Genomic DNA, 72,089 nt, shown 5'->3' on the forward strand with positions numbered 1-72,089 from the left:
TAGTTTCTTTTGAACAACCCTGTAGAGCCTTTAGTTTAAACTGAACTTTTAACATTCGCTTCTAAATTTTCGGCGACTATTTAAAAAAGGGTAACAAAAATACTTTTTCAAAGTGTTTTTAGAAAAAATATAGAATTTGAAGAACAAGGAAGAAAAGCAGTGTAGCGAAAGTTGCATTTCGCTGGCAAGAAAGTTTGTGAAAGGCCATATTGTGTAGTAAGTGATAATTGAGTCATTTTGAGTAATGTAATTTTGACCAACAGATATTTGTCTAATTTTTCCTTTTGCATTACTATGTTTGGGCTAGGCCCAGTTGCATTTGTATTCAAAATATCAAAGATAATAGACATAATAAGACTCTATAGCTATAGTTTTGATAATTGCACTTCATAGCTATAGTTTCATTTGCTATGGAGGCTGCAATTTGTATATTTCGCTTGCAAATATGCAAACAACGTAAGTATATACAGATAGAGGCTGCGGTTTGTATATTTCGCTTGCCCATTTGTATATTTTGCTTGCGGATATACAAAGTGGGTAATTTATTATGAATTTTTCATAAATCATATACAAATAGTTAGGGTAAGCATATAAAAATTCTGAATTTATACAATCAGGGACCGAATTATACAAATTTTGGATTTATACAATTAGGAAACCGAATAGCAAGAATTGGAAGAAACTGTAACCGTGAATTACATTTTTCTTAAATTGCAGCTATAATTCATAATATAGGCTAAAGGTTTGCTATTATACATATTTTTTCCTTTACTTAATTACATACTGTAGATACATGCTTAAGGGAGAAGAGAGGTGAGCGAGATCGAAAGAGGAAGGAGAGAGAGGATGGATACATGTTGTATTCGTTGTATCATGAATACTATTGATACATAATACAAATACAATTGATACAGATACAAATATAATTGTTTGAATACAATTGATACATTAATTGATTTTTATTATACATAGAATATAATTGTATCAATTGTATTACAAACACAATTTGTGAAGACAAATACAATTGACATAATACAAATTGTCATAATACAATTGATACGAAATTTGTATATAGTTGATATGAAATACAAATACATTTGATACATAATAAAAAATACAATTGTTATATTTATGTGGAATATTTTTTGAGTTGCAACAGTTTGGGCTGAAGAGAGAGGTGAGCGAGAGAAAGAGAGAGTAGAGAGAAATTTGTTATAAGACTCTACAGATAACTATAAATTGTAATATTTTTAAACTATAATGATTTATTATATATATATAGAGAGAGAGAGAGAAAGAGAGAGTTGCCTTGTTGTGTCCATTTTTGTTTGCTAATAAAATCTCTCTTTTCTTCTCATTTATAAATTTCTTTACACCCGTTTTCATTTTATTTCTAGCAGTACCCTTACTTCATGAGAAACTTCTTTTAGAAAGTAATTTAAAATGATTTTAAGTTTTTGCTTCGAAGTACGTAAACTCGATAACTGAGATGAAAAAATTAATCTAAGAAATATAAAGGTAAATTAATCTAGTAAAATAACAATACATACACAGTAATTAAACTACTCTTTAAGAAAATTTTCTAGGTGCTCTTTCATGAAGCATTATTTTTGTAGTTATATTCTAGAAGTAATATAAATATATCAAGAGTAAAAAAAAAAAAAAGAACTCAAATCGAACTTATATGAAGAAACATAGTTTCACTGATAAATATTTTGAGTATTTTAATATAATATTCACTTAAAATAGTTTACGTTTGTGACACGCCAAATTTTTAAATCAAGATTTCAATAAATTTCAATGGCTAATAATAAAGTGTTTCAGTCCAACAAACTCAAAATCTCATCTAAACAGTCCCAAATTTTATAAATGAGTTCTTTTTAGCTAGTGTTTGACCATAGATTTTCAAATATTTTTGGCAAATATTATTTGGGTGAAAATTTGGGCGAAATTTCACCATGTGCTTGGCCATAATATTTGGGAAACATATTTCACTTTTAACAAAAACTATAATTTATATCCATAAGTTTTAAAAACTATCAAAACTAACTATAAGTTTGTATTACAAGTCAATTGGATCTTCGTTGCAACAAATAACAAGTAGTGTCCATGATATTGGAGCAATGTGGTAGTTTGGAGTGAGTGCAACAAGCATCATTCCATACAACGTGAAGTAGACAAAACACATGATTTTGTTACCCTGAGCCAATTGTTTATCATTTTCATCAACAACCACATCGTTACTTTCATATTCACTGAATATTTCATCACTATTTTGGTGTTCACGTAAAAAATTATGTAATACAACGTAACACAAACAACTATTATAGAGGGTGTTTTTTATAAAAGAGAAAAGTTTAATGTAGAATTTGAATTTTGAAAAGATCCCAAATTATGAGATTTGACCCAAATACTAGTTTTTTTTAGTATTTGGGAATTTGGGTTATTTGCCAAATAATGGCAAATTATATGGACAAACATGTATTTGCCAAATTTTTCCCCAAATTTTACTTGGGAAATCTATGGCCAAACGGGTCCTAATCTTCCGAGCCTTTTGTTATACTCCCTCCGTTTAAAAAAAATGAGCTAATTTGACTTGAAACGTAGTTTAAGAAAAAAAAAAGATCTTCTAATCGTATGATTCTAAATTAAAGCTATGTCAAATAATTTTTATTTACGGCGGGTCAAATTTTAAATTACAACACCCAACTAGCCTCGTCCTCTTACCCCATGATATGATCAGCTACTGTAACTAGCCTACTGAAAAAGAGATGATGTAATATCCTATGGAAATATTGGTTTCATGGAAAAAGATGAAATTTCAGGGACATAGTTGACTTTATTTTTAAAAAGTTGAAAGAATCTACTGTTCTTATTTATTTTATTTTTTTCCTTGGGAGACTATATTATGACTTTATATTATAACTGGGGAAATATCAACATGTATGGACAAGAAAAGGGATGAGCCAAATGAGCATTCTGAATTATAGTGAAATTATCAGTTGTACATTTAAATTATTATAAGGATTTTAGTATTTTCTAAACTTCATTTTTTTCAAATTATCTATATCCTTAAATTATGTAGAGGTTCTATTACCTTCTTAACTTAATACTTTTTATAGTATTATTTAAATTCCTAAATTGTTTTGGTTTAGATTTTGTTGTTGTTCAAGTGAATTTTTAGTTTAGGTTATTTGTGTTGTTTTAATGTAGTTTTTGATGGATTTTTTAAAGAAAATCGATGCAATAAATCAACTTTACAAAAATGATAGTTTCATAAATGGATAATACCCATGAAAGTTATCAAAAAAAATAATTTTATAGATATCAAAATGAATGATGCAACTTCATAGATATATACCCAAATGAACACTTAATAGTGTAACGATATTATTATAATAGACATTACGATTAAATTTAAAAATCAATACAATTTTGACAATTAAGTGTAGAAAAAACAGGATTTTTGATAGTTTAAAATTTTAAATAATACAAAAAGATTAAATTTAAAAGTTAATAGAACTCTTTTCTCATTTAAGGATGAAACTGATAATTTCGTTGTAGTTTGAAGCCAAGAGGATAGTTGCATCTTATTTCAAGGGTAAAACATTACATTAAATAGATTTGATTTTATAGACGCTCTATAAAGTTGTCTTTCCAAGTAGCAGCGTATAAAATTGTCTAATTTGGGCTCTCCACCTCTGCAACTTACACAGCTTTATTGTTGATTTGAAGTTTGACAATAAGAATGTTAATTGCTTGTCATAAAGGAAGTTTAATCAAGATATGCGAAATTTTAATTCTAATTTTCACAAATTTAAAGGTTCTCATTCACTTACTAACATAATTATATTTACTAATTAAATACACATTAAAAGATTATATATCATCTTATCGAATAAGTAAATTATAGTTCATAAATAACATATTAAAATAATATTCTAAGATATTGTATTTATAAATCACATTTTCTATATTTCTTTTATAAATAAATGTTTGTAATAATTACATGACATTGCAAAATTTTATATACGTGAAATTTTACAAAGATCTGTTAATTTAATAAATCAATAATGCTAACATTTCTTTTATTTTGTTTTTGAAAAAAAAAAAAACATGTGGATCACATTTTATATATAAAATTTTAAAATCATAACTTAAAGTTGCAACTGAAATTTTATGCAAATTTCATAAACAAATGATATGATTTAACATGAAAAACTTCTCTATCTTAAATGTTAGGGTCGAAATCATAATATGAAATCATATAAGATGAAATTGAAAATGCAATTTGAATTATTAAATTGTTTTTTCTCATAAACATAAACCCTTCCCCCTCTAACTTGTGAAAACTATTAAAATTGTCCAATTCAATACATGATCTTACCAAATAAGCAAAAAATTTGTAACAAAAGTATAATAACTATCACAAAGTTATTCAGAATAGAGCGTTTATTGATCGAACTTTAGTTCAATAAAAAGTTATTTAAATTGAATATGAATTGTAGTGTACTATATTTTTTTTTTGAAATATTTGTTAGCCAATATCACTAACAACTATATCATCATGTTCATATTTGGTTCAAATTTCATCACTCTATGCAGATATAAAATGATGTTTTTTCTTTTACAAAATAAAACAATTTGGGTAAATTTTATATTTAAAAAATATAAAATCGTGTTATAAAATTCTCAAATTAAATTTCTGAAGAATTAAAATTTCATCTCATAATTTAAAATAATGAAATAAAATTACATGTTCAAATGCGTATTTCACTTCGGTCCCACTATATATATATATATATATATATATATATATATATATATATATAAAATAAGCCACAATGCAACTATCATTGTAACTATCTTGTTAGCTTTCAACCAAAAGCTAACAAGATTTTTAGTTACATATTTATTATTTAGTTAAATAATAAATATGTCATTTCTATATATATTTTTCTATTACTATATATAATAAGTGGGAATATTTACTACTTAGCACATGACAAGTGTTACATGTGCTTAGATAGTGTTGTACATTCTTCTTTTATGGTTGCACCTTTAAAATTTATATTATTGGACAATTTAACACCATTAATCACAATAATTAATAACTTAAAACATTTTTAAAAAAAATATGAAAATTTCTATGACTCTCCAAATTTTATTTGTGTCACATAAATTGAGACAACAAAAATAACATATATTGGGTCCATTTTAATTTATTTGTCTTTTTTTTTCTTTCTGTTTTTTATATTTAAAAATTGCGTATAAATACTATAAATCATGATAATTGACAACATAAAATATGTTTTGAAAAAAATACAATTTTTTTTATTGATTCTTGAAGTGAATCTATCGTAAAAATACTATAAATCATGATTATTGACAACATAAAATATTTCAAAAATAAAAACATATAAAAAAATTTGATTGATTCTTGAAATTAATCTATCGTTACAAATTATGTATAAAATATAATAAATCGTGATAATTGACAACTTAAAATATTTATTAAAAAAAACACAAAAAAAAGAAATTGACTGATTCTTAAAATTAATCTATCAATGTCACATAAAGCGAGACAAAAGTAGTAATATGTATTATTTAATGTGAAATTATTGAAAACTACGTAAAATGTATTGTAAATCTTAACAATTAACAACATTTGATTGACTCTTGAAATTTTATCTATGCTACATACATTGAGACAAACGGAGTAATATGTATTAAGTATTTAAAATTACGTACCTTATTGCTTTCTGTAGGCTTCGAATTATCGTGGTCATTTTTTAGGCTGATACAAGTTTTGTACATTTTCTATTTTATTTTATTTTAATATTATAAATCACAATAATTAATAATTTAAAATATTTAAAAAAATATATTAAAAATTGAGTTGGTTTTGGGAATTTTATTTATACTATATATAATGGGACAAAGGAAGCAACATATATCATTTACAAATGACTTAAAAAGCAGTAAAAATTACAATAATTACCAAATTAAAATATTTAAAAGCTATATAATAAAATAGGTTCATTCTTAAAATTCTATCAGGCTCACATATATTGGGACAGAAAAAATAACACATATCATTTTAAAATTATCAAAAAAGTATTATAAATAATAATAATTAACAACTTAAAATATCTAAAAGACATTTTAAAAGGGTTAATTTTGTAATTTTATCCATATCACATAAATTAGGACAAAGTGACCAGTAATGTAGGTTATTTGAAAGTTACATAAAATATTATAAATCACAATAATTAATAACTTAAAACATTTTTTTTTTTAAAATATGAAAATTTGGATTACTCTCCAAATTTTATTTGTGTCACATAAATTGAGACAGCAAAATAATATATATTGGGTCCATTTTAATAGTGTCAAAGAAAGTACATGTTTGTGATAAAAAAACTTATTCCTTTATCGATGCAAACAATCGCTTCAAAAACTCCGTTATTAATCCCAAAATATACCATTTATATTATTGGGCCCGTGCATAGTACGGGCACCATTATCTAGTATAAGAAATAAATAATCAAGTTATACTTGAAAAGAAACAGAAAGAGACACATCGTAATTAATCAACTTACACTTAAAAAGAAGGCATGGGGACGCAAAGTGCATAAGAAGGTCAGAATTGCCTCTTTTGCTCCCACTAAAAGTCAGGGTACATAGAGTAGCTCTGTAAAATTTGCATGTACATTCACGTGGCGGCCATGCATACACAAATTAAATTAAATGAGCTGTCTACTTGCACTATTTTTCTAATTTTAAAGTACAAAAAATGGGCACTTGTTAACTCGTTTACTCACATTTTAGATTGGATTAGGAAACCATATCATAATTTTTTCATTCATTTCAAGCCCCAAATGTTAAATTTGAATTCGTATCAGAAGGATATCGCATTTGGAGTAAAGTGCTACCTAACAAAAATAATTTCATAAAATCTCTTATTTAAGAATAAAAAAGTATTTATTATTCTACTACAACCATCTTGGTAATCAATTCTAGCCTTCATCATTAAAGTTATGCATCTAATAGGAACGTAGCAATTACTTATGGAGAAATTATTTGTCAAATATTTTCTCCATCTTAAATTAGGTTAATATGACAAATAACAAGAAAATACAAGAAGGTTTTTAAATTTCTTGAACTTAAATAAAAATATATATGTAGCCCATTAAATTTTATGATATTGCACATGTCATGTAGCATGTTGAAATTTTAAAAAATTACCATTAAATATAGAAAGAAAAAAAGAAATTCTTTTTGGACATACTAAAAAAGAAGATGTAAAACACTTAAATTAACACCAAGGGAATAAATACATAACTCATAATTTATATTCTTCATTTCAATTTATTTGATTTTCTTAGTCGGTTTAAAAATATATCCTCTTTCTATTTTTTATTGATCTTTAATTATATTTTTCATACGATAAACTTAAAATCATGATTTATGAAATTAAATATATCTTGATATATTTTAATTAAGTATCATAAATTAAAAAACTTCTTTTACTTTCTTGAACGCCATACCAATTAAATCGAACAAATAAATTTAACAAACACCATCAGATATTTTGCGGACGTAGAATGAGCGAATCCCTGTTCTCAAGGAAGGAGTATTTCTAAGTTTAGTCGTATTGTAAGATCTAAAAATGACAACGATGTTGAAATTCATACAAAGCAATTAAAAATGTATCACGATCAAACGTGATATTCTCGTTTCATATTATTTGATTTTTATATTCAAAATAAAGATTTCATCTTTTTTCTCTATTTAATAAATAAGAGAGTTTTTTTTATAATATCCTTAATACTGAATAATTACATAAAATAGTAATAATAATACTAAAAATCAAATTTAGAATTTCAAATATTATAATAAGATTAATTTAATAAATATATCTCTAATAATTATGCACATATTAATAATATAAAAATTAATTATACATAATTTTAGCTATTCGTATATTAATTATTTTATTTTTTTAATCTACATAAAATAACATATAAATTTTCTCATATTTTATATATGCTCTAATTGTACGAAAAAGAAAAATATGAACAAAACATTGAGTATATTAGTAGTGTTATATATTATGTGGAAAAGGAAAAAGAATAAAGCAAACATCGTATTTATTACCGATATCTAGATTCTATGGGAAGATTTTTTTTATTTTTTTTTCATTTTTATAATCAAACAACAAAATTATGTTTGTTTTTTTTTTTTTTATAATAATAATTCCAATACACGACGAATAACTCCATTATTTATATACTCCAGTACCAATTCACCTGTATCCATGTGATCTGAATAAAGGCCTTTCTGTCTTCTTCCATATATTTTTTTTCAAACTTACAATAATGTCCCTTGGGAAATTGATGTTAAAGGTTTTAATGGTAACACGTACAATAATATAGAAGCAAAGTAAAGGGATGAATCCAACTCATTATACTTTGAGCAACTGCATTAAACATAAAATTATGTACTTTAATATTGACATAAAAATGTGTTTTTAAACTTGGTCTCAGATGATATTTATATTCTTAAATTTTGAATATGCATAAATAAGTATTTATATTGGTATAAAATTGAATAATTAAACATATGTGTCTTACGTGCATTTTACATGCACAAAGTGCCGTGTAAGACATGAATTGTCACGTATGATGCCTAATAAAACACATGTAACTAATTGTCCAATTCTGTATAAATTTAAAACATAAATATTAGATGAAACCAAATTAAACAACTAGTTTATATAATGTCTTTTAAATTTGTACGAAGTTAACGTGCAAATATATACTTCCAGTGGTCCATAGTGTTAGCTTTGACCTGATCAATTTTCTCAGTGAATCTTACTGTTACTTATCAGTTATCAATATCTATCAAGCGGTATTTCTATCTCTGTTATCCACTTTTCACCGTTATCTATTGCTCCTCCAATCCTATTATATATATTTGAGATATATATGTATTTGGAGTGATTTACATGTATCGAGATTGGAGATATTAGATATACGGAAGAGTTGTGAGTGAGATAGGAGAGAGACGAAGGAAGCGAGCGAGATTTGCTATGTATCCCAGATATATGTGAATTTACTTGGATACAATTGTATCTAGAACAAATTACACCTAAATTTGACCACCACTACAACAAAAATAACTTTTAGCGGCAATACATATAGACATTAATAAATAGTGCTAAAATCTTTACCGACATTAGTTAAGTGTCATTAAAATCAATGTCGCTAAAAGGCTTTAGGGACATACATAAAGAGTGTTAATTGTCGCTAAAAATACATATTTAGCGGCAATTAATTCATGGTCATTTTTTATGTAGTGCACATATATACGAGATACATGTATCAGGATGTATCGGGAGATACCAAAATCTGATAAGATACGTAATATTACAAACTAGAGTGTATCTAAATAATTAACTCCTAAATATGATAGATTTACCTAAGTTCTTTCTTAATAAATCATGAAACCTCCCTCCTTATAAGACTTAATAATGTTATTACTAGTACTTGAGTATTTTACATTATAATATTATAGGTTCTTACTATGATGTAAAACACTCTAGCACACGTATAATTTGAAATTGAGGTCTCGAATCTTTTTTGTCCAAATAGTTATGTGAAGAGAAAGCTTGCTGTTGCTATATCTAACCCATGTGTATAACAGATTTGATCTTACATGCCCGGTCTACTTCTGCTCCCAATTGCACATACAGATTTAAATTTGTCATCATGTAAGTTTTGTGCAATGACTTGTAATTTTACGACGACCACGATAGCTCCGCTCCTGATGTATACTCATGAATAAAACATTACTTGGATACCAACATATTCATTTATTCTTAACTAGAGGTCTTATATTCAAGTCTTGCTCTATATAAAATCTTCTTCAACCATCAATTTCCATGTTCTTCCCCCACCCAGACCCCCATTTCTCTCTTTCTCCCCTTCCCCGCTCCTTTCCAATTTCCTTTTCTCTTTTTTCGTTTTTGTTTTTTCTTCCCCCAAATTAAAAAATAAAATTGTGCGAAAAAATTGAACATAATCAGCAAAGGAAAATTCAGAAAATTGGTGGGATAAACATAATTATCGAAAGAAATATGTCTAATGAGTATCTTGAAGTCTTTTGCTGTCAAAATTGTTCTTGATTTGTTTTTTTTTCTCTTTTTTCTAGGGTAAAGTGACAAGATCCGGAGGTTTGCCAAATTTGAAAACAAGAGCAGGGTTAAAAATAAAAAAGGTCGGAGAATTAAAAAGGTGATGATGACTAATCAACCCAATTCTCTGCCTCTCAACTAGGATCTATTATTAATAATAATACTGCTAATAAATAATAAATATTCGTATGTTTATTTAAACTATTTCATTAAAAATAAAATAAATATTTTAAAATAAATTATTAGTACTTAATATAAAAATATATCATTGTTTTCGTGATAGATTAAAAGAGATAGTCCTTCGATCTCATTTTATGTGAGGTAGTTTGATTTGACATAGAATTTAAGAAAGAAATAAAAAATTTTAAAACTTGTGGTCCAAAATGAATGATAGAAATTTATATAACGGTAAATTATTTTATTAAAGATAAAATAAATATTTTATAATTAAATTATTAATTAATATAAAAACATGTCATTCTTTTAAGATCGATTATAAAAAAAAAAAATCACATAACTTTTAGTAATAGTAGTAGCTGACAGTAGAAAATACAGTAAATATATATTTTTTTCTTTGCTTTTATCTGTCTGAGTATCTTCTTTTGTCTCAATCTCTCCATATAAGTAGGTGCTTTTGCAACATCATTAAGAAGAGGGAGTAAATCAAATAAAAAAGAGAGAGAGAATGAATAATATTGAGGTTATTGGGGATGGAAGAAGAATATGCAGAGAAAATAGTCCAGAAAGAGGGAAATCACAGAGCAACAGAGTAGTATTAATGAGAGCAAGTTTTAAAAAAGTTCAAGTTGTCTATTATTTATCAAGAAATGGACAACTTGAACATCCTCATTACATTGAAGTTACTCATCTTGCTCATCAACATCTTAGATTAAAAGGTGTAAAATTTTTATTATTGTTTTTCTTTGTTCTGTGAAATATATAATGAAATTAATGTGGAAGTGCATTTTTTTGTTTGTTTGTTTTGGGAACAGATGTTATTGATAGGCTTACTGTGTTGAGAGGCAGAGGCATGCCTTCGCTATATTCTTGGTCTTGTAAAAGGTATGTATGTTAATGTCCTTTTTTTCATTTTTAACATTTTAGTATTGAACCAATATTTTACCTAGGCTGAAATTTACAAGGCAAAGTGACATGATTGAGTATCAATTTTAATTTATTACAACTTACAAGTTGTGTTTGTATTAATTGAAAAAAAGGTCTAAAAAATTGTGACTTGAAAAGTTTATCAAAATAAGTGTAGGTGTTAGATTTGGTCATAGATTTCAAATTTTCTTTCTTTTATTTGAAATTTTTATGCAGTTGAAGATAGATGTTTGTCTGATTATACTTCTTAGTTCTTACCAAGGAGAAAGGAGACTTTTTATTTGGGATTTATGAAGATGTAGTTGAAAACCAGGTCTGAAGCATTTTTTTTTTCTAACTTTGGAATCACACTCCAAATTGAATTTGAAAATCTTTTAACCAAACACTAATTTTGAAATAAAGTGGGAAACTATTTTGGATAATAATAAGTATTTTTTTTTGTCTCAATTCAGTACGTATGACTTACTTTTATCTTTTTAGTTACCCAAAAAAAATTAACACATTTCTTTTAATTTAATTTTAAAATACTCATTTTATTCCTAAAAATATGATTTATAACCACAAATATCTATTATTTATTTTAGACTACAAGTTTCAAATGTTTTAATATATTTTTTAAATTTCCATGTCCCAAGGGTAGGGGGTTTTCTTCAGGCTAGAGAGATGGAATAGATAAGACCCCACAAGTTTAAAATTCGCTGCTAGGGAATTCACACGGAAGGGAACAGGTCTACAGATTTTCTTCTTGATGAGATTGATATTGATAATAAGTTAAATTAACCCATATAAAATGAGACAGAGGGAATATATAATTTTCATGATCAAATGACTCCTTATGTTTGATATTTAAAAACTAACCAAAAATCTTTTTAATGTAATGAAATAATATTCTAACACTTCATTGATACTAATATTAATTTGTCTGTTCCTTTGGTTGGCAATTTTAAGAGTATTCTTCAGAAAATACAATAATAAGGTAATTGTTGTAGGAGCTACAAGAATGGATATGTGTGGAATGACTTGGCTGAAAATGATTTCATCTGCCCTTGTGAAGGAGCTGAGTATGTTCTTAAAGGATCTGAAATTATTGAAGGGTCCACAGGTAATTTTTACGGGATTAAAATTTCTTTAATTCGTTGATGTTTTGACCTTTTTAAATTTTGTATTTCAGAAAAATTCCAGCAAATTCATCATATAGCACCGTTGATGAGAAACAGGCAACAAATTCAAGAGTCCAAACGCAAATCACAAGTCTCAAAAGGACACTCAGACGAGGAGGCAGAAATTGTTGAGAACAATCATAATTACTTAGATGAAGAATTATTTGAAGAGAAATTCTCAACAACACCCAATTTCAATTGTAGTGATGAGTTAACTCGGAAGAATAATTCTATCGAGTTAACTCATACAAACTCGTTATCTCCTCCTTCAACAACTTCCTCTTCGCTCTCAGACAAACCCAGTAACACTGAAATCACCAACACTTCCAAAAGGTTTGAAGACGGTGACCCGGTGATTACCGAGTCATTACTGAGTCGTAACTCGGTCCTCTTCCAACTCATCTCCTGTGGCGGATCGGTGTCGTTTAGGGGGAAAAGTGCTACTACCGATCCGCCGCACATTGTGAAGCAGCAACAACCACCTCTGCCGTGCACGGTGGTGCCGAGGAAGAGCAGTAGTAGCTGTGCTAGTTTTCATAAAGGTGTATTGTGCAAGGTGCCGAAGAATAATGAGGTGGAAGAGATAAAATACATGTCGGAGAATCCACGATTTGGGAATTTGCAGTCGGAGGAGAAAGAGTATTTCAGTGGGAGCATTGTTGAATCAATGACGACCGAGGAGAGAACAGCTCAAGTTGATCCACAATTGAAGAAATCTTCTTCCTACAATGAAGAGAGGTGAGTTAACCCACTTCCATTATCCCTTAATTTCTTCATTAGCTTGCCAAATTGAATTGTTTTGAGAATTTGAAGTTAATTTTTAACTTTGGTAAAATTAACAACTTAAAATATACCTATGATATAAAATGATCAGATTACAACATACAAGGGTTGTTTATTATGTTAGATGTGGTTCTAGTTCGGTATTTGTCTAGAGTTTCTTATCATAATAGAGTTTTTCTTTGAGGAAAAGGAAAATATATAATCTCCATATCTACTTAGTCATTTTCTCTTGTAGAAAATAGTTTATTACTCCCTTTATAAATAAAGACTCATTTCTTCTAACATAATAGCATTCATAATGTAGTCCTAGCGGTTTTGAGAGTTTTGTGTACGGGTGATAATGTGAGATGTGAACCTCTTTGTAATTTGTGTGTACTGTGTGGTCATTCCTCTCTATATTTTGTATTTTTTCTTATATAGTGGATTACTCATCTCCTCTTGTAGAAGTAGGTCGGTTGATCGAATCACGTTAAATATTTGTGTCTCTTGATATATTTCTCATTTGTTTTCTTATGGTCTTTCGAGGTTTGCTTTGTTAGCTTTCGCATGACACCAATTTATTTCAGTCCTAACAATTTTCGAAACCTATTAACTTTTGCTTAAATCTCGTATGTATATATGTAAATATTTTGATAGTATACTAAGTTATCATCATATATTTAGAAATGACATAAATGTCATATAAGTTACACTAATTAATAATTCAAAATATCTAAAAACTATATTAAAAAAAATGGCAAGGAAAAGATAAAGTCCTATGATAATGCAAATAGTAATTGTCCACATAAAGTAGAGTAGATGGATTACTATTTTGTGAATGTGAGCCTGTGAGGTCATTCAATTTAGTAGAATAGTTTAAAAAACTTGTTACTACATTGGTAAAAGTTTGTCTGAACTTTCTTATTTTAGGTGAAAAAGGTCTGTCTAAGTTGAAGAAATGTAAGAATAGACAGACTTGTCATCAGGCTTTAATATTTGGATGTGTATTTACATTACTTTAATATGTAGGAGCTCAAAGGCAGGGCTAAGAGAAGTAGCAACAGAAGAGGAAGAAAAGGAGGAATTGAAGGCTGTAAAAGGAAAATGCATCCCAAGGAAAAAGTCTTCTTCTAAACACTCCAAAAAGTGACCTTTTTTCTGCTCTTTCACGAAAAGCTATTCTTTGGTGCTTTTAGTTGGAACTTAGTTATAAAAGTACTGTTTTAGGCTTAGGTTTTAACTCTTCAAACACTTCTTTTGGTAGGGTTACTAAAACTCATCAGAATTATTCAGGAAAACTAAGGAAGTGAGATCAAAATGTAGGATTTGTTATTCATCTCTTGCTCTCTAAATCTACAACCCAAGTTTTTTTTTGTTTTTTGTTTTTTTGCTTTTCCATTCGGATGTCCGGAGTCTGCATTGAAGTCTCGAATAAATTCGGATTACGCAATATGGCAGGGCCTCAACATGATTTTCTCTATACTGGGGACTCGAAGTTGAAACGTCTGATTAAGAGTGGAGCAATCCCACCATAGTGTCACAACCCATGTTTGTACAGACTAAGTTTAATTTATTAGAGGCAACTTTATTTGTGTCCTAACATTTTTTCACACCATAAAACCATGCTGATTAAAAGAATTTTCTACTACAGTTAAACCAAAGAGGAAAAGTATCTTGTACTTAAGGTAATACTAGCTTGCACCGTGTGACATATCTCTCACCATTAGTAAGCAAATTCCGTTGTTTCATCTCTATCATGTTCTTTCTACAGATGTTTTGATGGATAAAGTGATACGAGATTATAGATTTTGGAGTTGGGTTTAATGGGTTTTCAAATTGAGTGGGTCGAATTTTATTTAAGTAGGTTGGGTAAAATCTTAAATAGGAAGTAAAAGTTTAATTATATTAAAAATATATACAAGTAGGAGCCATGTAAGCGCCACATAGGATAATAAAAGTGTTGATTTAACTTACCAAGGATAAATATGTGTCAAAAGTTGAATGACACTGACAAATATATCAAAAAAAATATGACTAAGGATAAGGGTGAATATGATTCTTTTCCGTTAACTAAATAGAAGAAAACAAAATATTCAAATCTCTTATAAAATGACATAATTTGTAAGAAGACTGCAAAATTAAATCTATGGTAAAATAAATTAATCCAATATTTCTTAGTCGTGATAACTTGTATAATTGCAACCTTTTCATTGCGTAGCTTTTAAAAGACGTTTGTGGATGGAGAAATCTTACTTTTTGTTAATAGTTTGCAAAAACTCCCAAAGGTGAACCTTTCAAATGGTATACATTGAAATTAGGGGTAAATTTATCTTTAATAATAATGTATCAAATTTAAAGTAACTAACAATAGGAAAAGCCAGAAATTTAAAACAAAGAAATAGGTATTAAGTGAACTGATATATTTGAATATCTTGATATTAATGTATAAGTTGAATACATTGATACAAACGTATATCAACGAATAAATACATTTGATTACATTGGTACAAGAAGTACAATAGTGAATTGATACCCTTAAATATATTGATACAAATATCTAAAAATGAACAAATACACAAAATTACTTGTTTAGTTGTTTTGGTGCTTCCCTTTACTTCCTCCACTGAATGACCGTTCAAAAATCTTTGTTATACTGATACACTCAATGAGTAATATGTCATATACATAAATTTGTACTTACAATAGCTTCCTTAGATATGGAGGTCCTGATACATTCTCCATGACTCTTTCACAAGAACATCTCCTCTAGATGGAGGTCCTGATACATTCTCCATGATCCTTTCATGTTGGAATGTATCAACACTCTATATAGATTAATGTATCATACAATTAATAATGTATCATTATCTGAAACATATACTACGTCAATTGTGAACTTCATCATTATTTTGAAGTTAAAAATAATGTATCTAAAACAATTAGGAATGTATCAATATTTAAAGCTGAAAATGGATGAGTGACACAATGTATCAATTGATTGTGAGTTACTTTGACTTGTATTTGATACATTAAATTAAATCAAATGTATCAGAAACTTACCTCTACCGCCTCATGTTTCTAGACATGTGTTTGTTCTTCGCCATTACTAAAGGATCACAAAGTTTTTTAGATCTATTTTCAGCTCAATCAATATCTTCATAATAAAAAACACAACCAATGGTAGGTTTGTTTAATTGTGTCAAACCAAGATTAAAAGATATTGCATCTTCCATATTTATCAGCGATTTGAAGAAGAAAGAAAATTGAAAAACAATGGATGAACAGACAGTTGGAGAACAAGAGAAAGGTACTTATTTCACGTTAAAATCGTTTTGGCAGGATCTTCCATAGTTATCAGCGATTTGAAGAAGAAAGAAGATTGAAAAACAATGGATGAACAATCAGTTGGAGAAGAAGATAAAGATACCTATTTCACGTTGAGATTGTTTTGACAGGAAAAAGAATAATTTCGAATTTCAAACTAATGGAGCAATTAACTGAAAAGATCATGGGAACAAAGAATGAGAGAGATTTGTGGAGTGAAATCAAGAAGGGATAAACATGGGTTTGGGGAGTGGGAGTTATGTATCGTGAAGTTTTGAAGGAGCGCTCAAAGTAAGGGATTTTGAAAAAATTTAGAACTGATAGGGAATGAAGGGAATTATGAAAAAAAATTGTATAGGTAATTTTTCCTAAATTAAAAGCTAGAAAAAGTCCAAAATGCACTTAGGAAATTTCATCTGCGTAAATAAGTTTTGGGCTTTTGGGTTGTTGTTATTTGAGTTTTGTAAATGACCGCTTATGTCCTCCATTTGGTGAGATTATCGGAGGAGAAACTTATTCGGAAAAACTACATAATTAGACATACTTAACTATCATATATACATATTTTATTTATAGTTTAAAAATATTACTCATAATACCACTTTTTAATAATTATTCCATATATTTTAAAAAGTTAAATCACATACACAAATCCCTTAAATATGATATTAAATAATTATCTAAAAATTCAAACTCCCTAATTAAAGGTTAATTAACAATTATCCTTCGAACTCCTATACCAACAATATATCTTCCCCCACCCCCCATGTTTTCCATCATATCTGCATATTCACTCTTCCTTCATCTCAATCTCCAATCCAAAGTTCATCTCCCCATTCTCTTTCTTTCTTCCTTCTCCCTCATAAATCTTCTTCACTAAACCATCCATGCTGCCCGAACAGCCGATACAAACAAGCACATAGGAGAGGAGAAGTCAAGATAATCATAAGCTAAAGCCCGATATGTTGTTCCATCTTATATAATCAAAAAGAGACTTCTTGATAATGCACACAACTTTATTTGCATCTTTGCATCCAACAAGCACAGAAACACTGACTGTATGGCACAAAGGAACCGTAAATCTAGGTTCCACAGGTAGAGTCATCTTGTATTCAGGCTCTTCCAAGTGGAACCTAAGCACATCACAAATTGAAGGAGGCGGGATCCAGATTCCCTTCTGAAGAACAGGCCCTAGGGCCACATCTGAAAACTCAGATGCACAAGTCGAGCAAGATGGTGTGTAATATATTTATGTAAAAAAAATGCAAGATCTATTCATAATTCGCAGTATACTTTATGTATCTATCTTACAATATCGATTTTGTGTTATATCTGATATAGTTATTTTTTATTTTTTTGTATATAATATATAGCAATGTTATTTATCAGATACATGTATATCTAAGAAGTATCGGTATTAATTAAGATTATATTGCTTTTGAATCTTGTGTTATATCATATACAAGGGGATGTATCCAACAATTAATTAATTCATGTATATTACACGTGTTCTATAGTGTATCAGAATTACTTACATATATAACATGTATCTGATCTAATATTAACAACAACGTAATGTATGTGTCATACTTATTAGTTTAATGTATCTGAATTATCTCATATATTGTTTAAACGAAATATGTTAAATAGTGTTTTTGACACATATACACCAAACTTTATGTGATATAATAGAAAAAACTTTTGTATCTGAACTACCTTATATCATAATGTATCTTAAACAATAGGCAGTGTATCTATAATAGTTTTGCACTATTTATTTGAATTGCAATCGAACTTATGTATCTGGATTTATAAAATAATGATATTGACTATTGTTGCACAAAAAATGTTCGAAATTATTCAAGAAGAAGAAGTGTAAAGTTCGTTGAATCTCCAAAAAAAAATATAGCAGAATTTTAATTATTTTGAATATTTTTAGAAGTTGTGATACACCAGAATATTCCATAATTGTTACAAGCGTGAATTCCTCCTTAATTTATGGTTGTCAGTTACAATCTTTAATTAAATAAGTTTAATGATATGTATCTGACTAATATGAATCTCGAATACATATATCTAGACGTGATAGATACATGTATCCGAGGTGAAAATTATGGTAGGACTTGTAATTATGCAAACTGAAGGAAAGAGAGGTAATTAAGCACTAAACTAGTGAGATTTGTGTTGTTTACCCAATTTATTCCAACAATAATACATTTCTCACCATTACTTGTACTCTATTTGATTTTCATTATCCTAGCTACTGCATGCGCATAAGCACTCAATTTCCAAAGAAAGAAACAAGCATATACTTTCACAATTAGGATCAAGACATTAATATTTGATCTATGTGCCCTTGACCTCCAAATATAAATTTAAGTCTCAAATTTTAGATTTAATAGTTAAAACATAATGAATTGAATATCAATCAAGTTCCACCCCGTTTCGGGGCGTGACAATAATCACCCATTCACTTAGCCGTGTATACTACGATTGTTTTGTCCATTGGATTTGGGAGTCACAAGTATCTAAAGTTTATCAAAATAATTAGAATAATTATTAGGGGTCATCAGTTAAATCCTCAATGCTTAAGTAAACCGCAATCCACTGCACACTTTTGGATCTGCTGGGTACAAATTGTAAAATTACATTTCTGATGCATGAAGTTAGCTATTGCACATGTAGAATGTTTAATTAGATCGACACTGTTCCCACTTCACATCTTACAACTTGTAAAACTTTGACTAAATAAAAGACTTTAATTATATAGAGGGAATTCATGAGATTTTAGTACTTTATGTTATTTTTCTCATTCAATATTAATTTAACATATTTCAAGAATTTGCTTCATTGTTGTATCATATTGTATTTTCTTGATGATGCTAATTAACTTCAGGAATATTATAGTGTCAAGCATGTGGGATTGTAAATTGGAACCAACTAGTTGTTTGTACACTTGTAGTGTTAATAGGAATTACAAGTTAAGAAGGGAAATAGGGAAAGCAAATTATATATAGAAAAAACTATACTGTTAATTAAGGGTGTTCACGGGTCGTTTTGGATCGGTTATTGGTCAACCAAAATCAAACCAACTTAATCGGTTTTAAAATTATCAAAACCAAACCTAACAAAATATAGTATATATTTATCGGTTTGGTTGTTATCGGTTTTGGTTCGATTTGGTTTGGTTATTAACCATAGACAAAAATAAAAGAAATAATTCATTCAAAACATGAAAAATGTGACAACAATTCATTTTAAATGAAAATAGTTAGAATGATTGACATTACAAAACTTTCAATCATTGAATTTACTCTGACTAAAGCTTCAAAATTCATTATTTTGACCTAGAAGAAAGAGAAAGTGATATTTTCAATCTTATAAAGAATTGTCATAGACACACTCATACACAAAAAACCAATAAGATAAATATCCTCACCTTGGGCATTTTTTCCTTCATAAGTAAATTATAAATAAATTTTGATGAAACACATATAAGATCTTTAAAATTGTTTATAAAAATAATATATTATGTATGTATATTAATAATATATATGTATATAATTTGTCGGTTCGGTTCGGTTATTTCTTCGGTTTTTTCGAACAAAATCATAACCAACCCATATACTATCGATTTTTAAAAATCTAAAACTGAACCACACCTAACCCAAATAAAAATTGATTTATTTAATCGGTTTGATTCAATTTTTCAATTTGGATTGGTTTTTATCCAATCTGTGAACACCTCTACTGTTAATACATGATTAATTTATTTATTTTTATGTATATATAGTAGATATTGAATTCTCTTCAACTTCTTTGTGTGTTTATTTCTTTATATTTTGAAATTTCTTAGTAAAATTTTATCTCTGCCACTGAAAGATTGAACAACTACATATTACTTCCTTCCTATTATTTTATGAAACATTGACCAGCTAAAAAGTTCATTAAAGACCCAATGGAATTGTTAAATGTATTCCATAAACTATACACTAATCCAGTTTAGTCAGTTCTTTTCTTTATTTTGTTATCTTACCTCAATATCCGTGATAAAGTTCATTTAAATTCAAATTTATCACTGAATAATTTCATATTAAAAAATAAAATACTTTCAAACAAAAACGAATTCATACTCGAAAAAAGGTTCTCCTTTCAATTATGTGGTGTTATGTCAAATAAAAGTGGGGTCTGCGCCATAATTTTGAATGATTATAGCGCCCAATCTGGCAGCGATATTAGAAAATAAAATTAATGCAAAAGACGAACAAAAATAAATTAGGCGGGCCACCACCATAACTTTTTCTTTATTATACGTTAAGGATTTGGAAGAGGAACACTTATGGCCCATTTGGCAATGCGATATGGTATCATGATATGGAATCATGATATGATATCATGATATGGAATCATGAGATAAAATTGAAAGTTTGTTTGGACATGCGATATGAAATTTTTGTGTTGTATATTTTCTCATAAACATAAAAATCTCATAAGTTGTAAAACTATTAAAATAGCCCAAATTGTTTATTCAATCTTATCAAATAAACAAAAAATTATAAAATCGCATAATAAATTATTAAAAGTTATTTGTTCTCCACGTAAGTAATTGTTTCATCTAACTTCAATTTAATAAAAAAAATTGAACATAAATTGTAGTGTACTAATCTTTAATATAATCCTCCCACATAGTACGGACAATTTTCTCACGTTGAACTTGCATTTCTCGATCATGTGACCGAGAAGACGAACCAACATTGTTAGTCATTTGTTGGTCAATATCCTCCGCAACTATATCTTCATGTTCATAGACCATAAATATTTCATCACTAGTTTGGTATTCTCACAAATAATTATGTAACACCGCACAAGCTATGACAATTTTCACTTGTGTATCAATATCATAATGGTTCATGCCTTGCGCAGAGATGAATGCCTATAATTAAATAGTTCTTTGGCATTTTGAGGCTCTCTTTCACTTCCTTGGTAATCTTGCAAATGATAGCGTAATCCTTTGTATGGAGCTAAAAATTCCTTTGTGTTTCGGAAACTAGCATCAACAACATAATATTTATCTACCAAAAAATATTTTATAAAGAATTACTAAAAGCATATGTGATGTAAATGAGACAACTTTGTGGAAATAAATAATATTTATTCTAAGGATGTAATTTAAAGTTACCATGTGGCGGAAATGGAAATTGTGACGTTGGTTCAACAAGTGCATTCTCAAGTACTTTACTATCATGTGCAGTACCTTCCCAACCAGCAGCAACAAAGGTAAATCACATATCAAAATCACAAGCACATAAGACATTTTGTGATGTTCTTCCTTTGCGATTACGATATGTTTGTTGCACCGCTTTAGGAACCTCCCCTTTTATATATGTTCCATCAATCGCACCAACACAATCCTACCAAATAAAAAATACATCAATATTAGTTTAGTGAACATAAAATAATTGGAAGCTTATAGAATACACTTTATAAAAATAATGTTTGTAAGAGTAATAAAAATAGTGCTTCCAAGACAATGCAAAGTCGTAAAATAAATATTATCTCTTTAAACAAAGTTGATAGGAAATATGTAACTAAATACTACTCCCTCTGTTTCACAAAGAATGACCTGGTTTGACTTGGCACGAAGTTTAAGTAAATAAAGAAGACTTTTGAATCTTGTGGTCCTAAATTAAAGTTATGTCAAATGTACAAAATTGCCCTTAATCTTGTGGTCTTAAACATGCCACGTGGAAAACAAAAAGTAAAATGTTACCAAAAAAGGAAAGAGGTCATTCTTTTTTAAACTGACTAAAAAGGAAAGGAGGTCATTCTTTGTGAAACGGAGGGAGTAATAACTTACACATAAAATATAAATATTCACTTATTAAGGCCATAAAATAAATTTATTAATGTGATTGAAATTTTACCTTAAACCAAGGCCAAAATCGAGTATTATGGTGAATTTTGGAATGTACACCAATCATATTTTTTGGTTGTATAAATGTTGGTGTCATCTTGCTAATTGCCTCGGCAACTATTTTAACATGCCGGTCAATTGTTTCAAGTGAATGTTGAAAAGTTTCACAATCGTGAGGTGTGAGTTAAAGTGACTATATGTTGGTGAGAATAATAAATTTTATGTCAGTAAGAATAATAAATTTTAAAAAGTAATGATGTGATTATAAATTTTATTTACATATGAAACAAATGGTTAGTAGATATAAATGTGGGGTTGTTTTAACAAAATATAAACTCATGGATCAATTATTGTATTAAAATATCTCAAATAATGATATGGAATCACCATATAATTTCATATCATGGTTTTTGGAGAATATGGTTTCACATCTCATGATATGGAATCATGAGATGAAATCAGCGTAAAATCGCATGTCCAAATGCTGATTCCATCTCACGATACCATATCGTGATATGGTATCGCATGGCCAAACGCCTACTTAGATCTTATTGTTTCCTATTTTGACAAACTCATTGCAAAAAATGTTACGTAAAAGCAATTTCACTTCTTCTTCCAATTCACACACAATTAATTCCTTGCCAATAAAAGTTTCCAACATTGTAACATAAACAATTACAAATTACAACATATTGTTTCGTAGAATGTATTTAAAAAAACTCAATAGAATATTAATTACTCAATTTTGTTGGACAAATGGAGTAGTAGTGATTAGTGAGTAGGACTTTTTCAAAATCGAATCAAAATCAATAATTTGAATATTGTTTTTATTAAATTATCACTAATAAGTAGGGGTGTACAAGTCAAATCGTAAAGTCAAACCAAACCAACGAATCAAATCAAATCGAAAAAAAATTGATTTGTGGTTTGGTTTGGTTGGTTTGGCGGTCGAAAAAAAAACCGACCACTCTTGATTTAGTTTGGTATTAAAAGAAAAAAAGTCAAACCGAACCCAAACCAAACCGACATAATATATATAAATTTAATTTTATTTCTAGATAAAAAATATTATTTATAATCTACTTAATTTGGGCTTGTAAAATTTTGTAAATATCATATATATAATTTTATTTTATTTATAGATAAAAATGTTATTTATAATCTACTTTGTTAATATATTTTTAGTTAGTTTATAGTATTCAATGTTTATATATTTTATTTCAAATTTGGGCTTGTAAAATTTGCAAATATTTATTTTGTATTAAGATCCGAAGTTATAACTATATTGTTATAGTTTTTCAAATTCGAAGTTAACAATTTACTTTGTAAATATTTCGTGTTGTATTCAGTTTGACTGTATCCTTTAATCTTATTAATTTAACATAATGAACGTTGATATTTCAAAAAAATATATTTTGTACTCATGTGAATTTTACCATTTTTACGAAAATTTCTATTCATTTAACATTTCTTAAGTTTATCTTATCACACAGGTAAGTGAAAATATATTTGATCACATTTTCAAACATCGTATAGTTGTAAAAAAAAACCGAAAAATCGAAAAAACCCGAAAGAATCGACTAAAACTTAAACCAAAAAAACTGACTTTGAGTGGTTTGATTTGGTTTTTAGATTTAATAAATCGACATAATTGGTTTAGGTTTTTTAATGAAAAACCAAACTAAACCGACCTATGTACACCTCTACTAATAAGCTATTGAATTAGCTGTTTTAGTAATGATTTTGATATTTTTGATATTAAATTATCCATTTTTAATAATTTGAGATTTTTTCTTAACGATTTAACCGATAATCCTGATAATAATAGCTGTTTTGAATTAGACTTTGATATTTTTAGTCAAATTATTAATTTTTAACGACTTGAGATTATTTTCTTAACGATTTAACCGATAATTACGATGATAAAAGAGTAGAAGTAACTGAAAAATTTAACAGATCTCCCGCGTAAGGAGAAAAGGGAGGGGCAGATGGAACCCACGCACCGAAATTAATGAAACTTTGATTGGCAATCTAGTTGAGTAAAAAAAAATTGGCGCAAGACGCGCTTAGTATATACTACCAGCTTTCTTAATTACTTCAACTGTCCCATGTGACACTTTCTGTTGGATTCGAGTCAAATAGTCTAATTTTAATCGTAAATTTATATCAGGTATAAATTTTTTTAAATAGAATTTATATATTTGAAAATTACGTGTAGAATAAATCATATTGTTTGTTAATTTAATAATTTTAAAATATAATTAAAGATAAATTTATTTGAATCTCGAAATATAAAAAAATTAAATGGAGGAGTATTCACTTGATTCCCGAAGCTCCCATGTGACTTTACTACTGTCTGCCAGCCCATCCACCGACGCTTTAACCCCATTATATTCCACTTTCCTCTCTTTCTCCATTTCTATCTATCCCCTTCAACAACAAGAAGCAGCAAAAAGTAGAGAGAGTTTGAGATTTCTTCTTCAAAAAATGGCAAGATTGGTTGTATTTGTTGCTCTTTGCTTACTCTCTGTTTCTTTGGCTACTGCCACTTCCAACCCTTTCCTTGTCAAGGGTAGATGTTATTGTGATACTTGCCGATGTGGATTTGAGACCCCTGCTACTAAGTATCTTGCTGGTAAACACTAAAAACCCCTCTTCTCTAATTCATTCTGCATTTTCCACTGTTCATATTTCAAGATCTGTTCTAATTTGTCATTTTTTTACTACCCATTTGCAGATCTACTCTATAGACTTACTAGATTGTATTGTGTAGTGTTTAAGTGAGGAAATGTTGCCTGATTTAGTATATAGTGATGTAGTTTATCATCAAAATTGGATTGTTTCATATCGTAGTGTGAACTGTTTTTGTTGCCAGAGGCGGATTTAGCCTTCCGTTCATATGAATCTACTACTTTTGACGCTGAACATAAATTTTGGGGGAAAATCTAATAAAATTGCGGCGAGTAATAGTAGATATATATACCTATAACTTTAAAAATTGAACTCATATAAAGTTTAAATCCTAAATCCGCGTCTTTTTTGCTCCTAGTTTTCGGTAGGATTAACAACAATTGTGGTATGATGGACAGGATCTAAGGTTAAAGTTGAGTGCAAAAACAGGGTGACCAACAAATTAACATACAGAATTGATGGTGTGACAAACTCAAAGGGTGAATACAACATCTTAGTTAAACGTGACTGTGGTGATGATGTCTGTGATGTTGTGCTCGTCGAGAGCGGTGATAAAACATGTAACATCCCCAATGCTGGTCGTGATCGTGCCCGTGTTGCCCTCACCCGCAACAATGGCATGACCTCGGATGTTCGTTATGCTAACAACATGGGTTTCCTCTCCAATGAACCTCTTGCTGACTGCACTCAGATCCTCCAGCAATACCAATTGACTGAGGATCAATATTAAAGGAACAAGAACAACAAATTATTTGTTATGAATCTTTGTTTGATGTGTTTAGGATTATTATTATGATGTTGATGATTATGATGCTTTAGGCATCAAAATTGATACTTCTATTCTCTTTGTTATTGTTTTCTGGATGTTACTATATGTTTCCTTTTAGTAGTATATGAGGAAAAATTTAATGGCTCATTAAAATTATTACTAATGCTTAAATTGTGGCTTGATTGATTTTCTTGCTGCTAGTCGATAGTCTTATACTTCAAGTTTGTTTTAAATATAATAAAAGAGTAATTTGTTGGAGCTTTGATACTACTTAATATTGCTTCATAAAAAAGCATAATGATGTCTAAGTACTTCCATATGTAACATGGTATTGCTTGTGGGATTCATAATGGAATCAATCTTAACTCCGATAAGAAGCAAGCAAGCAAAATAGATAATATAGACACATTCTTCCTATCCTACCCATGAGGCCTGAAGTTTAAAATTATAGAAATTAATAGCAACAAAATGAAAGTAATATGCAAGTGAAAGTGTTTTATGTTGATACTTCAAAATAAGTTGTTATAAGAGTTCTTTACTAGAAAATTTAGTAATCAAAGAACATGTTTATACCTAAAAAAAAAAAACGAATCTAAAAACTGATTGCACTAGTCTCCTAACCTAAAGACTAGGAAATAACTCATTGAACAAGCTAACTACTAATTCACAAAGCTGATTTCGTTGTCAACATTCCCTCCTTTAAACTGAAATATCTTTAGTTTAATTTGCAAACACCAAGTTGATCACATTGTTTTAGGAAGAACACTGATTTTAGGGGCTTTATCAACATGTCTGCAGCCTGATCATGTAGCTTTAGGGAGGACACTGATTTTAGGGGCTTTGTAAACATGTTTGCAACCTGCTTTTCACTTCAGCAACAAATAAGACCATTTTTTGTATTTTTAGTTAGATCACATAAAGAAGTACTACTTTACATCTATATGCTTATTTCGTTCATATTCAATTGAATTTTTTGAAATATTAATTGCTGAAGTACTGTCACAATAAATTGTTGAAGTGATGTACTCTGCCACAGTAGTCGAGAGAGTAGCAATAGATTGCTTCTTTGAAGATCAAGAAATAATTATACACCCCAACATACAAACATATCCTGGTAATTATTATTTTTTTGTCTTCAAGAGTTTCAGTAGTCATTATCAGTGTAGCCAAGCAATGAAGCAATTTTTCAACTGCTTTCATCTGATAAAAAAATTCAAAGTCACTAGTACCATTTAAGTGAGTCCTCTTCACCTTGGAGATGCATTTCTTTTTTTACTCTTCATGAGCTTGTTAATGAGACTGATAAATTGGTAAAACAGAGTATCGATCAAATTCATAATGAAAGAGCAAGACGCTCTTTTTATAGATACAAAGTACAGGAACAACCGATGTGGTTAACTCCTACAAGGACACAAATTCTATACCTAGAAGAGTCCCATACGAGACAAACTGTATACCAGATCTTTTCAATTCAAAATTCAAACTAATGCATATCTATAACTAACTATCAGTACGCTATTACGCTCCCTCAAGTTGGAGCGTGGAGGTCCCGAATGCCTAACTTGGCAATTAATATTTGAAACTGGTGCACACCTAAAGCTTTAGTAAAAACATCAGCAAGTTGATGTTGTGTTGAAATGTGATGACAAACCAACAAACCCCGTTGAATACGGTCCCGAACAAAATGATAGTCCACCTCAATGTGCTTAGTTCGTTCATGATAAACTGGATTGTTGGCAATATGACGTGCCGCTTGACTATTACAATATAAAGAAACTGGATCCAAACAAGGGACATATAAGTCTGAAAGTAATTGGTGTATCCAAATGATCTCACAAGAAGTTGTTGCCATTGAACGATATTCTCCTTCAGCAGAAGAACGTGACATTGTTATCTGTTTCTTGCTCTTCCATGAAATAGGTGAATGACCAAGAAATATGATATACCCACTGGTTGAACGACGGGTGAGTGGACAACTTGCCCAGTCTGAATCACAAAATCCTTTTATAGATAAATGACTTGATATGGAAAGGAAAATACCTTGGCCTGGTGCAAGCTTTAAATAACGCAACATTCAGAGGGCAGCTAACCAATGATTCTGTTGAGGCTAGTATATGAATTGAGACAACAAATGAACTGAATAACAAATATCAGGTTTAGTAACGGATAGATAAATCAACCTCCCAACCAATCTGCGAAAGGGCCCATGATACTGCAGAGGAGAACTTTCATCCAAAGCTAAACAGTGTGCTGCTCTATGGGAAATTTCACTGGTTTAGATCCCAGCATCCCCGTTTCTTTTAAAATATCCAGCGTGCATTTTCACTGTGAAAGAACTATTCCTTTTAAACTGCGAGCAATTTCTAGACCAAGAAAATACTTTAGAGGACCCAAATCTTTTATAGGAAACTAGGATGCTAAGTAGCCCTTTAAAGCTTTCAAATTGAATGAATCATTGGTGGCAACGATCACATCATCTATATATACAAGAATAGCTGCAAAAGAATTTCCTCGTTGATATAAAAATAAAGAAGTGTCACCCTTGGATTGTGTAAAGCCAAACCTTAAAATAGCAGTAGAAAACTTAGCAAACCACTGCCTTGAGGCCTGTTTTAATCCATAAAGTGACCGTCGAAGGCGACAAACTCTATTATCTTTGGCCGACAAATATCCAGGTGGTGGTTGCATGTAAACTTCTTTACGTAAATCTCCATGAATAAAAGCATTATGCACATCCAATTGATGGAGATCCCAATTTCGCACATCTGCAACAACTAAAAATGTACGAACTGTAGTGAGTTTGGCAACTAGAGCAAACGTTTCATTATAATCTAAACCTTCTACTTGGTTGTAGCCTTTAGCAACAAGGCGCGCCTTATATCGCTCAATTGATCCATCACGAGCTAAACTTAATTTTGTAGACCGATTTACAACCAATAGCTCTTTTATCTACTGGGAGATGTTCTAAGGTCCATGTGTGGTTTTGTTCAAGTGCTTCTTGCTCTTTTCTCATGGCCTGCTTCCAGTGTTCCACCTGTACTGCTTGTTTGTAAGATGTTGGCTCATTATGGTGGGTAATGGCCGAAAGAAAACATGTATGAGTCGTGGAAAAATTGGAGTAGGAAACATAGTGACATAAAGGATAAGCTGGACCAATACCTGAGCAAGCTGTGTTGGATGATCTTGAAGAAAAACTTTTATTATTGTTCGGGAGATTGACTAGAAAATCTTTAAGATGAGCTGGTTGGGTTTTCGTGCGTTGAGGTCGAGTTGGAACAATAGGTGTTCTTGAAGGTTCAATAATCTGATCTTGTGATTGTTGAAGATTTATGGCGTCACTTGGAGCCATATTTGGATGTATTGTGCCTGGATTGAGATTTTCTTATGGTGGACCTTGGCTTAAAAAGATTTGATCAGGATCATCAATCGACAATGGTAAAGGTACTCGTGATTGCTTTTTAAGAGAAGAAAGAGTATTTTCTTTATAAGGAAAAACTCTTTCATTAAAAATCACATCACGAGAAACAAATACTTGATGTGTTTTTAGATCAAAGACCTTATAACCTTTATGACCATATGGATAACCCAGAAAAATACAAGGTTTGGCTCTATCATGAAATTTATCACGAGTTCGTGGAATAACTGAAGCATAACAGAGACATCCAAAAATACGTAAATGTGCATAAGAAAGTTTTGAGGAAAACAACAACTCATATGGACTTTTTCCAGATAAAAGAGGTGTTGGTGTGTAATTAATTAAATAAGTTGTTGTTAGAATGCATTCTCCCCAAAATTTTATTGGTACCCTTAAGGATCTAGCGACATCAGGTAAATGTCGATGTTTACGTTCTACTACACCATTTTGTTGGAGTGTGGAGATACAAGAAAACTGATTTAGAATTCCTTCTTCCCGACAACATTGTTGAAGTGAACTATTAGTAAACTCTGTGCCGTTGTCACTGCGAATGATTTTAACAAGACGATTAAATTGTCTTTGTACCATTGCAAGAAAGGAAATCAATAAATGAGAAACTTCAGTTTTAGACTTAAGCAAATACACCCAAGTAGTTCTGGTAAAATCATCCATGATGGTCAAGAAATAATGAGACTTTGACAAAGAAGGTGAATGATAGGGACCCCATAAATCACAATGAATCAAATCGAAAGCTTCATTAGATTTAATAGAACTAACAGGAAATGACTTCCGAATTTGCTTAGCTCAGTGGCAAGCATCACAATAATCATCTAACTTATTAAAATTTAAAAACTAAAGTTCTGAAATGAAAGACAAACGACTAAAAGATACATGACCAAGACGTTGATGCCACAAAATAGTTTGGTCTTTATTTGACAAAAGAGCTGAAACTAGTGCTTGAATTTGGAAATAATAAAGGCTATTCTTCAGTTTACCCATGCCAATCAGCTTCCTCGTGGCTAAGTCCTGCAGAACACAAAAGGAAGGGAAAAAAATGAGCAACACAATTTAATGATTGTGTCAACTTACTGCTAGAAATAAGATTGCAGCCAAACATTGGTACATGTAAAACATGATTTAAGGTTATTGAAGAATTAAGAGTCATGTCTCCACAAGTATTAGCAGTAACAGATGAACCATCAGGAATAGTTATATTAGAATCAAAGAGAAGCTTTCTTTCATTTGACAGAGAATTCTTCTGACAAGTCATATGATCAGACGCTCCCGAATCTAATATCCATTCATAATTAGCGGTAGGAAAAGTAACAGCCTTACCAGCAAAATTATCCATTGAATCAATACCCTTGGAGTTTTCAAGGCTTAAAGAGACATAAACTGGTTATATTGTTCTTTTGATAAACCACTTATTAGGGAGTAATCCACACGTTCAACTTCTAATGTTCGACTGGAATTAATTGACTTACCCTTTCCTTTTCTATTGTTTTTTCACCAATCTGGATAGTCATGTAGTTCAAAACATTTGTCCTTGGTGTGTCTCCACCGTTTACAGTGATCACAAAATAGTTTAGAGACATCACATTTACCTGACAATTGACGAGAATTGAAAGTATTGGTGTTTCTCTTTGAAGCAAATATCGCCCCCTCCAATAAATTATTTCCTTTGCTTGTATTGAGTTGTTGTTGTCGTTCTTCCTGTGAAACTAGTCCATACACACGGGCTAGAGATGGTAATGGTTCAGTATTTAAAACCTGAGATCGAACAATATTAAATTTCTCATTCAATCCTATAAGAAACTGATGAACCTTCTTTTTTTCCCTTTCTGCTTCATATTCCTTAATGGCATCACAACTGCAATTTGGAAACTGACAATACGATCCATACTCATCCCATAATCCCTTCAATTTGGTGTAGTAAACAATGACCTGCTATTGTGTATTCACGATCTCCATTTTCAACTGGTGAACTCGAGAAGCATTTTCTTGTGAAAATCTCTCCTCTAAATCTTTCCAAAGTTCACCTGATGTATCAAAAAAAGCTACACTACTGTGAAGTGAGGGATGAAGAGAGTTAAAAATCCAAGATATTACCATGGAATTTCCCTTAATCCAGACAACTTCGTTTGTAGAGCTTGTTATTGATCGCGGAAGACTACCATCAACAAAGCCTAACTTTGACTTAGCCAACAAGGCATTTCTCATGGCCCTCCGCCATATCGAATAGTTATCTTTTGTGAGTAAACATGTGACCAGAGACGCTCCAGGGTTTTTCAGTTGGTTGCAACGTGTATGGAGAATTGGCTACTTCATTATCGTTCCCCGTCATTATTATTTTGTTATTGTTTACTGATGCTCTAATACCATGATAAATTGGTAAAACATAGTATCGATCAAATTCATAATGAAAGAGCAAGACGCTCTTTTTGTAGATACAAAGTACAGGAACAACCGATGTGGTTAACTCCTACAAAGACACAAATTTTATACCTAGAAGAGTCCTATACGAGACAAACTGTATACCATATCTTTTCAATTCAAAATTCAAACTAATGCATATCTATAACTAACTACCAATACGCTATTAGAGACTTAGATAGGTATGTTTAAATATAGCTAAGTTCAGTAGATATAATAATTATGTTTGCTTCGATAGGTATTTTTTTTCGTTTTTCATATTTTCCTCGTAGCATTTCAAAAGTCCTTCAAGGATTATATACTAATTAGGATGAGTATCATGATAAAATTTGGTGAAAGTTTAGCGCTGATATTTTTTATTAGGGAAAGATACAATCTACATTTATTCTCAAAAAAAAAAAAAAAAAAGATACAATCTACATTTAACATTATGTAGTTGATCAAAATAATAACCAACAAATATTATATATATATATATATTTGATACAAAATAATTTATAGTTTTTGATACATTAGGCTAGTAATTATTTTGATAGTCATATTGATTCTCATTAATTCAAATTCATGCCAGATAGAGCTTCCTATCCAAAACAATTTCATGCTCAAGACTTGAAACTGGAATGTTTGATTAAGGGAGGAACTCAATCCACTAGACCACATGATGACCTCTTATTAGGAAAAAATTATGTAGTACAATAAACATATGGTATGTATTTACTATACATCACTATAGTTTGGATTACTATTCACAACTATTGCTTTATAAATATATCTATGCTAATGCCCTCTCTCCCCTCTCTTGCCTCTCACCTCTCTCTTTTTGCCCTCTCTCCCCTCTCTCTTTTTGTCCTCTCTCCCCTCTCTCGCTCGTTTCTCTCCTCCCTTTCTTCTCTCTCGCCTCTTCCGCTCTATCTCCCTGCAATACAAATATAAATGGCAACACTCAATGATATTACAAATACAAATGGTAACTCCTAAATACAATACACAAGACAACTTGTGAATACAAATACAATTTGTTACCAATTACAACAAAGATACAAATTGTATTCGTTAATATCCCTGATACAATTGATTTTCATCAACAAATTGAATACAATAGTTTTTAATACAATTGTATTCGTTGATACAAATCAGTTGTATCAATTGTATTCATGATACAATTATCGGTCAGATATACAATTATCAATCAAATATACAAATCAATTGTATCTCTCTCCCATATTTCGCTCTATCATCCCTCACCCAATCTCACTCTTCTCTCTCCACCTTTTTAGTAGCTTGTTTTGTTATACAAATCAATTGTATTCATGATACAATTAGATCAATTGTAGTCATGATACAATTAGATTAATTGTATTCATGGTACAATTAGATCAATAGTATCTCCCTCCCCGTTCATGCTTGATTCTCTCCCCTTTCTCCCAATCTTGCTCACGTCTCTCCTTCTTATAAGATGTATCTACGAATCATAATTAAGAAAACAATAGATAGCTACGAAGCCTGATTGTGTTTCTAGTATTAGCTGTTTTTGAAATTTCCTTCTTTTATTATTGGTTCATTGTTAATTAGAATTAGTTAATAGGCTACATTGCTAAAGGGCTGTAATAGAACGGCTACTGAAGTAAAAGATCATATTTGTGAAAAATTAGCCTAATCGAAGCCCAACTTGAACAAGCCCTTCAGGTATGAAACGGCGTCGCATCTGACTGTGACAAACTGACAGCAACCTCCGGCAGCCATTCTTTGAGATCTCCGCGTTCACATGTATGAGCTTCTTCTGTGTCTGCATTCGTTTGATTACACAGTTGTTGAAAGGTGAAGTTTGATCACAAAGAGGTAAAGATCATCTTTTTGTCAACTCTCATTTAAAATCAAGATTCCATCTTTTTCTCCTCTTTTAATCCATCTGTTTAAGGTTCTGCTTAATATCCTTAAATAGGAAATGTCTCTACTCCATGTAGCATCATGTGCCCTTTGAGCACATTCTTGATTTGGAATGATTATAGTTGATGTTGAGGTCCCGTGTATAATAGACCCTTGTGGTTCTGCCCTGAACCAGTGCATAGCGGGACCTTTACCCCTTTTTTTCTTAGTTACATGAGTGTGAACATGTATGATCTGCTTGATAGAATTTATGATAACACATTTCTGATGTAAAGTTACTTTTTTGAAAAGTTTATTGTTAGCTATCCATTAATTTGTTTGTACTAGTTGATCATAAACTTATTAGAATATTTTTTCCTTTTTTAAAATGGTCTATTAACTTATCCGACAATTAGTTATCAGTATGTATGATATGCAGTTCTTTGTTTGTGAAATTTTGCTGAACACTGTGGGGATGTCTATTCAGTTTCCTTTTGTTTTCTTTTATGGTGCTTAGTTGGGATAACTTTATACTCAATATGGTTGCTGCTGCATATCACCAAGCAATATGCTTCACTGCCAACGAGGGTGCTAGGGACTTCCTGGTCACATCTTCATCTGGGAGTCTTAAAATGAAACCAGTGTTTAGAAAAGAGAGATGCAGTTTGAGGCAGTATGTAAACTGTGTGAAGTATTCATCAGAGTCACCTTTATGTGCTATTAAGCCAATTTTCTCCTCATTATCAAGTACCAATGATTCGCGGAGAACAGTACGTGAGTACACTCCTTCCCAGTAATTCTTGTTATCATCTATCAAAAAGTGAGTTCTCGTTATTCGTTTTGGTATCTGGATTCTAGTTTGTGATCTTGTCCTATTTAAGGCTTTATTCCCTGCAGCTGAATCATACTTGATCTTAATACGGCATGGAGAATCAATGTGGAATGAAAAGAACCTGTTCACTGGTTGTGTAGATGTGCCACTCACCACTAAAGGTGTTGACGAAGCAATTGAAGCCGGTAAGAGAATTAGACACTTACCCATTGATGTTGTCTACATCTCTGCATTGATTCGTTCTCAGATGACGGCCATGCTTGCCCTAACAGAGCACCACTGCAAGAAGGTACTTCTGCATTTTGGTCTTCAAAAAATCTTGTCTTTTTGAAGCATGGTCCTGCTAACTAGTGCAAGTCTCTGAAATGACTTAGGGTAGCACTAAAAATATTCTTGAATTTACTTTTTAGTTTGAATAACTTCATGTACAGTTGGAACAATTACAGCTGTCCTTGAGCTGGCTGCTCTTATGCTATGTCAAGTCCCCTTATGATCTGTCATATGCATATCAAAACTTGTCCTTTTCTTGGTGAACCATTCTGGAGAAAGTTCCCCTTATCAATTGTTAAATTTGTTTGCTAATTATTTCCAATCATTTGGCCTGCTTTATGCTAATATTCCTGATTCATAAATCAGAATTCATGAGGACAGGTTTAAAAAAGTATAGACACAGCATGAATTAGCAATGTGAAATAAGATTATCCTGAGCTTCATAAACAAATAAGCCTTTCTGTTTGTTGTGTTGCAAGAAATGTTCTTCCTGCTTCCTGGATAATGTTATCCTATCTAGAAAAGTCTCTTTCTTGGTTATCACTTATCCGTTATCTATGACTTATTGTTACCTTTATATGTTTTTTTGTCATGCTGTAAGACATGGATGACGGTCAAACAGGATTTAGCACCCAAAACAATTCAGGAAATAAAAAATGCATCTTTATTGCAAAAATTACATTAAATCTTTCCATGAGATTCAAGAAATGAGGCTCCCTCCTGATTGTAGTGTAAATTGTCTCCATATTACTGGAAGGTGGTTGGTATACCAAAGATTGCATGCTCTTTTGTTCGTATGTCACCAATATAATGTGCAGATGATATCAAATTTATCTAAGAAAAGGCCACTGTATATAAGCACTTATCCTTCTTGAATTTTCAGGTGCCCATTATTGTACACGATGAGACTGAACAAGCCAAAGTATGGAGTCAAATTTATAGTGAAGGCACCGAGATGCAGTCTGTTCCTGTTGTTAAAGCATGGCAACTGAATGAAAGAATGTAATTTAACAGCTCTCATTTTGTTTCTATTCCAATATGATGTCATCCCAGATTCAGTAGGATGTTATTATTTTATAGGTACGGGGAACTTCAAGGGTTTAATAAGCTGGAAACAGCTGAAAGATGCGGAAAAGAGCAAGTCTATAAATGGCGCCGAAGCTATGATGCTCGACCACCCAACGGTGAGAGCTTGGAAATGTGCTTGCGAAGAGCTGTTACCTATTTTAAAGAGCAAGTAAGCTGCTGTGACTATAAAAAGCATATAGAGGAGACTAGTTTCTATTGACGCAGGGCTTGATATCTTGTTCTCTCATTACTGAGCATTTACTTGCAGATTGAACCCCAACTTTCCAGTGGAAAGAATGTAATGGTAGTAGCTCATGCAAATTCATTGAGGTCCATCCTAATGTATCTCGATAAATTGACTGCTGAGGAGGTAATGAGTATTGTCATTTTCCTGTTAGTATCACACATTTTCAGTGCATGTATGTTAGTTGGTTATGCATCGGTCTTTGGTAACAGGTCATCCACTTAGAACTCTCAACTGGAGTGCCAATGCTTTACATATATAGAGAAAATCAATTCATCAGGAGAGGAAGTCCCTTGGGATCTACGGAGGATGGAGTTTATGCTTATACAGAGGTAAAATCTTTTTTCCCACTTAGTTAATGTATGTCATTCTATAGGAAATAGTTGGTAGATAGCTCTTGTTTATTTCTGTATCCTGAAGTACTTCAGATGTCAGACTAAAAATAGCAAGTAAGTTGATAGAAAGTTAAGCTTAAGCTGATGTTATGTTATTGAGATGCCACTTTGATGATGCCAAGGGTACAATAGCTTTATGAAAAGTTCAAAAAAGAAGAACAAGATGATCTCAATTGACCATAACACTAAATTAAATATAATTACAATAGTCCCTTGTGGTCCGGCCCTTCCCCGGACCCTTTACATAGCGGGAGCTTTAGTGCACCGGGCTGCCCTTCTAATATGAAAATTATAATAGGAGGTTGTCAAGCAAAGAACGTAGTTCAACAATCAATGTTATTGATAGTTATCAAAGACAGAGTAGAAAATGCCAACGTTTGCTGAGTCTCTAAGCTCAAAGTGCAACTAAAGTGTGGATTTGAGTGAATAAAGACTCAATGAAGAAGAAAGGGTAATTCAAGAAAAGGTAACTAAAAACACAAAACAATTGGTTGAAGAACAGATATAAAATAATACAATTAACTGAAATATATGAAGTAAAAAGCTTGTCAATCAAAATGTTACTTTAATTTCTGATCGAGATATAAAAATGTAACTTTAATTTTTTATTTTGGGTTGGTGACTAATTTTCGTATGCTAAATTCCTAATTTTAATTCTTAATCACTAACATATTCATTCATAACGTTCTTTTAACAATTAATATGTCACTTTCCCTGCTATATTCATTGTTTAGTCTCCGCCCTACTAAAGGGATCCTGAGAGGCATTGAAGTTCTGCCTAAGCGACTGCACTTTGCCTACACCAGGGAGTTACAACATGTGACTTCTGAGCATCAAATGGAACAGTTAGTTAAGTGTAAATGTCCTTTAGTATACTTGTTCTACACTCATCAAAAGAATTATATTAACTCATTCCTTTTGCAACATTATAGCAAACGATGAAGGCTTTTAAGAAAATGACAAATATAAAAGGCATTGTTCAAAACATTGCTGCAGGTGATGTGATATGTAGCGATATGTTACCTTAACATTTATGTCTCTAGTTGCCACCTATCATATCAAAAATCTCTTCGTAAAAGATAGAAAGCCATCTCTCCCTCTGTTCAAGTTATCAAAAGAAAAAGCAGAAAATTAGGAATTAGAATCCCGGTGTTGTTTAGATACTGTTCAAAGTGAAAATAATTAGGGATGGCAGGCGGGGCAGGGCAGGTTCAGATATACACAGTTGTGGTGCGGATCAAAAATTCTTTTTAAGAAATAGTGCGGTGTGGGTGTGGTACATCATCTCTGATTGTCGTTGTTGGACTTTCAACAATCATACCTTCAAAACAATACTAATCTTTTTCACTTTTCTGCTAGATGCACATCTGATATGCTGCATGAAACCTTGTAGAGCTGTTGAAATTTATGTAGTCTATTATCACTTTCTGCAGAATTTGGCCTTATACAAGCAAAATCTGTTAGATGAAGTGTTAGATGAAGTGTCATTATAACTTTTTCTCCTGAAAAGAAAAAGCTATCATGCAAGCTTAAATATGTTCATGTTGTTAGAAGTTCATTGAGGTATCTTGAGTCATCAATAATCCTGAGAAACACAAGAGCCATGACGGAAGAAAGTTTTTGTAGCTACGTGCTGTGACAGTCAATTTCTAGTGTTGCTCAACGCAAATTGAGCCCCTCGTTATGGTCAAGTGAATACGCCAGTGGAGATCTGGCAACACAATATGAGGACTTCTTGCAGAACAAGGGATATCAGATCAAAAGCTGATTTCTACTTGCCTGTTTTCTGCTATGGTCATTTGAGGAACTATGTGAATATATTTTTATGTTCCTTTAGCCAGGGTTTCTCCCATTTACATTAGATATAATTGTCCATTTCTTTGGTCCTGGAAGATTATTTCTATATGTTTATTAATGATCTTTTTTCTGTTTTGTCATGTATGTTGGTTTGGCTGTCTTTTGATCAGCTTCTATATCATTTGTCTTAAGGACAAGCTTAGCTTGTCTAATCTCAAATTTCATGGTAGATGGGTCCAAGAATGTGGCTATTTTTGGTTGTACAATCCAACTTCTCTATCATAGCAGCAGTACAGGGAGGAGGATGTATGCAAAAAGTTACTACTGCAACAAATATTAAATTTTGAACCTGTAGTTTCTTGTCTTTTGATTTTTTTTTGGTATCGTTTGGCGGGATGTATTAGAGAAAAAATATTAGTTTCGCTATGGAAAAATCACCCATATACACATTTAAGAGTCAATATTACAAGTTTTAAATCTACTTTAAACAAATTCTTGCTTATAACAGTTTAATTACGTGTTATAACATATCACTAATTATTTATATATCAATTAAATTTTACTTTATTCAATAATTAATCTTTTTATAATTTTATATTATTATTATTAAATTATTTAAATAAAAAATTCCATAATTATCTCTTACATAATTATAGGGATTTACATTGATTTCTGTACTTTTTTACAGCTACATGCCACACCCCCACACCCCACCTAAATCCCTCACCCCACGTCAATCCCACTCCCCTAAGCAGCACACCTATGTTATTCAACACCCCACCACTCCACGTTCAAAAAAACAGAAATTAAAGCCGGCTTCAACATCTAAAAATTGATTAGGAGAAATATATTCTCCATACAATCAAAAATAAAAGGGCAGATTCACAACAGTAAGAATCAATATTTTAAGATTCTTCAAACAAAACATGTCAAAGAAACTTGATCATACTCCTCGAAAGAGCCTCGATTAGTAGAAGCGACATCTACTACTGAAATAGAGGCTCCAACATTCAACATTTTGACTCAATCGTAGCTGCGAAACAAGAATGAAAGTCCGGTGAAAAAGGGTGGTACTTCACAAAGGAAGAAACATGTTACACAAAAGGGGAAGAAGAGTCAAGAAAAGAAAATTGAAAGTCCTGCAAATCAAAAATGACAAAAAAGGAAAAGGAAAATGATAGAACCCCCTTCTGATTACAACGAAGGAGGACTCGGAAATCCCAACACCCAAAAAAGGCAAAAAAGTGGTTAGGATAAATATTATATTTAATTTATTTTACAATTATTCAATTTAGTAGATTTTTTGTTAAAACTGTATATTATGCATATTATTGTTTGGCATGAATTTTGTTTAATGTTGGCATGATTGGTATAAAAAGGGTATGACGTGTTACTTATATTTGGTGTGAAACTTGTTTAAATTTGGTAAGAAGTTGGTACACAATTTAGAGGAAAGCTATTTTTTTCAAATTATTCTCATTATGTCTACTAATCTGGCATGAAACATGAATAATATTTGTATGAAAGCTGGCTTAATATACGATTTATGAATATGGTATGAAATGTGTTTTAACATTGGTATGAAACTGATTTATTGTTGGTATGAAAGCTGACTTAAGTTGTGTATTATTTTTATCAAAAAATTGTGTGATATCAGTGGTCCAATTATGTGAATTGATTATAGTTTGTTAAATCACTCATTTTTTGTATAAATTATGACTAATGTTGATATGAAATTGGTATTTCTTATAATAGGAAGGTTTCTTTTTCAGTTTCTCCAACTAGGTTGATGGCACTACGGAAAAATAAAGAACGATGATGGCGCGATCAGTGAGAGTGAAGTAACTGGAACTGTTGCTAGCAAATTTGGTGGACCCCGCATGGCAAAAGAACATGCTCCGGATACCAGCAATTATCCTACATCAAGACCACGGAGATCAAATTTGAGATAGTTGATTGCAGCTTAGACTCTTTAGTATTTCATGGTTTTTTAAACTTTTGAACGATATATATTTGTTTTTGATACAATTTTAAGTATTGAATGATATATAATATACATTGTTTTCTTCAAGTCCGTTATCAACTATATATGAATTACAGATTGACTCTCATAATTTCAGGATACTAGTTATATATAGGCGGCATATCAATTGGATACAAATTTCTGGATATCAGTTATATACAAACTACATAACAATTGGATACATAAACAATTTAGTTTTGATATTTAATTGGAGACCAAAATGAACACCATATAATTGGTATCCAAATTGTATATAGTTTGGCATCCAAATATTCATACCAACATTTATTCAAGTTTTACAAAAAATATTATGTAATATAAAGAAAAGAATGATCATACAAAAAACATCAAAATTTAAATATATTATACACAAATAAAATTAGAAAATTTCATTGTTCTTAATTTTTTTTGTCTGTTTCATTAAAATAATAAATCGCAAATAATACTAACCAGAAGGATCTCATCTATCACCATGTTTAATTAATACGGATAAGACGCCTTTCATTACAACAAATTGAAGATTGTTGAACCAAAACTATTTGGAACTAGTCGTGAATGACGACAATTACAGGAAAAAAAATTCCAGGAGAGAGAAACGTTTGAAATAAAAAAAAAATTTACTTTTGAAATACTTTTAACTGATTTGAGTAAAAAAAGGAAATCAAATATTCATATTTTGTTTTGAAAAACGTAAATAAAAAAATAGGAGAGAGAAATGTTTGTAATAAAAAAAAATCTACCTTTTGAAATACTTTTAACTGATTTGAATGAAAAAAGGAAATCAAATATTCATATTTTGTTTTGAATCTCCTAAATTTATGGCAATTATTAATTATCATAAGTGTATTCAAATGAATTAATATAACTATATCCGTTTTTTACCCTTTATTATTTTTTAAAAATCAAATTTTTACTATTATTTTTTTCTTTTCTTTTTTTAATAAAATGTTAGAACCTGAAATTTTTTATTGTTACAACTTGAAAGAATTATTATACTGTCATAACTTGAAATTATTAATCTTATATATGTCATTTATAAAATTTTCACGTAAAGCGGAGATTAATTAAACAAAACATTATTTTCTTATCTACTATTTAATTTGGTGTATTAAAAAAATATGTATTGCATAATTACTAAAATTATTATTTATTTATAAAAATATTCTCCACTTTCTTTAACTTTATACACTTTTAAGAGCAATTATATGTTTAATCATATTTATACATGTATCAAAAACTCTTATATTGGTAATATCATGATTTAATAGTATTAATTATACCTAAGATAATAGCAAAAGTGAAAATTTTATATTTAATATTATTCTGATATACTATATATACCAAACTATTACGAAGTTGTGTAGTAGAGTGAGAATGACATTACAAATTAAACAAGAGATAATAAGTCATTGAATTAATCTAGATGTACATAGAGTGATCAAACACTAACCCGAATTAAATTTTTTTAAATAAACTTGATGAAATCAATATTTCAGACTTTTTTTACCATTTGAATATATTGCATTTTTGAGATCAAACAATACATTTTGTCAGTGGTTTCTCAAGTCATTTAAAAAAAAATTTACTCTCTTTTTTAATATAAATATAAAATTTGTGCGAAAGCTATTGATTTCCAATTAGGCAATTCTAATAAGATCTTCCAAGAGTCGTCTTCATATTTCTTTTATAAATAAATATTTTTAATTGCAAATTTTTAAATACACATTGTTTATAAAGATCAACTAATCAATAAGTAGTAATAATTAATCTTTAATATAATTTTTTCACATAAACAAATAATTTTTTGATGCTGAACATGAGTATTTTTTCACAAAATTAAAATAATGAATCTATTTTTACAAACTATAAACTATGGGGGGATTTTACATTAAAAAAAATAATTAAAATCATAATTTAGAATCCCTAATTCATTTTTAAAAAAATATTTAAAATTTAAAATTATGATTCTAAATTGCTTATCCAAACGCTTATTTAATATACCAATTTGAAATCACAACTTCATTTCCAAACACAAGTTTTAATTAAACATATTTGTTAATCAAAAGGAAATAAATAGATAAAATTTAGAGAGACATATGTTGATAGTGATGCATTAACCGCTTAATCACCATTTGCCCCAAAATCTCCGAAAGATTTGGCGCCAAAATCTCATCCCATCTAACTTTTTTTTTTTTTGTAAAGTAAAAAACTATTTTTTAATTAAAAAAATAAAACCCTAAAAGTAAAAACAGAAGAAGCATTTTAATTACATTTTGTTCACAATAAAAATAATTTTTATAGAAACAAAAAAAAAAGCTTAAAGCTTAGGAAATACAAAGTCAAACACAAAGCACATAACAAAAAAGAACACAGAAATTTAGGTAGACAACAAGAAAGGAATCAATGAAAGTTTTTCTTGGATTTTACCTTTGGTGTTCTGTGCATTAATAGATTATTATTTAAATTAATTAGAATCTCTTTAATTAATTTATAAGAAGAAATTAGATTTGACTCCAATTTTGGAATTGTGGATTTATTAATTTAATCCAACATTATATAATCTTGAATGTCGTCTCCAACAAGGTGTTGTAAATCTGATGATAGCATCCACATGATTAAGGCGGAAGCCGCCGCTGCCGTCGTCGTCAAAACCACCGCCAGCGGCGGCGTTACCACCACCTTTGATAATTGTGTCAAGGGTTATGAAAAGAACAAGGTACAATTTATTTATTTTAAGATTTTTTAAAAAAATAAAATAAAATTTTGATTTTTTTTTTTTAATGATGTTTGAATAAAAGTCTGGCATACCAAAGCTTATTAATTCAAAAAGCATTGGAGGAAGTTTTGAAGAGGATGTAACACAATCAGAAAAAAATGATCAAGGTTTGATTTACAATTTTATTTTATTTTTTTGAATTTTATGTATATATTTTATATTGTAATTGATTATTTTTTTTTGAAGTGGATTGGAAGATTATATCAAGGAGAAAAGTTTTATTTGAAACTTCTCCTTCAGTAAAGGGAAGTTTTACAGGTAGGAATCATCATCACCAACTTGTTTTTAATATTAAATTGCATGAGAAATAATTATAATTTTTTATGAACTTTTCTTGTGCATGATGGAATTGTATTATTTAAATTTATCCATTGTACGTATGTTCATGTTAAAGTAACGTATCTAGATATAAAGTTTTATGTTTGTGCTTTTGATGATTCTACAAGTCTTTTTTTAATCTTCGTTGTTATATGAGGAAAAACAATATCATATATTTAAAAAGTGTGGTCTAGTGGTCAATGAAGTGGTTGAGAATTCCGAGGTCTTTAAAAAACACTAGCTAGGTGATTCTTCTTATCTATTCTAATTTTGGTGGACAGAGTTAGCTAATACTTGTTGCTGGTGAGAGATGACATGTATCTTGTGTAATTAGTCGTCTTTCTCTACTTTCTTCGTCACCTTTCACCCTTCATTTACACATTTGACTAGGTTATCAATATATAGCTATAGTTAATGGTGCATTTAGTCTTACACGCCATTTTAATTCAAACGTATACAACACCAGGTTTATAATAAATATTTATGGGGTATTCTTTAAGGTTATCAATATTGAATACATTATGTTCTTAAAATTATAAGCTCAAACTTACTATATGTTGCAATTTTAGTAAGCTATTTACATATAAATATATGTTGTGTATCGAAAGTATTGAATTCAGATGTATTCGATTGATATATGTTGTGTATCGAAAGTATTGAATTCAGATGTATTCAATTGCAGTATTGCAAATTCTCCTTTGTTCACTAGATGTTTATCCTAACCGATGCTCTTTAAAATTTATCAGTTTGTTGAGAGAAAATATGACACTTAATCATGGTTAAATTAATAAAAGTATGTATATTACATTCATTGATTTAATATAAATACAGCATGCGTGTAGATGCGTTAATATTGTATAATATTAAGAAATTTCAATCATGTAATGTGTGTTAGCCACGTACACTTAATTAGGTATCTTCTAGCTACTTAATCTGCTTAGCTTCATTTATAGCATAATATTGGTAGCTCACCTAACAGAAGACTAAATTGTATTTTGATTATTTGCAAATGCTATTTCTTTTCATTATACTGTTGTAAAATGAAAATAACGTGGAAGTAGTTTTTCTTGTGTAGAAATTTGACCTGTGAGGACTTTGCCCACTGAAAAATGTTATATATCTAAAATAGGGATCTTACCGCTCCAAACACTTCTGTCAACTAATTTATAAAATATATAAACTGTGTATCTATCTATATACATGAGTACATACGATATACATATAATATATATATATATATATATATATATATATATATAATCAGTATATATTTTGATCATGTTAATAAATAAATTTGGCCGAACGGTACCTATTGATAAATTTCCATATAAAATCCATACCTTTTAATTTCAAACTGAAGATTGTAAGAAAATCCAAACCACAACAACCATGATACTAATTTCTTATCTACTCTCAGCAAGGCATAATAGTGCAAGGATTGAAGGCCTAAATCTTTCCAATTTTGATCAGTCAACACAACCTGCTACTATGATTAAAAATATTAGGTATGATTTTTCTTGATTTACAAATGAATTGTCAACTTACTAGAATTAATTAACTAGGATATGTGTGTATATATATATATATATGTGTGTGTGACTGGAAAATTTTAGGGTTTTTGCTGGGACATGGAATGTAGGAGGAAAAACTCCTAATCATGGACTTAATCTTGAAGATTTCTTGCAAGTGGAAGGTTCTGCAGATATATATGTTTTGGGGTATGATAACTTCAACATATATTGCTCCGTCCTCTATTTCAATTTGTCTGTCTTATTTTCCTTTTTAGTCCATCTCAAGGGGAATGCATTCCCTTTTTTGACAACTTTTTCATTTAAACTTTTCACACGTGACATGTCTAAGACCAGAAGATTAAAAAATATTTTGGTACAGTCATATCTTTAGTTTAAAATCATAAGATTCAAAAGTCGACAAACAAATTGAAACGGAGTGAGTATTAATTTAGGGTCTTACAAGATGTGACATGCCTTATTTTTCAGGTTTCAAGAAATTGTACCCTTAAATGCAGGAAATGTATTAGTGAGTGAAGATAGTGAACCAGCAGCAAGATGGTTAGCACTAATAAGCCATGCACTTAACAAATCATCATATGATCATGATGATTCAAGCAGTTCAAAATCCAACAGTTTATTCAATAAACATTCTCTTAAAGTTGTTAAAAAGAGTTTAAAGGCTAATAGTAACCTTCTCAAGACATGTAATTGTCCATCAACAACAAGACGTTTGAGAAAGCTTAGTGATCCTTCATGTTCTCTCTTGACACATTTTCGCGAAGACGATTTACAGTCGATTGCTCAGAAATTTCCTTGTACTAATTATGGTTTGAGTTATCATCTTATATCAAGCAAGCAAATGGTTGGGATTTTCCTTTCAGTTTGGGCACGAAAAGAGTTAGCACAACATATTGGACATCTCAGAATATCTTCTCTTGGTAGAGGTATCATGGGTTGTCTTGGAAATAAGGTTTGTGAAAGAAACTTTTTTGATATTTGACTATTCTATTCAATCTTCTTTCTTTTTTCAATTTGAATCTGGTAGGTATAGTAGATTGGAATATTTAATATGATAGAAAAGATTTTTCGTGTTACCAACGTTGCTTGTTAAGAAAGCACATCTCGCTTTCGTGAATTCAGTCATTTTTGCACACATGTAATTTTTTTGTGTGCCTCCGCCTCTATCTTATATATGTATTAAATACTAAAATTTGATGGTAAATAGAAGTATTAAAATATACTAACTTGAGGTTGTTTCATAAATTTTAAATCGTGAATATCTAAGTTGCTCGTACTCTTTCTGTGCTGCATTTGTGTCTACACAATATGGGTATGTGATACGTATTAGGGTCTGGTCAACTAATTTTTGGTGCTTTGACCAAAATTGATAAATGGAGAAATTTGATACAGATACAATGATTTTTGTAATCAAAGCAAATGTTAAGGTGAAATTGAAGAAAATGACATATACAAAAATTTCTAGTTTGTTATTCTTCTGGAATTTTCACCTTGATCAATATTTTTCTCCTCGGGATTTTTTTTAGTTTTCCACTTATTTTAGACATATAACTCTATTTTTAGATATTTGAATTATTTTTAGTCCAATTCCTGTACCCATATTCGTACCTGAACCCATAGATTTTGTAATTTAATATGCAGGGGTGTATAGCAATAAGCATGTCACTGTATCGGACGAGCTTTTGCTTTGTGTGCAGTCACTTAGCTTCAGGGGAGAAAGAAGGAGATGAGCTAAGAAGAAATGCAGATGTTGCTGAGATTCTTAAAAGCATACAATTTCCCAGAATTTGTAGGAATCCCGATAGAGGAATCGCAGAAAAAATTACTGATCACCAGTAAGTTTTTTTTTTTTTCCAATCAAGACAGTTTGTGTTTGTTAATTATATTACTAATAAGTATGAGCTAGCTGGAGAATTACTACTTATTTATAAGAGGCGTGTGGAGTTTTTATCCAACGAACTCAATATTTTCGACAAGCATTATCTAAGTTTTGTAGACTTACATAGCAGAATGTAAATGATAAAAGTTTTGTGTCCTTGTCCAAAAGCTTGTTGGTAGTCCTTGAGGATCAACTTAATGCATTTATTATCTTTAGAAGAGCAAAAGAACAATATGATAATAAGCATATATAATTGAGGTGGTTGAGAGGCCCCTATTACTCATGTATAAGCTCATAGAATTTGCATGTTGAGTGCTTTAGAGGGGGCTTCAACAACAACGATATGATGAAGAAGAGAGGATCCCCATGTTTTAATGAAAGTAAAGACATCTCTTCTCTTGAGTCAGCAAAATGTTCCCTGTGATAAGTCTGTTCTTGACAAATCCTGACTGATTATAATATGCAAGCTTGGTAGAGATGATTTTAAATTCTAACTCTACTTCTACATAATACATTTTGTACCTTGATCGTAAATTGATAAGATAGATTATGTCATTTTATTCCCCTCTTTTTACTTGGCCAGCCCTTTTATCAATGAATGATGTAGACCTTAATAAATTTCAGGCGTGCAATATGGCTTGGAGACTTGAACTACCGAGTGTCTTTGAGTTATGAAGAAACAAGACTTCTATTAGAGGATAATGATTGGGACTCTCTTTTGGAAAAGGATCAGGTTTGGTGCTTTTTTCTTTTTTAATTTGAACTACAAGGGCTATATTGTACAAAAAGGGGGAATTAATTTCTCATAGTTTTAAAGTGAGTGCAATATTGTATCCTAAATCGTTGGTTCATATTTATGTTGGTGACAGTTGAATGTGGAGAGAGAAGCAGGAAGAGTGTTTAGTGGGTGGAAAGAAGGGAAGATCCTTTTCGCTCCAACATATAAGTATTCTCATAATTCTGATTCCTATGCCGGAGAGACAACAAAGTCTAAGAAGAAACGAAGAACCCCTGCATGGTATATATTCCTCTCTCTCTCTCTCTCTTTTACCTTTTCATCATCTCTTAATTAATTTTATCTTACCTTCTTGTACTAATTAATTTCAGGTGTGATAGAATATTATGGCGAGGCGATGGCATTGAACAATTATCTTATATTCGAGGGGAATCAAGATTTTCGGATCATAGGCCAGTTTGTTCTGTATTCGCGGTGGATGTGGAGGTGGAGGCAGAGCTAGTCAAGAAGAATAACTCCAAATTTAGAAAGGGTTTTTCTTGCATTGCTAATAGAATGGATCAGTATGACGATTTTATACCCCAGAGACACAGCTTTTATGATTATTGAAATACACCACTCTAACTAACTATAATAAATATCTTCTTCTATTTCTCTAATTAACTTGAGCTAGCTAGCTAGGGACAATATATCGGAAATTAACTATCTCTAACCTCATTAGGTAGTACACATATATATGTTGTATGTTGTAACTTGAGGGACAAATTAAAGATGGATTCCCCCTATTATCCCATCAAGTTGTAAAGCATGATAACATCAAAGGGGGAAATTGAAAAATGAGCAAATAAGAAAAGATAATGACACTATAATACGTAGTTTATTTATTTATATATATGATAAACCGTGTCTAAAACATGAAATGCGAGTAATCTAGGGAAAAACACACGCACACGCGAATTATTTATTTTAGCTAAAGCTAGATTTATTCCGATGTATCCTCATATGCCAAATCCCAAACAGAGGGGAGATTGATGATGTTCATTTTCTTTTGGTGTATCATTCAAGTTCATGTTTCCATAATGAAGGACATTATTATTGTCTCCCCAAAATCCTTGGAAATTCTCCTCAATTGATCCTCCATTAGCCTTTTGTGCAATATGGTAGTTGTTGAAGCTCCTTTTTATCTCCATGTTCATCCAATCATGATGATCATCATCAACCATTATTTCTTCGTGTGGTATAGGCTGTGCTCCAAGCAAGCTAGTAAAATTGTTCATGAACATATTAAGTGACTCGTCCTCTCCCCTGACACTTTGTTGTTCATTCATAGTGCGATACAAACAACTTGTCTCATTGTCCATTCTAGAATTCTTGTAGGGAAATCCAACTCCTAACTCACTTTGCACGCAATTTAAGTTTTGATGTAACATATCCTCAATGTCTATGTCGCTCTCAAACACACCCTTCCTTTTCTCGTTTCTCCTCAAAGCAAGATATTGATCATCTTTTGATATCGAAATCCTGAGAGATTTTTCTGTCATCTCGACAAGGACTTCTTCTTGATTAACCACTTTAGACCAAGTAGCTGTTTCTTTAGCCGTCATCTTGTTTTGCAAGCTCTTTGACTGCTTCACCAACCTCCTCATTTTGTCGAAATTAACGGACATATGTTTGATAATTCCAGCCAAAACACTAACCTTCCATGCTTTTTTCAAGTCATGTGGCTTCTTATATGGTGGTGGTCCTTGTTGTTGTGAAAACCCTTGATCACCCCACCATAGTTCCTTCCCTGTAGGCCACCATGGTGGAGGTAACCCTTTATCCAAAGGGAACCTCCTTTGTGGAGGAATACAATGTTGCATAAGAGATGAAAGGAGTGAACCCAAAGTAGTATCTTGCAAGTCATTTAGAAGATTCATGCATGAATTAGGATCCAACAAGACATGATTTTCTAGAACTAGTTTAGGCAAGAATGTAGCAATAGCATTTGGGGCATTCTTCTCAAACCTCACTTTCTCCTTCCACCACTCTCTTAAACTATCCGATGACCCCGTCACGGGCTTCCCCTTTTCGGGTACTATCCCATAGACGAAGCCTTGACCTTTACAAATCTCCATAATTTTGACCATGTACTTGAGGACGGAATCTTGAGCTCTAGACATCTTCTTACGGCGAGATTGTTCTTGCTTAGCCTCTGACTCCTCATCAAGTGATAATTCTTCGCTAATCATGTCCCTCTTGAGTATTTGCATTCGCATGCGATCCTTCCACATACGACGTTTCAGATCATCGTAGTTGATTTCTTCATCCTCAATCTCTTCATTTTCTTCGCTGTTTATCGGGCTCGAAGGCTCCATAATTTCTTCAAATTCCACCATTATGTATGTGTGTGTATGTATGTATGTATGTTTAATTCATTTCTCAATCTTTAGATGATACCATATATATATAAGAATATATGGTGGCGGTGTGAATACTGAATATAATATTGGAGGAGACAAAATGTGGCCTTTCCCAAGAGTGAAGGATGATTTTGGAGGAAAATAGGGGAGTGGGGACTTAAGAGAAGAAACTGATGAAATTTAATGAAATTGTTGCATTGATGTTATAAAAACAGCTAGTAGTGACGCAAGGAATTGACACTACTACAAGAAACATCAAATTTATTATAAAATTAATTGGAAATTTCTAGTTAATTCATTGCTTAAACGCTTTTAGCTAATTATATTACTTTTTTTAATAATCTATCGTTAATTCATAGCTTAATGAAATTAATACAATTTTTTTTATTATTTAACTATAAAATTTTGTCAGTCAGTAATTTTTTATCGCGCCTACTTACAGGCGGAGACCTATTTGTCATATGTGCATTCGTGGTTGATCCTCAGCTTTGCATGTATGCATATGAAAACGTATGATTTTCATGCTTACTCACTGCCAATTGCCAATGAATTAAAATCTTTATTTTATGAGGAATTCTATTGTACACCATCCATCTCAATTTCTGTAGTGATCGATGATACATTTGAGTATATAAATATTTTAGATATTTATACGGTTATGAATAGTTACGTTCAAGATAAGAAGAGAAAATTTTAAATTAAATTATATATATTTAAATTAAAAAATAATATTTATATTAAAATAGAGTATTTCATTTGTTTTAATTTGTTTATCTTTTATTTTTAGTCCTTTTTTTAAAAAAAAAAAATTTCTTTCCTATGAGATTTTTTAATCTCAACTTCCGTATGACATGTTTAAGATCATAAAACTACATATCTTTGATTTCAGGTCACAAAATTTTAATTTTAATTTTATTTTCTTAAACTCCGTGTCAAATCAAAATCAAATAAATAAATTTAGAAAGAGGAAATACTATTTATAGTATAACCACAAAAACAGCTTACCTAATGCATGAAGTGTATTTAAAAATAAAAAATAAAAAAAATCATGAAGTGCCTTTCAATTTAGCTAGAACTTCCTCTTGTGTCATGACCCAGGGGTACACCCTAGATGTAATATGACGTCTTTGACCCCGAAGGGGTCTCATACAAGCCCTTAGCATGTCATAACATAAGATAATAGAAAAGTACGGAAAATTTTAAAACTTTATCCATACAATCGAAGTCTTCTATAAAAGCAAGCGGAAGTCTTACTACACTTTGTCTCAAACCATCTAAACTCAACTTTGAATATAACCTTTGGGACGTTGCCCATACAATAGTCTCAAAACATAAAGAAAGGCATAAAGAAAATGGTGGCTTTGTCCCCGAAGTTATGAGGACTCACCAAGTCTTCAACCCCTTGCTCCTTAGAAACATATCCTCAAGAATGGAACTCAAAATCACTGAACCCTACATTTGATAAGAATGTAGGCAAGAGTATGCGTTAGTACAAAAGTACTAAATATGATAGCTAGCATAACATCATAAGATCATAACATAAGAGTTGGTCAATATAATACATAAGCCAAAATCATAAGAGGCAATAGCATATTCATAAGCATAATTTCCAACATAGACATAATGTAAACATTAGTCATCATAAAGCATAGTTCATATACATAGTCAATATTTAGACTTTCATAACACAAGAGAACCATTTCATAAGGAACCTCCAAGTATACTTGTGCAATGCATGGATAGGATCCCATAATCCCATACATGCTAAGTATCCCCTTTGGTCATCATAGTCATACTTACCATCTTAGGACCTCATCCTTAGTATAATTCTCATAACCAAGGGAATCTCTCACTTTTAGTCAATTATAACATAACGAGGAAGGCAACTATAGCACAATCATATCTAAGCATACATCATATAAGAGAAACACTTCATGAGTCACCTCAAGGCAAGCTTGTGCCATGCATGAACAAGACCCCATAATCCTATCCATGCTAAGCTCAACACTTTAGGTTCTTCATTCATGTTTATCATCTTTTGTTCTCATAGATAAGGGAACACTCACCTTTAGTCACACATGTATTGGAAGGGCCTTTCAAGCTACAATCCAAACTAAGCATACATCATAAGCATAAGTCATAAGTCTATTCATCACATAGACCATCGATCATAACATAAAAGTAACATACCACAACTACCCCCAAAGCATACTTATGCAATGCATGAATAAGATCTCATACTCTCACACACACTAAGTAAAGCTTCTTGAGTAATCATAGTTCATACTTCATATTCTTATTCTAGTGGGAATAAGCCTTAACCGACATAGACCATGTGAGCTTAGCATGGAATCGGGTGTCATGCCCCACACCGAAAAGAGGTGTCCTACTTGCCTAAGGTAAAACTAACATGTATTAGATTTTAGGTGGATTCAATAGCTAAATAACCTACGGGGGCACGTAGTATATGGGATACGGGGATTGCTACTAGAAACTCGCCCTTTCTGACGGGGGAGCTTCCATCCCAAGGAGATACTTTCTAGAAACCCGCCCTTTCTAATGGGGGAGCTTCGATCTCATGAGATACTTTCTAGAAACCTCTCTTTTTAACAGGGGAGCTTCGATCTCATATTCAATGTCCACTCGGTGCTAAGCATAATTCGCACGGGGTACATATTAAGTCTTGACTTAAGTTCATATTCATGGAAGAATGCCTTGACACTAAATCCATCATAATTCATAAGATTCAATAGGTGAGAATAACCTTTCAACCTTAGAATCATCATATTGTGAGAAAACCTTTCATATTATATTAATTCATTGTGTGTTCATGAGAATAACCTTTCAATCAACACAACAACATTATCATAATCATAGACACTTAACTCTCAAAGTGTTCTTAAAGCATATACATTAATCTCATAATCATGCATAATTCTCATAATTTGCCCTTCAAGGACCATATGTCATATTCAATCAACACATCTAGAATTACTACATTAGACATGGATGTTAACATGATTCAAATCATTCAATTACTATAAGTACAATCTCCTAATTCACCTCCTTGAGGTTCAAGACTTACTTTCAATCATCACCCTTAGGCTTCAAGCACTAGACATTGATATCATCTTAACTCATGCGATTCTATTACCTTATACATTCAAACATTCATGAGGTAGATTAGGTAGGTAAAAATATTTCATCCCCAATTCTATTCATTAGCCTTTTATTCTCATATAGATTTTACTCTCAAAGCCTTAACATACATAGTTCATCATATTGGTTTTACTCTCAAAACCCTACTGACCAACATTCATGACTACGAGCCTTACATTCAAAGCTTTACTTCTTACAATCACCATTCATACCTAGATTTTAAGACATTCTAATCATATTCTTTATTATCAAGTGATTCTAGTCATAAATCGTCATAAAGACAATCTCATTCATCACTAGTTAAGATCCATCATATAATCTTTTAATTTAAGTCAATTCATGTTTACATACTTATATTCTTGATCAATTGCTATACATGTCATCAATTCTAGAAGATCACCTATGAATCCTCAATTTTCCCTCACAAGACATAAACCCACATTCTCCAATTTCATCAATTAGACTAGGGTTAACCATGGAAACACATAATATCATAATAATATCTTAATTCAATACTAAATCAATCATAAACAAGTACTATCACTCAATTGGAATCATACTCAACACTACCCACAACATAGGAAGAAACCCTAGCTTAGATGGGGTTCATCTTCACAATTGAGGGAATTCTAAGGGGCTCCATGGATAGAGGAATACATGGATGAATAAGCTAACATACCTTGATTATAAAGCCCTCATAATGCTTGCAACAATGGAGGATTTTGACCTAGATTGCTTCTATTCTTCTTCTTAAGTTTTCTAGAGTGAAGATTTCTTGGAGTGAATTGGGTTTGTTTTGAGGTATTGGAAAAATGACTTAATTGATTTAGTTTAGGGGTCTATTAGGTTTATATAGGTGGTCTAATTACTAATAAAATGACACCACTTAACCTCTAACTAATTATGGACTAACCCCTAAGTCCCCAAATTAAACCGTCTAGGACCAACATTGCCCCAACCCACGAGATCCCGACCCATGGACCGTGACTAGGTCCACGGAGTGTGCTGCTCCTTCATGGGTGGTGGCCTGCAAATCAACAACTTGAGGCCTTGACCCACGACCCCTTCCCTCGGGGCGTGGGTCCACCTATGGGGAGTGAGTCTCATCCGTAGGTGGCCCATTTTTGGGCAGCTTCTAGGGATTGTTTTGGGTCCCCCTCAAGGACCCTTGGTTGGTCCTTGGGGGGTCGTACCTTGACGCCCTAGCCCTAAAACATTTATTTAAGTACGGAAAGTCATTTTACGATTCTAACCCACACATCAAACTCTAGAACTTTCACGTAAGGCTCTAGTTTAACTTACTAGTTTCCGGGTGTTACATCTTGTAAGAATGATGAAGTGAAAAAATTAAAGAAGTAAACAAATGCTACCGAATTTCATTGCATAATTTTGTAGCATCTTTTTTATGTTATAAGTATTATTGAGAATAGATTAGTTAATTAAATGTTATTAGTTAATTAATTCTCAGTTAGTTAGCTAGACCAGTTGGTTATTTTGTTAGTTAGTGTGAGTTATAGCTTCCAGCTCATTGACAGTTATAAGGTAGTTACAAATTAGATATTTCTTTCTCTTCTTATATAAATACGTGTACAGTTCCAATGAAATAGATCAGATTGATTTTTCCCAATTTCATTGTTCTTCTTCATTCACATCATTATGGATGGTGTCTATGGGAGTCATTTTACTCCTCTGTACATTGGTGTTGACATGGTATCAGAGCCCAACTCGTTTTGATAGGTATTGTCTACATACCTCTTTACTTTTCTTTTCATATACACTGTAATTTTCTTCTTCTTTTGCTTTTGTCGAATTCAAGAAATTGTTCTTCGATTTGAGATTGTGATTGCATCGATCTCTTATTTCCTTCTGCTAAAAGTGTTGAAATACGTATATCAAATTTGATTTATAATGGCAAATGAAACTGTTGATCAATCAAGTGGTATTGGTAGAACATCTAATGGTACTGGGAGTAAGGACGTCAGTTCTTCTTTGTACATGCATCCATCTAATAATCTAGGTCCATGTTTAGTGCCAATTCCTTTTGATGGGACATGTCTACATACCTCTTTACTTTACTTTTCATATACACTGTAATTTTCTTCTTCTTTTACTTCTGTCGAATTCAAGAAATTGTTCTTTGATTTGAGATTGTGATTGCATCGATCTCATATTTCCTTCTGTTAAAAGTGTTGAAATACGTATATCGAATTTGATTTATAATGGCAAATGAAATTGTTGATCAATCAAGTGGTATTGATAGAACATCTAATGGTACTGGGAGTAAGGACGACAGTTCTTCTCTATACATGCATCCATTTAATAATCTAGGTCCATCCTTAGTGCCAATTCCTTTTGATGGGACATGATACAAATCATGGAAGAGAGGTGTTTATAGATCCCTCTCGGTTAAGAACAAGTTAGGTTTTATCAATGGAGAGTGTAAGAAACCAGATCCAGGAACATTGTAGTATCGTTAATGGGAAAGGTGCGATAATATAGTGACATCATGGATTCTGAACTCACTTGCAAAGGAAATTTCTGATAGCGTAGAGTATGTGAGTGATTCGTTTGAATTATGGAGAGAATTGGGGAGGATCGATATGATTAGACGAATGGAGAAAAACTCTATAGGTCAACGAGAGATAAATGATCTATCTCAAGGAACTTTAGATATCACAACATACTACACCAAGATGAAGAGATTATGGGAGGAACTGAGTACTCTTAATGTGAAAGCTCAATGTAGCTGCAACTGCAATTATGGAGCTAAAGAAAATGCCTACAAAGCAAAACAAGATATGAGACTGTTTCAGTTCCTTATGAGATTGAACGAGGTGTATACCGCGATTCGAGGAAGAATCCTCATGATGAATCTACTACCACACTGGCACAAGCTTTCTCACTGTTAGTACGGGAAGAAAATGATGAGAAATTGAACCCAATAATCAGTTGTTCATGGAGTCCACATCCCTTAATGTGAGTAACTCAAGAAAAATGTTCATGGAGTCGACTTCTCTTAGTGTGAATGGTTCAGGAGGAGAAAGTGCCTCCAGACAGTCTCGACAAAATTATTCTTTTTCAGCAGGGAATTCTTCAGCAGGAAATAACAATTTTATAACCAATTATTATCAGACCTCGAATACTTACAATGGCAATAGAGGTTGTGTGGTGTGTGACTACTGCAAGAAGATATGGCACACCAAATATAAGTGCTACAAGCTTTACGAATATTTACAAACAAGCAATCAAAATTTTTACAACAATAACCAAAACTTTCAGAATGGATATCGCAACAACAACAATCAGAATTTCAGGTTTAATAAAGGCAAAGAACTTATGGCTGATGTACATGGTATCTCATCTAATTTGATGTCAAATGGAGCTGAGGAATATGAGGAAAGGCATGATACACATCCCAAATTGACCAGAGAGCAATATGAACAATTCATGAATTTGCTGCAACACTTTCAAGCTGAGAACCATAGAGATACTGACAAAAGACATGGACCCTATATATGGCAATCTGAACCTTGCATATATGATAATTTGTACCTCATATGTTGATTTTGGAAAATTGTCTTGCAGGTGTTTCAAAAACAAGTCTAACTCTTGGATTCTAGACTCAGAAGCCTCAAATCATATGACCTTTGACATGAAATCCCTGATTGACATTGCCTACTTACCCTATCCTTTGTTAATCACCCTACCAAATGTTTATAAGGTGAAAGTCACTCAAACTGGTAAAGTGATACTTGCATCAAACATTATCTTACACGAAGTGTTGTATATGCCCTCTTTTAAATATAACCTTATGTCTATTCAATGTCTTTCTAAGTATATACCTAAGAGTGTTGTGTGCTACACTGAAACTTCATGCATTCTGCAGTCCCTTTCAATTAAGAGGCCTTTGGTGATTGGTGAAGCTAAATGAGGGCTCTACTTTCTTTGTGCCAACTATCTGAAAAACAACAACCGCTTTGCTGCCTCAAATGCTCCAACTTATATTTCTAGTTCTTGTAATTCTAGTCATGATCTTAAGCCTTTTCCTAGTTTCTCATGTAACCACACGAATCAATGTCATCAATAGTCCAGTGTAGAAAACACTTCCAGCAAGAATAAATGTTCACATAGTTTTATTGTAGAAAATTATGTTCCAAGAAATAAAAATCAGTCTCATGTTTCAGCTTCTCTTATGTCTCATACTTTTGATGTGGATGTATTGTGGCACAATAGACTTAAACTTTTACTTTTTGTGAAGATGAGGAAGATTAGATCCATACCTGAAAAATTCTCCACCAAACAACTTTTTTTGTGTAACATCTGCCCAATGGCAAGACACAAAAGATTGTCATTTCCCCACAGTATCAACACATCCACCAAAATATTTTAGTTGTTACATATTGACCTATGGAACCCTTACCATGCAGCAACACATGCATCATAACCATAAATACTTCATTACCCTAGTTGATGATTACAGTAGATGTACATGGACCTAAATGTTAGCCTGCAAGAGCAATACCTTAGCAATCCTCAAGACATTCAAAACCATAGTTGAGCACCAATTCAATACTTTGTTAAGTTTATTAGGACTGATAATGGGCTTGAATTCATCAATACAAAGATATCGTCTTTCTTAAAGTCAAAAGAAATCCTCAATGAGAAAACTTGTCCCTACACACCACAATAAAATTGTGTGGTTGAGAGAAAACACAAATACTTATTAAAAATTGCTAAAGCGCTTCTTTTTTAATTCAAGCTGCCAATAAACTAGTGGAGAAATATGTATTGTGTGCCACATATATCATCAATAGACTTTCCACTTCCCATGTTAAAGGCAAATGTCCATATGAACCATTGTATAACTCCAAACCATCATACTCCCACATCAAATAGTTTAGATGTCTTTGTTACCCAACCATTCCCAAGTGCTAAAGAGACAAACTCCAAGCCAGAACTACACCACATAACTTCATAGGATACCATTTTGGATCAACAAGATACAAGGTTCTCAGTCTGTCTACAAGAAAGATACATATCTTTAAAGATGTAATTTTCAAAGAAAATATTTTCCCATTTGTTGTTGTTTCTGATGTGTCATCCTTTCCTTCTGTCCTATCTTCTGTATCTTTTATAGATGCTATTGATACTGAAATTGGCTCACAAATTGTAATGCATGTTGAGAATTATGAAATTGATGCAAGTAACATTCCAGTTGACACATCTCTTAACCAAACATTACCATATTCCACACACACATCTCCTACTATTCCACATAAAAGTGAATCAATTACAATATCAAACAGACCTCATAGAACACACAAACTACTTGCATACTTCCTAAACCTATATCTAAACCAGCACCAAGAAATATCATTTCCCTCAATGCTGCTTTTTCCAAACACCAACATATACCACCTGAGGTTCTAGAACATGGAGTCAAGTACTTGTGAGGAACATCAGCAATGATAATAAATCTTCTTCATATGAGGAAGCAACCATCAACCATGCTTGACAACTAGCTATGACACAAGAGTTTGAAGTATTGCGTGCAAACCATACTTAGGATTTGGTGGACCTACCTAGTGGCAAGAAGGTCATAGGGTGAAAATGGGTGTATAAGGTAAAGCACAAGGCTGATGGGACCACTGAGAGATTTAAGGCAAGACTCGTGGTAATGGTCTACATTCAACAGGCTAGGGTTGATTACACAGAAACCTTTTCACCATTAATTAAAATGACCATTGTAAGAGCCTTGCTGGCCACAACAGTTAAGAAAGTATGGAGCATTTATCAGCTTGATGTGAACAATGCATCCGTCCATGGTGAGTTACATAAGGAAGTATACATGGAAGTACCACCCGGCTTAGTAGTAGGCAAACCAGGGATGGTGTACAAGATGAATAAATTATTGTATGGATTGAAACAATCCAGCAGACAGTGGTATGCCAAGCTAGTTGAAACATTATACTCTAAAGGTTACACTCACTCTCTAAATGACTAATCTCTCTTCCACAAGAAAACTACAGACTCCACCATTTTTGTGGTTGTTTATGTAGATGATGTTATCCTGACTGGCACAAGTGTAGCTGAAATATAAGAACTAAAACTTTCCTACACGATAAGTTCAAGATCAAAGACTTGGGTAAGTTGCATTATTTCCTTGAGATGAAAGTACTTTACAAGGAAGATGGACTCATTATTTCACAAAGAAGGTTTGTTTTTTATTTGCAAAAGACCTACAATGTTTCCAGCCTAAGTAACTGCACTTCTCCATTAGATCCTACTGTAAAACTTCATGCCAAAGAATGCACTCAACTTTCAAATCCTGCATTATACAAAAGACTCGTTGGGAAGTTAAATTTTCTTACCAATACTAGAATGGACATAGCCTATAATGTGAAGCACCTTAGTCAGTTTATGCAGGACTCTGGGGAGCCTCATTTAAAAGCAATATTCCACCTCCTAAGGTATCTCAGACCCTACTTTAGGTATATTCATGTCGCATGATTAGTCTTAAAATGTTAGAGCCTATTGCAACTCAGATTGAGCTGCATGCCCTGATTTCATGAATTCAGTAAGTGGGTATATTATGCTTTTAGGTAACAGTCCACTCAGTTGGAAGTCAAAGAAACAATATATCTATCTTCAGCTGAGGCAGAGTATAGGGCCTTGAGAAAAGTTGCAGGTAAATTAGTTTGGCTTAAAAGACTACTTGAAGAACTCACAGTGCCCTTACTAACTCCCATTGATGCATATTGTGATAGTCAATCAGCTCTCTACATTGCTCGAAATCGTGTATTCCATGAAATGATTAAGCTTATCAAAACTGATTGTCATTTTGTGAGAAATCTACTACAAACATGTTTTATTTCACTGCATCACATAGGATCCAACGATCAACTGGCATACATATTGACAAAGACACTGACTGGGATTAAACATTTTGATGCACTACACAAGTTGTCAGTGTTTTCCACTCCTCCAACTTGAAGGGGGAGGGGTATTAAGATTAGATTAGTTAATTAAATGTTATTAGTTAATTAATTCTCAGTTAGTTAGTTAGATCAATTGGTTATTTTGATAGTTAGTGTGAGTTATAGCTTCCAGCTTATTGACATCTATAAGGTAGTTATAAGTTAGATATTTTCTTTCTTTTCTTGTATAAATACGTGTACAGTGCAATGGAATAGATCAGATTGATTTTTCCCAATTTTGTTGTTCTTCTTCATTCGCATCCTGATGGATTGAGTTTATAGGAGTAGTTTTACTCCTCTGTGCAATGGTGTTGACAAGTATAACATATGGTTTATGACAAGAGTTGTGATCGAGTGGTAACTATTTTTTTGTTTGATAAAAACTTTTTGTATTCAAGCCTTAATGGGTACAAAGTCATCTTTGTTAGAGGAAATTTTATTCTCATTATGAGATTTGAAATATCGAAAATCGAATAGAGAAAACCAAAAAAAAAATACATTTTCATTCCCTTTAATTTGAAAGAGAGTGGGGGTCTTTAAGTTGAACAGTCTGTAGAATTTTACCCTTGAGTTTGTGTAACTTTGAAGGTATACAATTAGTATTTATAGAAAGAAATATTGCACTTATGAAGTTCAATACTCCCTCTGTCTAATCATACTAATCCATTATTGTTTTGCACACTTATTAAGAAATTATAAATATAAAAGTAATTTTACTATATCACCATTTGAATATAGTAAATACAAAGTCTTAAAAAATGTAATAGGGAAATGACTATAATTAATGATAAAGTTAATTAGGAACTAAGTGTAAAATTATTCATTAATTTCATAAAATGGACAAGTATTGTTGGACATCCCAAAATAGTATAGTGGACAACTATTGTTGGACGGAGGGAGTATTAAGTAATGTACCATACTTCTTCCGCTAATTTATGTGATATCATTTGATTAAGTATAAAATTTAAGAAAAAATAATGACTTTTGAGATTTATAAATAAATAAATAATAAAATAATTTTTAAAATTAACTTTTTTCTAATTATAAAGATATAATATATTACTAATATTCTCTTATTATATAAGAGAGTTCATGTTGAAGCAGGCACGTCTCCATCGATGTGCCTGCTTCAGCGTACTTTGGAACAAAAAACTTTTGTTCTACTTTAATTTAATTAGTGTATAATATTTTTGAAATTATGAGATATGTATTAGCTATGACTTTTAGTTTTATATTCATATTCATTAGTTATAGCTTTATTATTTTAAATGTCGGTAGTATTTGTTTATATCTTGTAACTACTTTGAGTAAAAATCAACGATCGATGACGAAAAATACGTTAATTGAGGACATCTTAATGGACCTCTTCATATTAAATTTACGTAAACAAAAAGTAATTAACAACTTAAAATATCTAAAAAACATATTAAAATTTAATTAACTTTCTAAATTCTATCTATATCACATAAATTAAAATAATAAAATGATAGATATTGATTTATTGGTTATAGAAGAGGCTAGGAGCACACTGTTGGCCGTCAACATGTCAGCTTCAGCTGTGTGCCCCCCTCGTAATTAGCAACTTGGCTTATTCGTTATAATGTAACATTTCATGTACATGGTCACAGGTTCGAATCTGAGCAACATTGTTTTTTTATTCCTATTTTACTTCAGCCAATTTACTCATTTGTAGCATTTTGGTGGGGATCAATTCAATCCTCTTTTTTTTTGTTCTCATTAATTAAAACGTATGTTTCATCATTTATCTAACTTAATGTTAATTAAAAAGGAATATTTCTTATTACGTAAATATATTTCGTATTTATATTTAGTTATTCTATCTTCTATCTTACATAAAAATATTTATAATTTTTATATAGTTAAAATTATATTACTATTATTATTATTATTATTATTTTGAGAAAACCTTATTTACATAAGTAAACTTTTACCGTAAAGTACTACAAATAAGACTTTTCAAATAAGTAGTACGTTTAATTATTTTATTTCTGTCTTTTTACCGTTAAATTATTTTTTTATTTCTAATGTTGATGTTACATCATTAATATTATTAGTAGAAAAAACATATTTCATTGAATTTAAAAAATTAAAAGTACCACAAATAAGACTTTTCAAATTTTATCCGTGCCACATAAATTGAAACAGAGAGAATAGCATATTATTTAAAAATTATGTGAATTTTATAGGTCACAATAATTAACAACTTGTTGTGAAATATTAGAAATATAAAATAATATAAGACAATAAATATATAGACAAGATATATGGGAGAGAATATTTTCTTATTTCTTTCTTCCGTACTTTTCGATCTTATCTTTTATAAAATAATCAACGCCTATTTATAGTACACAATTCATCTTCAAAGTTAGATGAATTAAATAGTGTTCATTAATTTTGTACATGAACTTCAAAGAGAGTTACAATGACATTCACATTAATGCATTTATAACACTCCCCCTTGGAATGTCCATAGATAATGTGTCTCGTTAAAACTTTACTAGAAAAAATCCAGTGAAAAAAATCCTAGTGAAGGAAAAAGAATACGCATATCTTGTAATACGCCTTGAGTGTTGCCTCGTTAAAAACCTTACCAGGAAAATCCAATGGGACAAAACCTTGGTTAAGCGAAAAAGAGTACGACGCGTATTTTATTCCCCATGTGAAAACTTTATTTGATTTCTTGGAGACGACACATTCCAATCTCATATCTTAACTTCTCAAATATTGATGTTGGTAATGCCTTAGTGAATAAATCTGCAAGATTATCACTTGAACGAATCTGTTGAATATTTATCTCACCATTTTGTTGAAGATCATGTGTGAAAAAGAACTTAGGTGAAATATGTTTTGTTCGGTCTCCTTTGATATATCCTCTCTTCAATTGAGGTATGCAAGAAACATTATCTTCATACAATATTGTTGGAATCTTTGTTTGCACAGAAAGACTGCATAATTGAAAAATGTGTTTTGAGTCATTGATCTCAACCATACACACTCTCGACTAGCTTCATGAATGGTTATTATCTCTGCATGATTTGAAGAAGTAGCAACTATTGTTTGCTTCATCGAACGTCATGATATAGTTGTACCTCCATATGTGAATAAATAGCATGTCTGAGATCGGGTTTTATGTGGGTCAAACAAATAGTCAACATTTGCATAACCAATCAATTCTGACTTGGATGCATTAGAATACAACAATTCAATATCAATTGTTCCTTGCAGATATTTGAATATATGCTTAACACATTTCTAATGTCTTCTTGTTGAAAATGAGCTGAATCTCGCCAATAAACTTACTGTGAAATAAATATTTGGCCGAGTATTGTTGGCAAGGTACATTAGTGCCCCAATAGCACTGAGATATGGTGTTTCATTACCAATAATCTTTTTATCCTTATCTTGAGGTCGAAATGGATCTTTTTATTTATATCAACAGATCTCACAATCATCTGGGTACTTAATGGGTGTGATTTATCCATGTAAATTTGCTTCAAAACCTTTTCAGTATATGTTGATTGATGGATAAATAACCCATTTGTTAGATCTTCAATCTAAAGGCCAAGACAAAATTTTGTCGATCTTTCATTTCAAATTCTTTCTTCAAACACTCAACGGCTTTTGAAAGCTCTTTAGGAGTTCCAATAATGTTCAAGTCATCAACATAAATAGATATTATTACAAATTTAGATTTTGACCTTCGTATAAAAATACAAGGACAAATAGGGTCATTCTTATACCTTTCTTTAGCAAGTATTCGCTAAGACGATTATACCACATTCGCCCTGATTGTTTCAATCCATATAAGAATTTCTGAAGCTTTATTGAACAACTTTCTTTTGAATTTTTATATACCTCGGACACTTTGAGTGCTTCAGGGATTTTCATAAAAATATTGTGGTCTAGTGAGCCATATAAATAAGCTGTGACAACGTCCATTAGATGCATTTCAAGCTTTTCATGAACTGTCATATTTATTAGATACATAAAGGTAATTACATCTACCACATGAGACTATGTCTCCTCATAATCAATGACATGCCTTTGCAAAAAAATTTATGCCACAAGTCATGCTTTATATCTTACGACTTTACCATTTTTGTTGCGTTTTCGCACAAAAACCTACTTGTACCCAACTGGCTTGACACCTTCAGGTGTTCGGACTATTGGTCAAAAAACTTCACATTTTTCAAGTGAATCCAATTCTTTCTGAATTGCTTCCTTCCATTTTGACCAATCATTTCTTTGTTTACATTCATTGACAGATCTTGATTCTAAATCCTCATCTTGTTGCATTAAATCAACTGCAACATTATAGGCAAAAATATTATCCACCACAGTATTATTTCGATTTCAATTTTTTCTCGTCGAGACATAATTTATAGAGATTTTCTCATTCTCATTATTTTCAGGTACATAGACCTCATCTGTGATGTCATCATTTATTATGTCTCGGAGCTCTTCATGAGCAATTGCCTCCATATTATGATCATATTGCCTCCATATTATGATCATCTTGATCATTTATTCCTTTCCTCTTTTGAGAATTTTTATCCTTGGAATCAATTGGTCTACCACGTTTTAAGTGTGATTCAGACTCATTTGCCTTAGCGTTTTGTCCTATCGGAAAATCAACTTGAACTTGAACATTAGAAGATAGGATATATGATTTAGTAACTCGTAGAAGGTTATTAAATGCATTCGATAGTTGATTTGCAATATTCTGTAAATAAATTATCTTTTGAACTTCTTGCTCACATTGATTTGTTCGAGGGTGGGGTCTAAATGAGACAATGAAAGTGAATTCCAATCTATCTCATTTCCCAACTGTTTTTGTTCTCCCCCTAATGTTGGGTATACTGATTCATCAAATTAACAATAAGCAAACCTTGCCGTAAATAAATCTCTAGTTCTAGGTTCCAAATATTTTATAATAGAACGAGATTCATACCCAACATATATCCCCAACCTTCTTTGGGGGCCATCTTTGTGTGTTGTGATGGAGCAATTGGAACATATACCGCACAATCAAAGATTCTAAGATGGGAAATGTTTAGCTCCTAACTAAAAATCAATTGTAATGGGGAGATGTCATGATAACTGCTTGGCCCTATGCGCACAAGTGTTGCTGCATGCAAAATAACATGCCCCCAAATCAAAACAGGCAACTTTGTCCTCATCAACAATGGTCTAGCTATCAATTGAAGACATTTAATCAATGACTATGCTAAACCATTTTGAGTATGAACATGTGCAACGAGATGTTCAACTGTTATTTCAGTGGACAAACAATAATCATTAAATGCCTGAGATGTAAACTCACCAGCATTATCATGATGAATTGTTTTTATTGCATAATCTGGAAATTGTGCTCTTAACCTTATTATTTGAGCCAGCAACCTCGCAAAAGTCATATTGCGAGTTGATAGTAAGCACACATTAGACCATCTTGTAGATGCATCTGTCAAGACCGTATAATATTTAAATGGTCCATATGTATGGTGAATAGGCCCACATATATCACCCTGTATCCGTTCCAGAAATGCGAGAGATTCCACTCCAACCTTAGTCGTTGATGGTTTGGTAACCAACTTTCCTTGTGAACAAGCAGCACAAGAGAATTACTTTGATTGAAGAACATTTTAGTTCTTCAAAGTATGCCCATGTGAATTCTAAATTATTCTGCACATCATATTATAATCGGGATGGCTCAATCGGTCATGCCAAATGATAAAATCATTAGAATCAGTAAACATTTTGTTTACTACGATGTGTGATTCAACCGTACCAATATTTGTATGGTACAACCCAGAAGAAAGTGCATGTAATTTTTCATGCACAGTTTTCTTCTCTACATTTATCGTAGTAATATAAAGGTATTCCACATTTCCTTCATTTGCAGTCTCAACATAATAGTCATTTTGGCGAATAACCTTGAAACTTAACAAGTTTCTTTGAGACTTACTACAATACAATGCATTATTAATTTTCAATAATGTTCCTCCAGGTAGTAATAAGGTCGCTCTTCCTGAGCCCTCAATCAACTTTGTACTACCAGATATTGTATTAACATATGCCTTTTTCATAATCAAATGAGAGAAATATTTCTTTTCTCTTAATATTGTATGAGTTGTGGCACTGTCCAGAAGACACATATTTTCATTACTCATCTTCGATCCAACTGAAGATTGAGAATTTTTTTTTATCTTCATAAAAATAAAAATGCATAATAAGAAGTACAAAACTTAACAAAAGAAAATTTAAGTACATGAACTTTAAGTAAGACATTAAAAACATATAACAACATTATTCATTTCCCAGTTCAATTATCAATCTTCAATTGCGATCCCCAAAGAAGTCTCCAGCTTCCAGATGAGTAATATCATCGAGCCCATCAAAAGCATCATCTTTCAATGCTAAATTTGCCTCAATATTCTCATCATATTTTTGAGAAGACCCTACCTGAGCATCATTTTTTTAGAGTCAAATATGACTCCACTCGGGCATTAGAAGAGGAGGCACCGCCTTTATTTCCTTTTCTTTTAAAGGAATTTTGATACATCCTGACAAAATGCTCAAGTGTCCGACAATCATTTTTTCAGTGACCTTTAAGGCCACAACGATAAAAGTGATCGCCCTTGCCTTTTAAATGATTATTTTGAGAACCTATATTGTTCTCCCTTTTGTTATGACCGCCACCTCGACGAATATTATATCGTATTTTGCCTTTGCCACGCCCACACACATTATCATGTATCCGATTACTTTGTCTTATTTCAGACTGGTCGTGTGCTTCTACCCCGTGTGCCTCCGGTAATGGAGCACTTCCAACGAAACGAGCCTCATAATTTTTCATTAAAAGGTCATTATGCTGCTCAGCCACCAGAAGACATGAGATTAATTTAGAGTATTTTTAAAACCTTTTTCACGGTATTGTTGTTGTAATATCATATTGGAGACATAGAAAGAAGTTAGTGTCTTTTCCAACATGTCCTCATCTTTTATAACTTCCCCACATAATTTTAATTGGGAAGTGATTCTAAATACAGCAGAGTTATACTCAATTGCGATTTTATAATCTTGAAACTGTAAGTGCATCCAATCATAACGAGCCCTTGGCAATACCGTTGCCTTGAGGTGGTCATACCTCCATTTCAAACCTATCCACAATTCAAGTGGATCTTTCATTGTTAAGTATTCAACCTTCAGGCTTTTCATCAAGATGATGACGAAGGAAAATCATAGCTTCACTTTATCCTGACTTGATGCCTTATTCCCTTCGATTATACTATCACCAGGACCCTTAGTGGTAAGGTGGATTTCAGCATCAAGTACCTATGGCAAATATTTTTTTCCAGAAATGTCAAGTGCCACAAATTCAAGCTTTGACAAATTCGACATGATGGATACTATCACAAAATAATTGAGTTAATATTATGATGTCGATTTCTTTATAATAAATGGTAAATTAATGTTCAAATAATAAAGTATAATATGATTATAAAATATATTATATGTTATATGATGCACATTGAATGTCTCAAAATCATGTAAACTCATGAAGTGTTGAAACAGTGGATTTAATATGTAATTTTAATTGTTCTACAATATTTATTATTAGTTTCAATAGATATTAACACCAATTTTTTTGGTAAAGTTTCAAGTCATATTTAATACAATAATATTCTTCTTTATGACACACCAATATACTTATCATAATGTATGAAAATACTTACGAGTTATTTAAACTAGCATGCTATCATATTTCTTAGTAATTAATTTAGAGTTATAAGTTAGTAGCATATAAATAGCATAATAATATAAACCTGAAACGTATTGATTATTATGCCTAGTAAAGTACCATAATAATAGCTAAAGCAAGTTATAAATACAAGTAATTGAATTGCAAATCAAAGACTTATGTAAGTCCTATTCGAGATGTTATAAATATATAAATGTATATCTGACTCGGAAAGAAAATTGATTAACTTTTAGGAAAAAAAGATAATTCTGAATTAAGTAGGTCTAATTGGTTAGAGACTCGTGTTGATAATGTGTTGTGAAATATTAGCAATTTAAAATAATATAAGACAATAAATAAATAGACAAGATATATGGGAGAGAATATTTTCTTATTTCTTTCTTCGATTGTATCTTTTATAAAATAATCAACGCCTATTTATCGTACAAAATGCCTCTTCAAAGTTAGATGAATTAAATAGTGTTCATTAATTTCGTACATGAACTTCAAAGAGAATTACGATGACATCCACATTAATGCATTTATAACACAACTTAATTTTTGTAGCAAATATATATTAAAAAATTGAGTGACTCTCCAAATATTATTTATACCACATAAATTACGATAAAATAAATAATATATGTTGGACTCGTGCTAGCACGGACTCACATACCAAAATTTTTTTAGAATTTTCTAAAGTGTACTTAGGATGACTGACGAATTAGGGAATCTCTTTTATCTTTGAATTTTAAGTTTTGATTCATGCAGAATTTAACTTTTATAGTTTTTTTTAAAATTGATAAGCACTACTCTCTTTGTTGCGTGTGATGCATTGATTTAATCTATTTTAAAAAATAAATTATTTAAAAATAATTTAATTTAAAATTTTTCATTTATTTTTAATGAGTAGATTCGATCGTACCACTATTTATGATTTATTTAGGACATAAATATTTTTAAAATATTTTTGTTTCTTAAACTTCGTATTCAATCTAAATAAAGACACATATTAGGTCAAAGGAAATACAAATTAATAACTTGATATATAAAATAATATAATATTGCATGTCAATTTGATTGTCTGATTTAACTTGGTATGAAGGTTAAAAAATAAAGAAAACTTTTAAATCTTATGGTTTAAATTAAAGATATATAAAATATATCAAAATGTCTTTTAAACTTAATGTGATCTTAAATATGACATGTAGAAAGTTGAAATTAAGAAATGTCCAAAAAATAGACATTCTTTAAATAAATATTTACGATTAAATGTTCCTTTATAAATAAATATTTTCTATTAAATATTATTACAAATTTTCAAACACTCATAATTTTATAAAATTCACTTGTCAACGACAATAATAACTAGTTATTTTTTAATATAATCTTTTCACATAATTTTTTTATGTGACGGATGATTATATTATAAATATAAAATTATAAAGAAAAATTGGCAAAATTTTGAATTTCCCTTCCCATGATCGCAAGTCCCGCTTATGATTTTTTTTTTTTAAAAAAAACTATATGGACTCTAAAAACAATTCTTGCAACGGAAATGTTGAAAATTGTGAGTTTGTGATGAGCCACCAATATTACTATATTAGGGGAGCACATACGTCAGCTTCACGTCAATTATCAAAATAAATAAACTATGTTTATAATTTTTTTTTAAATAAAGAACAAATATTGTTTTATATCAATTTTTCTCAGATTATTCAAAAAAAAGTGGATTTTCAATTTTTTGTTTCCTTCAATAAAATCTTCATAACATAAACATAAAATTTGTGCTTTAAATATTTTTTAAAATCTTAATAAAATGTAACTAAAATATAGTTTTCAAGAAAATAATATAAATAATATGAGATGTGCTATACCATTAATGCTAAGAAAAATGAAACATTTAATATCGATCGTTAGTTTCATCCAGATTTCTTTGACTCGTTGAGATTTATTATTTATCTATAAATGCTCGTGAGAAATCTAAAAAAAAATAAAGAAGTGTAAAAATTAAGTAGGCGTTTGGATTGACGATTTTTTATTAAAATATTTTTAAAAAATCAAACTATAAGTTAAAAAATATATATATTCATACACGCAAAAAAAATGATAGGAAGCTAATTTGGCACTCGAGCTCTTAGATCAGCATAATCACGAAGATTTAACACTATGATGATTATTGATGAGTAAGTATTCTCTACCTCCATCTTAAAATTATGAGTTCGAATTATCAATATCTTAAAAAAAATATGGAAGCTCCAAAAATGAGGTAAACAAAAAAACAGTCAGTATAGTGGAGGAAAAAAGCTCAATGGCAAGTTTTCGGCATAAAACTTGTTGGTTTGGCCATGCGGTTCTGTGCATAGCATGTCCACTTCTACCTGCTATTATATTTTATTGCATATAAATGACAGATTAATGATAAAATTTTGTAAAATGCCTAAATTCTATAAACTCTAACATTATAGTGTTGTGAATTGACCACTTTCATATTCACGAGTCTTGACTTCAATTTTTCCAAGACAATGGTAGCAAATTAACAATATTGTCAATAGAGACAGTGGCGAAGTTAGAAATTTCGTTATGAATATTCAAGATTTGTATAAAAGTTAATTTTTGAACTATATACTTTAGACAAATTTTTATATGTATATTATAATTTTTTGACAAAGGGTGTCCGACTGACCACCCTAAACTATATGTGGCTGGCTACGCCACTGAATAATGGGGTAGGGCATTGTAGAGTCTTCCCTCGTGCTTGTCTCAACTTCGACTTTAATTTTGAATTTGGTCAAATGATTTGATTGTGATTATTTTTTTTACCAAATTTATGTTTTTTTTTGTTATAATTTTCCTTTTGGCGATATTATTTCACGTGGAATTTTCAAATTTAAATTTGCAGAATTTATTTTCCACTAGTCATTTCTGATGCACGACCAAACAAAAAATACCTTGTTCAAGAACAAGTATCTTTGCACTTGTTTCTCTGCTATAAATTTTCAAAGATTTCGCCTCATTTTTCGGACGCTAAAACAAATAGAGAACTCTTCTTGATCTTCTCATCATTTCTACACCATTTTTCAAAAGTAAAAATAAGTATCGTGTGATATGTTCCGTTTGTTGAGTTGCCTGAACTTTTAGAATTTCTATTGTATGTCAATATTGCAGAATATAATAGTGTTACATCTTGAGAGAATTAATCTAAAATCTTGAACAATCTTTTGTTGGACTTGGAACTTAATTACGATTCTAACTTTTATATTTTGTTTACATTTCCAGTATAATTTTGAACACTAACTAATTATTACTAACATTGAACGGAGTGATAACATGCTTTAAATTTTCATTTTACTCTTAACTAAACTAGCACTCCCTAACAGGAATGACATGAGATGTCAAAAATTACAAAAATTTTAGTAAATATTGAAGCAGCATAACTTTTGGACAAAAACAAAAGGCACATATATATAGTAGTGTGCTTAATTCAAGTGGTGTAATTGACAAAAAGTGTTCATTCTCAAGACCTTTTTGCTTTTCCTGACTTGCTTATTGGACGATGAAGGTCAAGGGGAAGAGATCCAGGTATTCGTGTTTCGCGGTTAAAGCCTCTCAGACATACATATCCTGCAATACTTGAGAAAAGTGAATTCAGTTGCATATGTAATACATACATTGTTTAGCTAGGTTAAAATTTTAGTTTATAGACAATGTAAGATCTTAATTATTTACATACTAAGTATTATATATGTACCTCTTTAATTGCCATATATGTTGTTATAAACACAAGATCATGTCTCTTAGTATATGATCTATATTTTCTGTTTTTAGTTAAATTTGTTGGTAGTTCTCATAAGTCATAAGAATGTTGAATATATATTAATGAAAAAGATATAACATTTATCAGGATGGAAACTGTGGCAAATAATTGATGCAATTATATATATGAAAGAAATCAGTTCATACCTCTCCAAAAGCAATTCTGTACTTCTTTTGTGGACATCCCTGAATTCACAAAAGACACTCTATCAGTACTGGCGGAGTTGGGAATTTGAGGAAGGGCGTGCAAACTTTCTTCTCATATCAGTTGTGTTGAAGGTGTACAAAATTAAATATACACACCCAATAACTAACATTTCACCTCTATACAACACATAATTTGTCGGAGTAGGGTATGCACCGGACCACCCTTCACCTAAGGTGGCTCCGCCCATGTACTTTATAATATAGAATTATCCAATTTATGACATTTTCGGCTATTTAATTAAACAGCTATTGTGTCTTTACCT

The 72,089-nt window shown here is 31.1% G+C and overlaps 6 protein-coding genes across 9 annotated transcripts in view; 4 read left to right on the forward strand and 2 right to left on the reverse strand.

Moving 5' to 3' along the window:
* The first annotated feature begins 10,875 nt into the window (after nucleotides 1–10,875).
* Nucleotides 10,876–14,412, forward strand: LOC125829494 (protein SOSEKI 2). Its single transcript, XM_049508708.1, has 5 exons — nucleotides 10,876–11,094; nucleotides 11,191–11,260; nucleotides 12,292–12,404; nucleotides 12,474–13,200; nucleotides 14,254–14,412. The coding sequence occupies exons 1-5, from the start codon at nucleotides 10,884–10,886 to the stop codon at nucleotides 14,372–14,374; spliced, it is 1,242 nt and encodes a 413-aa protein (XP_049364665.1). The 5' UTR covers nucleotides 10,876–10,883; the 3' UTR covers nucleotides 14,375–14,412.
* Nucleotides 14,413–24,841: 10,429 nt separating this feature from the next.
* On the forward strand, nucleotides 24,842–26,131 carry LOC125829525 (pollen-specific protein C13-like). The gene is made up of 2 exons (XM_049508746.1): nucleotides 24,842–25,097; nucleotides 25,552–26,131. Exons 1-2 carry the CDS (start codon nucleotides 24,950–24,952, stop codon nucleotides 25,881–25,883), a joined length of 480 nt encoding a protein of 159 aa, XP_049364703.1. The 5' UTR covers nucleotides 24,842–24,949; the 3' UTR covers nucleotides 25,884–26,131.
* A 7,314-nt stretch (nucleotides 26,132–33,445) lies between these two features.
* Nucleotides 33,446–38,049, forward strand: LOC125829502 (2,3-bisphosphoglycerate-dependent phosphoglycerate mutase 1-like). Of its 4 annotated transcripts, none has more exons than XM_049508722.1 (8): nucleotides 33,446–33,609; nucleotides 34,154–34,456; nucleotides 34,534–34,757; nucleotides 35,622–35,740; nucleotides 35,819–35,975; nucleotides 36,075–36,176; nucleotides 36,263–36,382; nucleotides 37,879–38,049. In XM_049508722.1, exons 2-8 carry the CDS (start codon nucleotides 34,390–34,392, stop codon nucleotides 37,936–37,938), a joined length of 849 nt encoding a protein of 282 aa, XP_049364679.1. In that variant the 5' UTR covers nucleotides 33,446–33,609; nucleotides 34,154–34,389; the 3' UTR covers nucleotides 37,939–38,049. The 4 variants fall into 4 exon arrangements, with proteins under 4 accessions (XP_049364679.1, XP_049364680.1, XP_049364678.1 ...); XM_049508723.1 differs by having other exon boundaries at nucleotides 34,154–34,410; nucleotides 34,518–34,757; XM_049508721.1 differs by having other exon boundaries at nucleotides 34,154–34,410.
* Nucleotides 38,050–42,766: 4,717 nt separating this feature from the next.
* On the forward strand, nucleotides 42,767–48,118 carry LOC125829532 (type I inositol polyphosphate 5-phosphatase 5). Its single transcript, XM_049508752.1, has 10 exons — nucleotides 42,767–42,981; nucleotides 43,064–43,148; nucleotides 43,228–43,299; nucleotides 44,777–44,864; nucleotides 44,973–45,077; nucleotides 45,357–45,840; nucleotides 46,530–46,723; nucleotides 47,392–47,500; nucleotides 47,637–47,785; nucleotides 47,875–48,118. Exons 1-10 carry the CDS (start codon nucleotides 42,832–42,834, stop codon nucleotides 48,110–48,112), a joined length of 1,674 nt encoding a protein of 557 aa, XP_049364709.1. The 5' UTR covers nucleotides 42,767–42,831; the 3' UTR covers nucleotides 48,113–48,118.
* Nucleotides 48,119–48,501: 383 nt separating this feature from the next.
* LOC125829491 (putative ETHYLENE INSENSITIVE 3-like 4 protein) lies at nucleotides 48,502–49,881 on the reverse strand. Its single transcript, XM_049508704.1, has one exon. It carries the CDS (start codon nucleotides 49,879–49,881, stop codon nucleotides 48,502–48,504), a length of 1,380 nt encoding a protein of 459 aa, XP_049364661.1.
* A 21,439-nt stretch (nucleotides 49,882–71,320) lies between these two features.
* Nucleotides 71,321–72,089, reverse strand: part of LOC125829591 (protein ROS1A-like) — a 6,676-nt gene continuing 5,907 nt past the window's right edge. Inside the window, exons 21-23 of the mRNA XM_049508797.1 lie at nucleotides 72,088–72,089; nucleotides 71,767–71,805; nucleotides 71,321–71,427 (exon numbers count right to left, since the gene is read on the reverse strand). The exon at nucleotides 72,088–72,089 is cut by the window's right edge and continues 113 nt beyond it. Of these exons, the coding sequence (XP_049364754.1) occupies nucleotides 71,321–71,427; nucleotides 71,767–71,805; nucleotides 72,088–72,089 (148 nt within the window). The remainder of the gene's footprint in view (nucleotides 71,428–71,766; nucleotides 71,806–72,087) is intronic.

Source organism: Solanum verrucosum, unplaced genomic scaffold (genome assembly GCF_900185275.1).
Source record: "Solanum verrucosum unplaced genomic scaffold, falcon-dt-bn FXZP01000031.1, whole genome shotgun sequence".
In the NCBI taxonomy this organism is placed as follows: domain Eukaryota; kingdom Viridiplantae; phylum Streptophyta; class Magnoliopsida; order Solanales; family Solanaceae; genus Solanum; species Solanum verrucosum.

What these genes read in the sequence shown, in the direction of transcription:
- LOC125829494 (XM_049508708.1), top strand. Translation starts at nt 10,884, where the DNA reads ATGAATAATATTGAGGTTATTGGGGATGGAAGAAGAATATGCAGAGAA. An exon ending in TCAACATCTTAGATTAAAAG is followed by an intron (nt 11,095 to 11,190) that starts GTGTAAAATTTT and finishes TTTTGGGAACAG; the next exon opens with ATGTTATTGATAGGCTTACT. An exon ending in AATTATTGAAGGGTCCACAG is followed by an intron (nt 12,405 to 12,473) that starts GTAATTTTTACG and finishes TTTGTATTTCAG; the next exon opens with AAAAATTCCAGCAAATTCAT.
- LOC125829525 (XM_049508746.1), top strand. Translation starts at nt 24,950, where the DNA reads ATGGCAAGATTGGTTGTATTTGTTGCTCTTTGCTTACTCTCTGTTTCT. An exon ending in TGCTACTAAGTATCTTGCTG is followed by an intron (nt 25,098 to 25,551) that starts GTAAACACTAAA and finishes TATGATGGACAG; the next exon opens with GATCTAAGGTTAAAGTTGAG.
- LOC125829502 (XM_049508720.1), top strand. Translation starts at nt 34,176, where the DNA reads ATGGTTGCTGCTGCATATCACCAAGCAATATGCTTCACTGCCAACGAG. An exon ending in TTACCTATTTTAAAGAGCAA is followed by an intron (nt 35,976 to 36,074) that starts GTAAGCTGCTGT and finishes ATTTACTTGCAG; the next exon opens with ATTGAACCCCAACTTTCCAG. An exon ending in GAGTTTATGCTTATACAGAG is followed by an intron (nt 36,383 to 37,878) that starts GTAAAATCTTTT and finishes CACTTTCTGCAG; the next exon opens with AATTTGGCCTTATACAAGCA.
- LOC125829532 (XM_049508752.1), top strand. Translation starts at nt 42,832, where the DNA reads ATGTCGTCTCCAACAAGGTGTTGTAAATCTGATGATAGCATCCACATG. An exon ending in ATCAGAAAAAAATGATCAAG is followed by an intron (nt 43,149 to 43,227) that starts GTTTGATTTACA and finishes TTTTTTTTGAAG; the next exon opens with TGGATTGGAAGATTATATCA. An exon ending in AGTAAAGGGAAGTTTTACAG is followed by an intron (nt 43,300 to 44,776) that starts GTAGGAATCATC and finishes ATCTACTCTCAG; the next exon opens with CAAGGCATAATAGTGCAAGG.
- LOC125829491 (XM_049508704.1), bottom strand. Translation starts at nt 49,881, where the DNA reads ATGGTGGAATTTGAAGAAATTATGGAGCCTTCGAGCCCGATAAACAGC.